General features: G+C 39.8%; 2 protein-coding genes, 1 long non-coding RNA gene and 1 pseudogene across 18 annotated transcripts; 2 read left to right on the forward strand and 2 right to left on the reverse strand.

Moving 5' to 3' along the window:
• Positions 1-10,357: 10,357 nt before the first annotated feature.
• Positions 10,358-11,758, reverse strand: LOC131228061 (UBP1-associated protein 2A-like; annotated as a pseudogene).
• Positions 11,759-19,376: 7,618 nt separating this feature from the next.
• On the forward strand, positions 19,377-27,389 carry LOC131227169 (ABC transporter C family member 7-like). Of its 13 annotated transcripts, XR_009162086.1 has the most exons (8): positions 19,799-19,933; positions 21,236-21,573; positions 23,396-23,690; positions 23,797-24,034; positions 24,120-24,318; positions 26,680-26,766; positions 26,843-26,916; positions 26,999-27,389. XR_009162086.1 is itself a non-coding variant. In XM_058222906.1 (7 exons), the coding sequence occupies exons 1-3, from the start codon at positions 19,520-19,522 to the stop codon at positions 23,457-23,459; spliced, it is 564 nt and encodes a 187-aa protein (XP_058078889.1). In that variant the 5' UTR covers positions 19,379-19,519; the 3' UTR covers positions 23,460-23,690; positions 23,797-24,034; positions 24,120-24,318; positions 26,680-26,916; positions 26,999-27,389. The 13 variants fall into 13 exon arrangements, 12 of the variants coding, with proteins under 12 accessions (XP_058078900.1, XP_058078899.1, XP_058078897.1 ...); XM_058222906.1 differs by lacking the exon at positions 21,236-21,573 and adding an exon at positions 22,573-22,658 and having other exon boundaries at positions 19,379-19,933; positions 26,680-26,916; XM_058222907.1 differs by lacking the exons at positions 21,236-21,573; positions 26,680-26,766 and adding an exon at positions 22,573-22,658 and having other exon boundaries at positions 19,379-19,933.
• Positions 27,390-28,321: 932 nt separating this feature from the next.
• On the forward strand, positions 28,322-29,440 carry LOC131227261 (uncharacterized). The gene is made up of 2 exons (XR_009162142.1): positions 28,322-28,995; positions 29,177-29,440. It is a non-coding gene; the product is annotated as an uncharacterized LOC131227261 (long non-coding RNA).
• A 116-nt stretch (positions 29,441-29,556) lies between these two features.
• LOC131227259 (putative disease resistance protein RGA3) lies at positions 29,557-34,210 on the reverse strand. Of its 4 annotated transcripts, XM_058223005.1 has the most exons (4): positions 33,509-34,210; positions 30,767-33,457; positions 29,937-30,231; positions 29,557-29,843 (listed from the first exon to the last, which is right to left on the reverse strand). In XM_058223005.1, the coding sequence occupies exons 1-2, from the start codon at positions 33,899-33,901 to the stop codon at positions 30,803-30,805; spliced, it is 3,048 nt and encodes a 1,015-aa protein (XP_058078988.1). In that variant the 5' UTR covers positions 33,902-34,210; the 3' UTR covers positions 29,557-29,843; positions 29,937-30,231; positions 30,767-30,802. The 4 variants fall into 4 exon arrangements, 3 of the variants coding, with proteins under 3 accessions (XP_058078988.1, XP_058078987.1, XP_058078986.1); XR_009162141.1 differs by lacking the exons at positions 30,767-33,457; positions 33,509-34,210 and adding an exon at positions 30,436-30,666; XM_058223004.1 differs by having other exon boundaries at positions 29,557-29,818; positions 30,767-34,210.
• Between the last annotated feature and the right edge of the window lie 37,879 nt (positions 34,211-72,089).

A 72,089-nucleotide genomic window follows, 5' to 3' on the forward strand; every position in this document is an offset into this window, starting at 1 on the left:
AAAGATCTCAATTTTTTGTGCAACGGAAGATTTCAACGAACTACAGAAGAGTTTTGGCACCACACCATGTGTCCAAGTTACAACTAGAAAAATCCTAAAACCTAGAACAAGCATAATCAATATACCCAGCATCATGAGAATCTAATGTAATTCCAACCACTTGAGTCTCTGATTCTCGTCAACTTCCTTTCAAATTTCAAGTCAAGTATAAGAGTCGATTTTGGATATTGGAATTTTGCAGATGGGAAAGCCTGCCCACCAGCCAACATGAGAACAAGATATGTTATCACCTATTCTTGCATTTAAGTGCTTTGTTTTTTTTGGGGTGAACATGCCCCAAAATGCGGATGCAAGGGTGCATAAACGACGAAGCACATTTGGAGTAAACCAACAGCCCCCAAAATTTCTACCCGTGTTAACCTTTTCTTTTATCATTCAACTGCACAGTAGAAGACACACTACGCCCCGCCATTGGTCAATATGATCTCATTCAATATAAGGGCACAATTCTGCAGCCCTTCACATAAAGCCACTATAGCACTTTTTTAATCCCCTTCCACCATGAAATGGTCCACAAATATTCCCCTCTACCAAAGAGATTGCCTTCTGGATAGCCACCTGATCCTCCCTATTGGAAGCCCTTAGAACTATGTTCTTATTCCAAAGATGAAACTGTTAGCACTTTATCACCATCCAAATGCAACGGGGGAGCTTCACCTTCCAATATCAAGCTGTAAGTGTGGGCAGCATGAAGCAAGACCACGTGTGTCGATCACTGGGAAAACGAAACTGACCTACCTGTATAGTCTGCCATTGTTGCCGATGCTTGAAACTTTGAGGTAAAATGATTGTTGACTCACATAATCCATCTCATGCTCCCATGCCTTTAATGAAAATTTTCTAATTTTCAAATGCAAGTCCTGAGTTGGGGACTAATACTAATTGTAGATCGGAATCAGCAGCAGTGTTCTACCCCTCAGCGAATGCACCCCCTCCCCGAATGCCAAGAGATACTTCTAGATGATCAAAACTGTCCAAATCCTCTGCCTGAACAAAAATGCCATGTGCAGCCCACATTAGGAATAAGGTTAATAGTCACCCACTTGGGTCACATGCAACTGTAAGAACTCTATTTAGTGAGCCTTACTGATCAACGGTCTGGATTGTCATTCAGTTGGACTGGATGATTGAGTAGACCAGTGGGCCCCACTTCATGTGATTCGCTGTGCAATTCTGATTGTGCAGCAGTGCGTACTAGGGCTGGAATGCTATAGCTGTCTTACGCAGACAACAATTTGAGTTGCACTAGGATGCTACAATGTGGAGTGTGGGAGAGAGAGTTGTGATGGGTTTCAAACTCTCTCTCCACAGATTCTATAAAAGAGAGCTGGGTCCCCGATCCTACACCATGGCAGAATTTCGAGTCCCATCTTGTGAATTGCAGAAAGGGTGTGAAGGAGAGGAAGATCCTAAGCTCTACAGATATTCTGGTATTCTTATCTGGCTTCCATGGTGGCATCTCATCTAGGTACGCTATCTAAACCCCTGATCGCCATGTCCCATGCACAGACAGATCCGTGGGCCTATTCCGCATATAGATTAAGTCTCACAGTTGGTATCAGAGCCAATGTGCATAGGAATGGATGATCAAATTCATCTATTTCAGATACAGATTCATTCAGTTAATTAGGGATATTTGAATCCCTGAATACAGAAATATTAAAATAGGGTTTTTCGAATCCCTTATCTCAATATTGGGGATTTCAGTCTCATAACCCCCAAAATCTAGCTTATATTAGGGATTTCGGATTTCAAACCCAAATTCAGAGATTAGGGATTTTGGATTTTGATCCCCAAATCAGGATAATTAGGGATTTGAGAATCCAGATCCCCAAAATTAAGAGAATTAGGGTTTTTCAAATTCGAATCCCCAAATCCAGATTCCGAAATTTAGGGATTTCAGTTTTCAAAATTAGGGATTTTGGATTTCAATCCCCAAATCAGATTATTAGGGATTGTCAAAACCCTGAATCTAGTAAACCGATTAGGGATTTAAACCCAAATCCCAAATCTGCTATCATTGGGGACTTCGGTTCTGATTATCCCCAAATCCAGACAGGGAGTTAGGGTTCTTTGATTCCCAATCCAATTGATAAGGCTTTCTCCTCCAAAACTAGGATTGGAGAGAAATTCCTCAAACCTACCTGTGTCTTTGATAGCAGCGGTCATGGATCTCCCATCGACTGGCAACGCTGCTCCCTTTCAGCCATGTCATTAGACTAGCAACCCATCGTCAGGGATGGCGTTGCCGACATCGGATCAGCGTCGTCCTTGAAGGAGGCGACTGGTCTTTTCATCTGGCTGCAGATTCACCTGCGGCGGAGAAGATCTCTCCCTGCGGCAGTCATCATCGTCACCTGGAGAGGTTCTTCTGGCGAATGTTGGCGGCGGAGCTCTACAACCATGCGACTGGATCAGTGTCGTTGCTGGGACAATCCATCTCTTTCTCAGACGGTCGAAGGTGATTGTGATTTTGGGAAATTAGGTCATGAACGACCTCATGTGATAACGGGCACTCGAACTCGATTTCAATTAACGGGTCCTGTTTATGGACCCGTATTCTGGACATACGAACTGGGCTTGACGTCAGTTTCTGGGCCCACTTCAAATTAGAGATCTGCTTAATCGCATTCTGGATCCACTCACTGGGCCTGACGCACATATTTTTGGGCCCACTTCTAATTAAGGGTCCATTTATTTTCTATGATGGGCCTAACACCTGTTCTAGGCCCATTGCATGTACTCTGAGACAGTTGATCAAGTTTCCTTTTGTCACTAGTGGGCCTCATCAATAGATTTTAGCATGGATGTTAGTTGGGCCCATTTCTTTGGACCATGTGGTTCACATTAAATTCAAATTATATCCATGAACCGTGAAGTTTAATGGGCCCTATATCCATGGCCAAGTTTGGGTCTATGCCCACTTAAAATTTGTTTTGAGTCCATTTTGGCCTCTTGTGTTGATCCTTAATTTAAGCTTGGGGTTAAATTGGGTCTGTCTAGCAATTCATGATAAGAAACCATCTCATGGGCCCACTCCAGTTAATTTTGGGCCCAATTAAGGCCTGATGGTTGACTATATGAAGCCCCTATTCTAGGCTCATACCAATTTTATTCAGCCCAACTCAGGAAATGTTAAATGCACATTAAATGCTTGAGCCTTCCATTTGGACCAATTTTGGAATCCGTTTCTTGGATCTAAACCGTCTGTTTAGTTCAAAATAGGCATATAATCTAGCTCATTCACTAGATAGGACAATAAAGAATATGAAACTTTCATGTTTGAATCTTAAGTATTGGATCTGATCTGTCCATCTTATGGACACTAATGTAAGGATCTAACCATCCATCTGTATCGTTCCATATCAACCGTCTATCGTGTGAGTGTTAAAGACTAGACTTGTAATGCTCATTGATGATGACCAGATCATACAGAGTCCTGATTCGGCCCTATTATTAGCCCATCACCCATCCTTAGGAGTTGATATGAACCGTTGGAATATATGGTGTGAAACCTATCCGTACGGTTCACTTCAAGGTTCCTTTATTTTCCAAAAGGTCAGTACCAATTAACTTATTGGCTGCATCGGACTAATTAAGATATAATCCATTGAGAGGCAGGATTATAATCGCGATCCTAAGTCTATATTTGTAGTGTTGGATTCGGTTGTGTTAGCCACCATAGTGACCTCAATTGATGAAAAATATTACAAGTACAGACTCATAACATTGAGATAAGCGGATTGCATACAGTTGCGTTCATGTTTTCATGCATACGGTAACGAAAACACAAACGATTACCATTTGGCAGACATGTGAACAGGTGAAGTAAATGGTGCTGGTAATGTAAAGCTGAAAGACTCATCTCACCCACAGGTGTTGAGTGTCTCAGATTTACATGACTGACATCACTTAGCTTCATGTTCGGAAGGATCACTAACATGTTATTATTACCACCCACAGGAGGAATGATAATGATGTAACAGATTCTCACCAGGATGTGATGGTTGGGCCCATCTTCATCTTGGATCAGTTGTCGCCTCCCTTGGCAATTGAATTGGTTTACTTTGCCTGATATTTAGTTTTATTCATGAATTGTTCTATGTAAAACAATCTGCCAAAGTGAGTATATTTTGCATTTAGTTCCCATCCTAACCGAATCCGATTATGTTCAATAAAAGGAATCCATAGAGATAGTTCTGGGACGGTTACATTTGGAGATCACTTCAGAAAATTCTGAACTGTCAAAACCTTTTGAAAACAGTCAGAACATTGATCTTGTAACCTCAGGATATGTACCTGGACATAATGGAAACAGAAGAGGAAACATGGTTCTAATGAGGGATCCTCAGGACCTCACAGTCCTCTAGGTTCTTCAGTTGAAAACTGACCTGGGAATGAATTGAGTCGCAAGCGGACTAAAGGGGATACTTGCTTCTTTTACAAGAAGCCGAGCCATCAAAAGAAAGACTGCGTAAAGTATAAGGAATGATTCATAAAGAAGGGTAATAATTCTGTTCCAGTTTGTTTTAAATCTAATCTAACTGATGTGTCAGTGGATTCTTGGTGGATAGATTCGGAAACCACTATTCACATATATACTTCTATACAAGACTTACTACAGACCAGGCCACCAACTGATGCAGAACACTCAGTATACATAGGCAATGGTGTCAAAGGCAACGTTGAGGCAATTAGAGTCTATAAACTTAGGTTAGAGTCTGTTTGTTTATTGGATTTGGTAGATACATTTTGTGTGCCTTTTATAAAGCGCAATCTAGTCTCTATTTCTCGTTTGGATAAATTGGGATATTCATTCCAATTTGAGAATAAATGATTTAGTATTTACCTTAATTCAATTAAAGTCAACACAGACTCTATGGTAAAACAACCTATGCTAGCAAGACTTGATTACCTCACACGTCTATAATGTTAATGACTTGTATGGAAATAAAGTAGGATCCAAGCGAAGACTAGACTATGAGAATTCCTCCATGTTGTGGCACAGGCGGGTATGCCATATATCTCATGAGAGATTAGACAGGCTTGTTTGAGAAGAAATTTTGCATTCTCTAGACTTCTCTGACTATAAAGTATGCATTGATTGCATAAAAGGGAAACAGACTAGAACTAGAAAGAAATGTGCATCAAGGAGTGTAGGTCTATTAGAGGTGATAATTACAGAAATTTGTGGACCATTTCCTACAGTATCATGGAGTGGACACAAATATTTTATTACCTTTATAGATGACTACTCTCGCTTCGGGTAACTATACGTTATTAATGAGAAATCAGATACCCTAGATGCTTTTAAAATCTATAAGGCCAAAGTTGAAAATCAACTCGATAAGAGAATTAAAATTGTCAGATCTAACTGTGGTGGTGAATACTATGGCAGATATGACAAATCAGGACGCAATCCATGGTCATTCGCTAAATACCTGCAGGATTGTGTCATTGTTGCTCTGTACACTATGCTTGGTACTCTAGAGCAGAATGGAGTGGCTGAGAGACGCAATCGCACCCTTATGGATATGGTGCGAAGCATGGTCTGCAATTCGACATTGCCACAATCTCTGTGGGGTGATGCAATCAAAACCGCATTTCATATACTAAACAGAGTTCCCAGCAAAGCAGTAAGCCAAACTCCTTTTGAGTTGTGGAATGAGAGAAAACCAAGTCTCCGATACTACATGTTTGGGGTTGTCTTGCTGAGGCCAAAGTTTATAACCCGCATGAACAGAAGCTTGATCCTAGAACCGTAAGTTGTTTCTTTATTGGATACCCAGAAATATCAAAAGGCTATCGATTCTACTGTCCTTCCCACTCCATCAGGATTGTTGAAACTAGGAATGCCAGATTCATTGACGACGCTGAAAACAGTGGGAGCACGAACATAAAAAATTTTGTATTTAAGGAATAAAGAACTGTGACTCCTGTCATAGTCAATCTAGATCACGTGGACATTAATGATGCAGTCGATTCTGCAAACACTGCAGAGCACCACGTAACCTCATATACAAACCACTGATGAGGAAAATTAAGATCAGACCCAATAAGCTGAACCATTGAGAAGATCTGAAAGATAGAGAAGGCCTGTAAATCGAGACGATTACATCGTATACTTACAGGAGCACGACTTTGACATAGGGGTGGAAAATGATCCTGAATCCTTTACACAAGTTAAACAAAGTACTGATCCTTCTCGTTGGTTTGATGCCATGAAAGATGAGTTGAAATCCATGCAGGACAATAAAGTATGAGATCTTATAGAGTTACCTACTGGAATAAGGCCGATTGGTTCTAAATGAATATTTAAAACCAAATGGGACTCCAAAGGTAATGTCGAATGATATAAAGCCAGACTTGTTGCCAAGGATTTTAAGGAGACTTTCTCACCACTATTTAAGAAAGACTCATTCAGGATCATAATGGCTCTTGTAGCTCATATGGATTTAAAGTTACATCAGATGGATGTAAAGATTGCATTTCTTAATAGGATATATATGAGAATGTATACATGTTGGAGCCCGAAGGTTTTGTAGCTATTGGCTCAGAACATTTGGTTTGCAAACTTAAGAAGTCCATCTATGGGTTGAAACAAGCATCGCGACAGTAGTACCTTAAGTTTCATGAAGTAATTTCCTCATATGGCTTTGTAGAAAACACTGCAGATGAATGCATCTACATTAAAACCAGTGGGAGTAAGTTCATTATGATGATTTTGTATGTTGATGACATTCTGTTGGCTAGCAGTGATACCAGGATGTTGAGCGACACCAAGAAATTCTTATATTAAAGATTTGAAATAAAAGACTTTGGTGAAGCTTCTTATGTCATAGGCATTGAGATTTGCCGTGACAGAACACTTGGACTGCTCAGCCTGTCACAGAGGGCTTATATTACTAAGGTACACGAAAGGTATAGCATGCAAAATTGTACTTCAGGAAAGTCACTCATTATGAAAGGTGACAAATTTGGTCGATTTCAGTGTCCAAAGAATGATTTGGAAAAGAATCGAATGAAGAAATTTTTGTATGCATCAGTAGTAGGGAGCATCATGTATGCTCAAGTCTGTACGCGACCGGACATTGCCTTTGTCACTGGAATGTTGGAAAAATATCTATTTAATCTAGGAATGCAACATTGGATAGCTGCAAAGAAAGTATTACGGTATCTTCAGAGAACGAAAGACTTCAGACTCACATACACAAGATCTGATCAGTTGGAGTTGATCGGATATTCAGATGCAGACTTCGCAGGCTGCGTTGATACTAAGAAGTCTACTTCATGATACATTTCATGATGGTGAGAGGAGCTGTATCGTGGAAAAGCATGAAACAATCTACCACAGCCTCATCCACTATGGAAGCTGAATTTATTGCTTGCCATAAGGCATCTAATCAGGCACTATGGTTACAGAGTTTCTTCTTAGGTTTGCAGGTACTGGAGCATATCCTGAAACCATTGAGAATATTTTGCGATAATTCGGTTGCTATTTCCTTCTCTAGTAACAACAAGCATTCGTCAAGGTCAAGACATATCGACATCAAGTACTTTGTTGTAAAGGAAATGGTTCAGAATCATAAAGTGTTCGTGGAATTCATCAACACTAAGTAGATGATTGCAGATTCGCTCACTAAAGGGCTCCCTATCACGCCATTTCAGGAGCATGTAACATCCATGGGAGTCATTGATCCCACAGATGTTTTCAGTTAGTGGGAGTTGAGCGTATTCTGATTTTCACAGACACTTAGAGATCTCGTTTTATACAGTTTGTTTGGATGATTTTGATATAAAGATTTATTTCTGCTTCTCTATATATATGCGCAAATTTTGAGTAAGTAGAACTGCAGTCGTGTCTCGTTGAAGACATGTAAAAGCTTCAGGACCTCTTAAGGATAGGCACATATCATCATATTAAAGTGTATAATCCTTATACCACATATTTCCTAGTTCCTGATCTATATCGTTAAGATTGAAAGTACTCGTGATCGCGCTTAAACTCACTTCGCTTAAATTAAATGTTGTGATGACTACTGGGTTTCGATACTAACTATTTTGATGAACCAGATTGAATAGCATTACTCATACTGTCCAACTATTTCATTGGTTAACCATTTGGATATTTTCTTAAAAGATCAAAACTTGTTTTCAAAATTATTCTATATGATTATCAATGATGTTGCTCAATGAGGCCCAAGTGGGAGAATGTAAGAACTCTATTTAGTGAGCCTTACTGATCAACGGTCTAGATTGTCATTCAGTTGGACTGGATGATTGAGTAGACCAGTGGGCCCCACTTCATGTGATTCGCTGTGCAATTCTGATTGCGTAGTAGTGCGTACTAGGGCTGGAATGCTATAGCTGTCTTACACAGATAACAATTTGAGTTGCACTAGGATGCTATAATGTGGAGCGTGAGAGAGAGAGAGTTGTGATGGGTTTCAAACTCTCTCTCCACAGATTCTATAAAAGAGAGCTGGGTCCCCGATCCTACATCATGGCAAAATTTCGAGTCCCATCTTGTGAATTGCAGAAAGGGTGTGAAGGAGAGGAAGATCCTAAGCTCTACAGATATTCTGGTATTCTTATCCGGCTTCCATGGTGGCATCTCATCTAGGTACGCTATCTAAACCCCTGATCGCCATGTCCCATGCACAAACAGATCCATGGGCCTATTCCGCATATAGATTAAGTCCCACAGTAACATCATGATATACAATGGATTAGGTACATGCAGTATGTACTTTACGAGCTCAAGCATTTACTACATATTTATAATTAAATTAAGTAATTGTCCTCCAAAACTCGAGTCAAAAAGCCACATCTGACATCACAAGCAACCCTTGAGAACCAGAGCTCTACGTTGCCACAATTGATTCCACACCATTGAACTCCCATGCTTTAAAGACATGGATGCCCAACCCATCATTCCAAAATAACTCCATAGCCATGCGTCTTCTCCCAACAATGAAAGTTATTTATCCGGCAAGGCTTGTTCATAACTTTCTGAAATTTAACACAAGTGGCACCTGATAATTGTTTAATGCACCTCCTTCCACTCCAAAGTGGGGTAAACTGGAAGCATTACCTACTAAGCAGGATTTCTAACAAATAAAATGAACGAAATTAAAAAACCCATAAACCTGGCAGTAAGCACAAATTAAACAATTTGTTAGATTGTAAACCTACCAATGATCAAACAATCTTATAATGGGGTCCTCCTCCTTGAATGAACACATTATGAAACAATACCATTCATTGACCAGGAGATGATGGGACCTTATCATTGATTATGTGGATCATGGGTTTCACCCTTGGAACTGCCTAATGTTATCTCTCTCTCTCTCTATTCTAATTAATTGTCTTTTTTAAATGAGTTCTCCGGTATTTCTTCCACCGCATCACCATCCTTACATGCAAAAGAATTCACAGCCTAAGGGTCTATTTCATAGACACCAAAAAAAAAAAAATGAGTTCTTCTCATTTTAGTTAACCATAAAATGTTTAGAGATAATGTTTCTTTTTAGCAAGGATTAAAAGTAATCCTGATAACCAACAATCATAATCTCTAATACGTGTTATAACTAAAATGACATGGCTCATTTTTAGGTGTCTACCAGCATATAATGCATTCAGTAGGTCGATGCAAGCATATGTGTAAGAAACCAAACTGAATACAAAGAAAAAATGGAGTTGTGACGACATGATATGCTGGCAGTAGACATTGTAAAGAAGTGCTAAAAGTTCTCGGCAGGGGATTGGGCTTTAAGTTTACATCATTTGTAGAAGCAATACAGCTATCTTTTGGAAGACTACCAAGTCAATATAAACGTCATTCTAAAAGTTCGAACACAAATATTCACTAATTTATACTACGGCTGCATGTGGATGCTAAAGTGAATCAAATTGGTTAATGAGGAAGAAATGAGAAACACTGCTTCCCTGAAAATTGTAGTTACATTCGTTTCATTTCCAACTTGAAAACAATGTAACTGCAGTTCAGAGCTCGGTCTCTTAATACGAATGCAGAAGAAAGAAATTATAGGTTGGTTATTTCCACCCTACTCGACTAATATTGCAATTCAATTCAATAGTGCATCCAAACGCACCTAAGATACGGGGGCGAGGGGGGAGGGTGGTGTTGAAAGATACCCAAGATACGTAATTGACACACTTCCAACTAGTAATCATAGTAACAGTGAAAATCACAAATGGGATCAAGATTACCTGTTTTTATCTAGCGTTCAAGATAAGACGGAGGAAAGCTTCCAATCAATCCAATACCAGATTGACCGAACTGTGCACTCTGGTATGCACCAAATCCTTGTAAAGCTGCCTGCGACCTGTAATTCCCAATAACACTCGGGCTAATGCTATTGATCCCTGACTGTCCACTAAGTCCCATGGCACCCAATTCGACCCCATAAAGAGAAGAGGGCCCGCTGCTCCAATTCATAGTAGGCGACAGCCCACTACCTGCTGCAGATGACAACCCCACACCCAATGCTGGATTCTGACCCACAAGACCTGCTACTGCCGGATTCAAATTCTGACCTAACATCCCTGCATTTAAACCCAACAAAGCTGTCGAATTGTAGGCTAGCGCAAGATCGTTCGGCTGCAGTATTCCCGCCCCCGGTTTGGGCCCCACCGACTTATTGATTGTTGGGGCCTTCTCGATTACCCACTGGCGACTCAACTGGAACCCTTCAAACACCTTAATTGGCTCCTCCAACGCCTTCCTACACTCTTTTGCAGTCTTATAGGTGAAGATTGCAAACCCCCCTCCACATCCCACTGGGCCGCCCTCAATCTCGCCATACCTCTCGAAGAACGCCCGGAGCCGTTCTAGGTCGACATTGGGAGGTACATTCCGGATGAAGATCTTCCGCCCCGCCGTCGACTTACTAGACCCCCTCGCTTGCCCCCTGGGGACAGGCTCGAACGACGCAAGCTAGCAGGAAATCACCCGCCCGCCAACCTTCTTCTACGGCTGCTCCAACGCCTTGTGGGACCCAGCACGGGTCTTGAGCAGCACGAACCCATAACCCTTAGATTTACCAGTGACCTTGTCGGACACAACATTGCAATCTTCAATCGGACCGTAGATCTTGAATGCCGACAGGAGCATGTCGTTGGTGGCATCCCATCCGAGGCCATGGATGAAGAGCTTGCGGTGGACCGGATCGGATTCTACGGCCAAGATGAGGCGAGACGCGATCGAACGGTTCTTGAGAGCAACTGCCTTGAGGATGTCGATGAGTCGGTCCTTGCCGAAGAGCTGGAGGAGATTGCGAATCGTATCGCGTTTAGATGACTCGTCTTGCGATTCGGATTCTTCCGAATCGGAATCTTCTTCGGCTTCGGATGAATCTCCTCGCTTCTGTTCTTCTTCTTCTTCTTCTTTGACCTCTTCAGAATTAGACTCTGAGGATTCCTCTTGTTGTTGTTCTTCTTCTTCTTGGGAAGATTTGTCTTCTATGACTATTAGTTTTTGCTCGGGTTTCCTCTTTTTGGCCATTGCTAGGGTTTTTTTAGGGTTTCAGAAGACTTGTAGGGCAGAAGCAAGGAGGGCGAAGGGGATATAATTGGAAGAACTTTGATACTCTGGCGAAGCGTGTGATTGATACATAGCTACTAAGACATTGCATACGTGGCATGCAGGACACTTAGGACCTCATGGTAAGGGCTGCACCATCTTGGGTGAGGCTGGGCCGCACCTAATCCGCTCCCCACGAGTGGATTAGGTGTTACTACCCTTGTGGTGGGGCCCACCTTGACGATGTGTTGTATATCCACGCCATCCATCCGTTTCTCAACCTATGGATGTGGTCCACCTGATGAGTGGACCAGCCTAGAGTTTGTAACAGATCATGCTGGTATATAGCTCCATCTTATCCATTCATTTGGATGGGTAGATCATGGAATGGGCCTCACCCCAACATCTCACCCAAAGATGATCCTAGCCATCAGATTGAAGATTTGCAAATGGATAATCACATCCAATGTTTTATATTTAGTGTGGCCGTATCAAATGCATCCAAACAAGGCCTAAGATAGAACACATGTACATGTGAACTAAGGCATACCAAGTCTCGGTTAGGTTGGGCTAGAATAACTTAAGCCCAAGCCCATGAAAATTGATCATGCCAGCCATGCCAATCCAAGCACAACCCAACCACTATTAGGCTAGACTAGCCCATTGCCACCAGTAAGCCGACTATCAATAAGGACTTGAAATGACTTGAGCTCAGATGTTGGACCCTCTGACTAAGTTAGATTTCAATTAGTTGAGCCCAATAGATTGAAGGTCCTAATGAAAACTGCTTATAGGCCCACTAGATGGGATTTGCTCAAAGTGCCCATGACTTGGCTCTTTTTGTTTGATGTTTTGCATATGGTATTTACATATCATTCATATCATTAGTGGGTTTATGTTGGCTTATTAGACTCTTCAATTTACATTAGTTTTTCATATTCTAACTATATTAACAACACCCTATTTTAAAACTTATTAATCACTTTCACATCTTCTATTGAGTTTTATGTTTATTTTGATGCAGATTATGCAGGAAATGTTATAGACCAAACCTTTAAAGTGGTTTTTGTATTTTTATCTATGATTTTTTTATATCTTAGAAAAGCAAGAAATATATTATGTTTATCTACTCTAGTGGAAAAGAGAAATATCGTGCTTTTGCATATACTGCCTTTAAAATCATATGGCCTTTATGGTTATTGGAAAGTATGGAGTTCTTATTAATATGCACGATGAATATGTATTTCATGAAGGGGAAGCATAGATCGATTGTTTCTTTGTTATACATCATTTTTTTTCTTCTAGAGAACTGATGTAGAACATGACACAAGTATACTCTTAGCATGGTTAGGACAAAAGAAGGTTGATCGTAAATTAACCGTAATTTTTTATTCGGATATCGTTACGGGGCGTACAACCTATCAATCTTTACTGAAACGGGCCATCCGAGCTTACAACTCAAAAACAAATTTTTAGGAAAAAAACAAAATTTTTATTTTTTTTCTCCTCATGGGCCTCACTTCACATGGGTTCCGCTTCACACGAGCCACGCGCCGGGCCGCCTCACGCGGGCCGCCCATGATGCAGGATAATTAATCACTTGCTCTAAAAGCTCGAACTATTAGAGTACGGCGAATTAATCCCTTTATCTCATAGCTCAGGCCCCGCATCCCATGGGTTATGACCTCGACCGAACCCCCCTTGTGGGCTCATGGGCCCCAAATCACATGGGCTGCTCACCCCGAGTGTGTCCCCGCATCCCATGGGCTACCCCACTTAAGCCCGATGTGAAAATGCCCCTGCATTACCAGTCATACAAACTAACTATGCTTTCTCTTTACATATATCATTCACATGCCGTAATTGTACATAGCTATGATCATATAGCTCGATACATGTCTCATACATGTGTGTGCGACATAAACCCAAACTTTTTAATTATAATAAGATACATAAAATTTGGTGTTTGTGTGCCCTGAAAAGCCCATGTGATGATCATATCAATCCAATTAAAGACCTTGTTTGTAGATCATAATAATCATAGGTCATATGTGAACATGTTATTATTGTTATAACCAATTGCAAATGTAATTATACATGTATATTTGTTAAGGGAAAGAGTTTCTCATATCAATTTTGGAAAGTTGTGTTGGAAAACAACAATCATTGATCTCTATACCTATTATATGGCCACCTAACAGTTTTAGGATAAAGTGGTGGTTATTCTAATGCCGTTATCCTACTTAAGGGAACCAATGATGAATAGAAGGGAAGGTTTCTACCATTAGGTTTGACGACTCTACATTACATAAGAGTATTAAGTGTCCATAGATATATGATCTTGTTATTAAAACCATTAGAAACTCATGTCAAAGGATCATTTGAAGTCGCATTTGATGACTCAAGCCCAATCTAGATTCACTTGTATATGTACTTGCTTTGACTAATCCAAAGACCCAATGATATAAGTAGTTCAATTTTATAATTTAATGTGCTTTAGCCTGCTTGATTCATACGTAAGTGTTGTTGTGCCTTTGAATTAAAATATGGTTGAGGTTTATACAATGCAATAAGTAATTTGCTTGTTAATTAGGAATATTATTATGGATGACATCTGGTAAATCAGACCATCCATCAAGCAATTTTGCTTGTTAATTAGGAATATTATTATGGATGAGATCCGGTAAATCAAACCATCCATCAAGCAATTTTGCTTGTTAATTAGGAATATTATTATGGATGAGATCCGGTAAATCAAACCATCCATCAAGCAATTTTGCTTGTTAATTAGGAATATTATTATGGATGAGATTCGGTAAATCAGACCATCCATCAAGTAATTTTGCTTGTTAATTAAGAATATTATTATGGATGAGATCCGGTAAATTAAACCATCCATTAAGCAATTTTGCTTGTTAATTAGGAATATTATTATGGATGAGATCCGGTAAATCAAACCATCCATCAAGCAATTTTGCTTGTTAATTAGGAATATTATTATGGATGAGATCCGGTAAATCAGACCATCCATCAAGTAATTTTGCTTGTTAATTAGGAATATTATTATGGATGAGATCCGGTAAATCAGACCATCCATCAAGCAATTTTTCATTGACGCCAACACTTGAAAGGTTTTAAATGCAAATATCTTTTACTGTTGATATTTTATTTTAACCATTAAAAAGTTTTAGTCACACTCGATGATAATTTTGATGGTTAAGATCTCATGGTCCACTACTTATATTTGCATGGGCATTGGATTAAAGGTAGATTACCATAATAAGTGAAGGGATTAGGAAATTTTGAGTACATAGTTACATAAGATTACAGGCTTTAAATGTAATAAGATAATACTATAAAATGTTACAGCAACACTGGTATTTCTCCCTAAAATCCTATCTCTTCTTTATAAATAGATACTATACCAAAGCCAAAGGGATAACGACCGCCTTTTAGAATCAAATGACCAGAGAGGGCACCGGGTCATCTTATAAAGGGTAACGGACTCGTCGTTCTCCATCTAGGGCTGTCAATGGGTTGGGCCAGCCTGACTTGCTTCGGGCCTGGCCCACCTTGGGATGGGCTTAGACTGGATTATCAAGCCCAAAGCCAAGTTCGGGCTCATACTTTTAGCCTATTTTCATTTGGGTCAGGCATGGACTTATCCATCCAAAAGCCCAATAGCCCAACCCAGCGTGATATTTTTTCAACACTAAAAATACCTCATATTTCAAAAGCCTTTCCATGAGTGAAAAAAAAAAACCTCCCTGCCTGCCTCGGAAATTGGACCTGAGTTCAATTAATTTTCATAGGATGGCGTCAGTTTTGACGTGATAAAGTTCCGGGGGCTTTATCACGATGCATGTGTTATATCCAGACCATATAATCATTTTACAAGATCATTTTAGAGCACGAGCCCAAAAATGAGGTGGATGCAAAGTTCAAGTAGACCACACCTCGGAAAGCAATGGGGGAATGAACGAGTACCATTGAAAACTTCTTAAGGGCCATAAAAGTTTTAAAATAAGTTGATATTTGTGTTTTCACTTTAGGTCCATGTGACCATATGAACAAGTTGGATGGTAAATAAATACCATTGTGCACTCAAGGAAGGTTTCACCGGTGGAAACCATTGTCTTTGCAGGTAGGATAGTAAGTTATATACATGAATGAGCATAGACATTTGAGAGGCTCCAATTAAAAGCAGTGCAATATGCAACGTAGGCTATATATATATATATGAGGGAAAAGGTACTATGCGTTCGACCTCACAATAAGCTCCCGTGAGGTCGAGCTGTGTGGGCCCCACTGTGATGCGTTTCGACCATCAACACCGTGCATTTGATGGGTCCCCTTTAAATTATGGGATATGCCAAAAATCAGCCGTATACGGAACTCAGGTGGGCCATACCATCTAAAATCATGTGAAGACACCGTTAAAATATATAAAAGCACTTGGTGGGGCCCACCTGAGTTTTGAATGCTGCTGAAACTTGGTCTGAACCCTCATCCAAGTGGGACACACATAATGGATGGGCTGGATTTGCAAACCACATCTTGGTGGGCCCAAAAAATGATTATGAATGTTTTAATGGTGTACGGCCCCTCCCCACTTCTGTATGTGGTGTGGCTCACATAAGTCACGGATTGACTTGATTTTTGAGACCTATACCCACGATGGAATGGTGCATCTAACTGATGGGGTAGATGTTCGAAACGCATCACGGTGGGGCCCACACAGCTCGACCTCATGGGACGGACTCGTGAGGTTGAGCGCATGGTACCTTTTCCCATATATATATATATATATATATATATATATATATATATATATATATAATTCAATCGGAATTGTCTTCTGTTTTTTGTTTTTTTTAAAAAAATATTTGAAACTTAAAAAATATTACAATACAATTAAAACTGAAAATTGAATTAAAATTATATTACGTTACAATAAAAAAATAATATTTACAACAATATGTTAAAAATAATTTTGAATACATTAAAAAATAAAAAGTCCTCCATGTAATTTACTGCCTATCACAATTGATCAATATCCTATGCTTTTAGGCCTAAATTTAGACAAATTAAATTGATCAATATCATCCAAACATAAGTCAAAAAAGCCAAAAGGTGACATTCCATTAGGAAAAAAGTCAAGTGATTGTATGGAGAGGAATTTGTATTTTTAACCTACAATAGCATGTAGGCTTGTATGGAGAAGAGTTTGTATTTTTAACATACAATAGCATGCGCTTGCGCCAGTGATGATCTCACTGCCTGGCATCCTCCTGCATCTTAATTCCCCGACTTGAAAAGATGCGCCAATGATGATCTCACTGCTTGGCATCCTCCTGCATCTTAATTCCCCAACTTGAAAAGATGCGAGCCAGAATAACTTTCCAATCTCATGGTTGGATTGCGTAAGGCATGTTAGCAGCATTCAAAATCTGCATCTCCTTTTGTCTATGTGCACGAGATCCATGTCGTTCATCATGTGGCCCTACCACTACAAGAAAGTAGGCCTTTAGCCTCAATTTTTTAGCCTCGGTTCAAAAAAAGAGGAGAAATGTGCTTTTTAGCCTCGGTTCAAAAAAATGAGGCGAAATATGTTTTTTAGCCTCAGTTGTAAAGGAATTGAGGTTAGAAGTTCATTTTTTACCTCGGTTGGTGAGAAACTAAGGTTAAAAGTCTGCCTTTTAGCCTCAGTTGCATAGGAACCGAGGTGAAAGGTGTACTTTTTAGCCTCAGTTGCATAGGAACCGAGGCCAAAAGTTTACATGTTAGCCTCAGTTGCATAGGAACCGAGGCCAAAAGTCTACATGTTAGCCTCAGTTGCATAGGAACCGAGGCGAAAGGTCTACTTTTTAGCCCCAATTGCATAGGAACTGAGGCCAAAAGTCTACATTTTAGCCTCAATTGCATGGGAATCGAGGCGAAAGATCTATTTTTTAGCCTCAGTTGCATAAGAACTGAGACGAAAAGTCAACTTTTTAGCATTAGTTGCATAGGAACTGAGGCGAAAAGTCTACATTTTAGCCTCAGTTGCATAGGAACCGAGGCGAAAGGTCTACTTTTTAGCCCCAGTTGTATAGGAATCGAAGCGAAAAGTCTACTTTTTAGCCTTGGTTGCATAGGAACCGAGGCCAAAAGTGTACATTTTAGCCTCAGTTGCATAGGAACCAAGGCAAAAGGTCTACTTTTTAGCCTCAGTTGCATAGGAACCGAGGCAAAAAGTCTCCATTTTAGCCTCAGTTGCGTAGGAACATACTTTTTAGCCTCAGTTGCATAGGAACCGAGGCAAAAAGTCTACTTTTTAGCCTAGGAACCGAGGCGAAAGGTCTACTTTTTAGCTTCAGTTACATAAGAACGAAAGCAAAATGTCTACTTTTTAGCCTCATTTGCATAAGAACTTTTTAGCTTCAGTTACATAAGAATGGAGGCAAAATGTCTACTTTTTAGCCTCATTTGCATAGGCACTGAGGCTAAAAGTCTACTTTCTAGCCTAATTTGCATTGAACCGAGGTTAAAAATTTATTATTTATTTATTAATATGGACTTTCTCTTTTGTTTTACAAACATCTTCTAAAGCATAACAAGATATGAAATATTAGTATCATTGTTGTGGGGCTCATTGCTTAGTGATCAACTGTGTTGATTTAATGGGACCTGATTTTTGGGCCCCACCTGATGGAATGTCCTTGAGCCCGTTAGTTAAGATACATTGGTGCGATGCATGTCATGATTTTCTGTTTAAACATTTTTTAGAATCGAAATCACTACGCCTGGGCTCAGAAGTTTCGGGCCACCATGAAAATGCTAGTCTTGGCTATGCCTATATTTTGAGCTGGACCAGCGGCCGTTCATTCGTCTTGATGGTGTGGGCGACCAATGACTTTTACCTCCACACTTTATCTTTGATTTTTATTTTTGGAGGGGCATCCCCAATCCAATTTTAATGGCCGATGTTCATTCAACACTGTTTCCAGTAATGTGGTCCACTTGAGATTAGGATATACCTAACTTTTGGTCTCATAGCATAAAATGATCTATAAAAATAGATGGACGGCATGGATGAAACACATACATCATGGGGGGCCCACAGAGCACCCACCACCAGAAAATTGGCAGGTGGGAGGGGACACGGATTAGCTACTGAGACGTTGAACAGCGAGAGTTGCTACAGAAGTGACCTCACCAAGTTCTGTGGGCCCCACCATGATGTACATGTTATATCCACACCATACATCCATTTGGAGAGATCATTCTAGAGCATGATGCAAAGAATTTGGCAGATCCAACGCTAGAGTGGACCCCACCATAGAAAACAGTGGAGAGTGACGCCTACCATTGAAACCTTCCTAAGGTCTGCCATGATATTTATTTGAAATCCAACCTATTTATGTGTTAACGCAGACATGAAAGAAGGAAAACACACATATCAGCTTGATCGAAAGCTTCTCTGGCCCTTTGAAGTTTTTAACGGTGGGCGTCACTCTCCCCACTATTTTCTGTGGTGGGGTTCACTCGAGGTTTGGATCTGACTCATTCTTTCCATCATGCTCTAAAATGATCTCTCCAAATGGATGAACGGCCTGGATATAATACCTACATCACGGTGGGGCCCACAGAAGTTGGTGACGTCGCTACTCGACCTGTTAGTAGCTAATCCGCGGCTACCCCACCCTATATATTTGAAATCCCCGATTTCATTTCTCAGCATCGATCGAAGTTGAGAGCTCTCTCTCTCTCTCTCACTTCGTGAAACTCCATCTCTAGCTTTTCTCACTATACCTCAATTCATCCCCACCGAATCGTCTCTCTTCCTAAGATCTTTGCCTTCCGTTCGGAACATCTCTCTCGATCGAGGTAAGTATCGTTAAAATCGGTGATCGGACGCTCCGAATCGAGGACATGGAGAAATCGGAGGCCGAATTGCGGATCTGTATCGAGAAGCCGCGGCAGAACGTTGAGGAGCGGGATGAGATGATCGGGTTCATGTCGAGGAAGGCGGATGATGAGGAGGATGCGAAGGAAGCAGAGATCTGTGGGCACGGATCGAAGAGCAGGGCCACGTTTGGCAGGAATGTGGAAGAAGGCGGCGATTTAGGGGATTATTGCACGTATTTTTCGAGGATTGGGAGAATTAGGGTTTCGCAGGGGTTGGATCCGGTCCCTGAGGCTTCTTTCATAGAGAGGATTATGGAAAGGAATGCTGCTGAAGCGGACGGGATGGCAGTTCTTTACGGCCAGAGGAATGACTATGGGAGGGATTTCTTGCCATCAGCTTCTGTTGCTTGGATGGAACGGTCGAGTGAATGGCAGCAGGTTTGTGCTTCTTCTTCTTTCTCTTTCTCAGTTTCAGGAGCGTGTATAACAGAGAGAGAGAGAGAGAGAGAGAGAGAGAGAGAGAGAGAGAGAGAGAGAGAGAGAGAGAGAGAGATTCAAACTGAAATCAGAGAAGGGAAATCCTGTTGTAGAAACCCTCCTGAAAGTTCAGATGATCTTCTGCTCATTACAGAGCTAAAATATTTCTTTACAGATTATCAAACTGCTCTTTCTTTCCAAGTATCTAGTAGTTGCTTTTCTTTATTTCTTTATTCCCCTTTTAAAAAAAATAATATTTTTGGGATATCTAGATGGTAGGGTTCCTTAAAGATAAGTAGAAATAATTTTGGCTCTGCTTTTTTTTTTTTTTTTTTCCTGCAATATCTTCATCCTGTTTATTCCCAACCTCCAAGCCTACTTCCAGCATGGAAAAACAATAGAGAAGAAGAAAACAGATTGTGTGGTCAGTTGAAGTAGCTCAAGATTCCAGATTTTGTTCCTGTTATTTAATAAATCGGCGAGAATCCTGAACTTCATGGAAGACCAGTGTCTAAGTCATCCTCTGAAAAGCGCAAAGCAAATACACTTAGATACATGCACTTAGATACAACAGCTCCACTAGATATTGAAAGCATAACAGTGAACTTGTATGGATGATGATGAACTTTTAGGTTTCTTCGCAGTTCCTAGAAAGGGCCTGAAGAAATTTATAATTTACTTCTTCTGTGTGAATGTTGTGAGACTCCATTTGTGAGTGTTTTCCTACATGTATGCATGTGTGTATCTGTGTATTTATGTGTGTGTCTCTTCTCAATGTTCTTTTGTATAGAGTTTTTTGGTGTTTTCAATTGAGATGTTTATTTTGATTTGGCAACACCTCTCTATGTTGTGATGGAATGGGGCCTGTCTCTCATCATTTGGATTTGACTGGACAGTGATAAGATTTACTCTAGTTATTGGTGTTTCATGATCAGTTGCTTTCCATTTGTACAACTGCTCTCAATTTTTCATTCTAATTATCAAAATGAGAAATGTTTGTTGTATATTGAAATAAAAATCTGAGCCTTTATTTGAGGTGTGGAAATAAAAATCTGAGCCATAATTTGAGGTGTGAGTTTTTAATCTGGGTAGAGCCTCATGGAAAGTGCACTATTGCATTTGCTTTAGCATGGTCATCTCCAAAAGTAAAAATTTTGAAGGAAAATGCATACATTTTCTTTTTTATTTCATTTGAGTAAGTTTTGCTTCTTATCATACTTGTACTAAGCTTTTAACTATGATTGTTTCCCTTTGATAAATTAGATTATTTGCAAATACTGTGCCGAGTGAGAAGGATCCTCTGCTTGGAGAGAATTTGGAGAAAAATGTGGCTTTAAAGCAGGATGCAGCCCACGGTAGCATTTCAAATCCCAACTGTATATTTGGAGTGGATCCACGTCAAGCCTCATTTGTTTCAGTGAAGAAAAACCCATGTTTCTTTCTAAGAAATGGAGAAATCTTCTTTGCAGGTGTAATGCTTGCACAAAATTCTTTGTCCAAAAGGGCCATTTTTAGGTCTTCCATTTAATTAGTATTGAGAGTTTGCGGAGTTTTAGATCACAAGGATTTGAAATCAGTGTTGATATTACTTCAGATTACAGGTAATGCACTTACATCTTTTTGAAATTTTTGTATCTGGTGCTATTTATTAGGGTTTTATAGGGTGGGCGTCATATTAGTAGCTTAGGATGCTTATTAGTGTGAAGGTGTTGAATCTGCTGGTTTTGCATTGGTCTGATGTTAGATATTATACCTGGGGGCTTGGCATAGCCCAATGTTTGATAGGCTTGACAGTTGACGACAAGCCAAACCAAACCTACCATTTTATTATTATTATTATTATTATTTTTTGCAAAGTCTAATCTATACTTCAATCAAAATCTACAAAAGATGTGAATAGATAAAGGTATTTGACCAACATTTCAGCAATAAAATTCCTCTTCTTTTTTCTTTTTTCTTTTTTTTTTTCAAAACAGCAGCATGATTTATTTTTTGCGCATATCTTTCAAGATAGCAATGAGAAAATGCAACTTTTGCAACCCAACAATGTAAAACGTGGAATCTGTAAGCAATGAACCTAGGGATATGGTGGGGATGAGTAGAGGGAGAGGATGCCAAATGATATAACTTTTATCTTGTAGGGTTTATATTGAGAAATAGTAGAGCCTGGTTTAGTAGTCCTCTCAAATGGTAGTCTGAAAGATCCATAGTCCCGCTCGCTGCTGAAATAGGGTACACATTGGATCCCAGCACTTTTCAGAGTTGTGCCTTGCTTCCCACCAATAGGGTGCCTTAGTCCTCTTGGGCTATATGATTTAAGAGGAATATGGTCCTTTGTTCTCTTGTAGAGTAGAATTATGTGTTTAGAACCTTTTTTTTTTTTTTTTTCAAATCTTCTATGTAGAGATTGTTCAATGCTGATTTTCTATCACTATGTAATATTTCTAGCAAATACAATCTTGTTGATGCCAGTGCTTTTCATGAATTCATGAGATTTCCCTGTTCACCGTTGTGGTTTTCTGGTTGCCTCCTTGATTATATCCTTTCAGATTGCATTAGGCACATCAGATTGTTTTTTCATTGGCATTTGGTCCATGCAGGAGTCCTTTGACTCATCGAAACCAGTCACATCTGCCGATGTACAACAGATTTTTGAAAACCTTGCCAAGAAGCGCCAACGGACAGAGTAAGTATTTCCAGGATCTTTTCTTACAAGTCCTATAAATACTTTAAATGTATTTGCTGTTAGTGTTTCTTAGATCATGTGGGGCTTGAAGACAATTAGAATATATGTGTAACAGTAGACTTAAGCCTAACTAGGATTTGACGTAGTAGATTCACTATTTTGAGTTATGGTATTTCATCCAATGATGTTATTATGAAAAATCTATAAAACGTGCGTGCCTTTTCCTATTTCACTGTTGTGACACCAATGGATGTACAAGACAAGGCTGCTGTTACTGCTCTCAACAGCAGAGTTTTCAGACTGTCTTAAAGCAAAAGAAGCCTGGGCCTAACACCTGATTAGTGTGATGTAGAGAGAACCCTGAAGCCTGGTCTTAAATCCTGACTGGTATGATGTAGAGATAAAAGCCTGATTGGTGTGACGTAGAGCAAATGGCTTTATAGCCTTATAAAAGTTCATGAAGTCTCCTTAAAAGGAAAGAAGCCCAATCTTAAGGCCTATGCTCTTACTTAGATATATAATTTCCTAAACTCGCTCAACTTGCAATGAAGAAAGCATCTGAATTAGGCAAAGATTTTCTGGCAGTCACCATGTCATGGGAATATTGTAATACTGGTCTGTTATTAAAAATTTAGTTGCTTGCATTTTTTTTACCACTTGGCCATAAAATGGTAATGGAATAGAAGTTCATGTGCTTAGAATATTATATTCACTGTGCATGATGGTTTTCTGTGCAGATACTGGAGACAAATGAACACCAACAGACCAAAGGAAACAAAAAATGTAGCTCCCATTCAGTGAGAAAATGGTCCATTTTTTAGATGGTTAGGATAGTCCAATCAAAGCAATTTTTGGTTGGCAGAGTTTGTAGGGTGCCTGGTTTGGAGAGTGATGGGCTTGCTTCATAGAGTTCCATGAGTGCCAATCAAAATGATGCAGGACAATTAACCACAAGACCCAATTATGTTTGAAGGGATTGTGCGAAGCAACCTTGACCCTCTTGAAGAGTATACAGATGAACAGATTTGGGAGGTGTGTTTGTTTTACCGTCTGCATTGCTAAAAATATTTACATTTTCTTTTATCCATGGATCCCAGTACGCAGCGATTTGCTAATGTGCAATTCTTTCCTATTTTAGGCTCTAGATCGGTGCCAACTAGGGGACACAGTTAGGCAGCTGGTATGTCTGGGACGAGTGATATTGAAGAGAAGAAAGGTCTTAGTACTCGATGAAGCAACCGCTTCAGTCAATACTGCAACTGACAGCCTAATTCAGCAAACATTAAGGCAACAGTTTTCGGGCCGTACAGTCATCACAATAGCACATAGGATAACATCCGTTCTCAATGGCGACATGGTCTTGCTTCTTGATAATGGTTAGCAACTTAACAATCCAGCTTTCTTCTTCCATCTTTATATTCTTTTCAAAGCACTTGATTTTTTTTCCCCCTTCCTGAACAGGCCTTATTGTAGAATATGACTCTCCGATGGAACTGTTGGAAAACAAATCATCTTCATTCGCCAGACTCGTTGTGGAGTATACTGTAAGGTAAAGCTCAAGTTTTGAAAATTTAACAAATCTATAAACAGCTGGCAACAGTCAGGCAGTCAGGCTGGCTTTAGTTGATATACAACCAGATTGATTATGACGATCATGGATGTGAGTCCGTGACATCATCTATTTTGTGCTGTAAATACATAAGCAACTTTCTTTGCTATTTAACTGAAGGTTTAGAATACCGTTTTTTGCATCTATGGTTACATTTACTAAATGGTATCAACCTGACAAACCACTGATTTGTCCCCTTCAGTGATTGATAAAAATCATCTAGTCGGTCAACCACTTCTTGGATGGCTCTATCAGCAATCATCCGATCCATCACTGATTTTTTTTAAGTTATTAAAGTTTGGAGTGGAACTATGGTTCCCAACAGAAATGTCACAGGGTTGGGTAGCAATAGGAAAGAAAAATGAATTCATCTTGTACCATGCAATGATGTGTTCAAAAGTTAAAACTCAAAGTGTGATGTGTACTTCTGCTGCTGCTGGTTCAAACTTCATCATCAGCACCATCATCTTCTCATTTTTCTTCCCCTTCTTTTTTAAGAAGTGAGTAACCTACCATGATGGCAACTGCCCCATCTGTGTTAAGATCTTTACCATGGAAATTTGACTGTGACTATGCCTATGTATGTGAGCCAAGGTGTCCCGTATCGGTATCGGTTGGCGTAACGGTGACCTCCAAAACCGATACGGATACGGGGGCGTAACGGTGATACGGGGGCGTAACGGCCCGTAACGGCGCAAATTTTTTTTTTGGTCAAAAAAATATGAAAAAATATGGATTAAATCCTGAATATTCTAAGCATTCCAAATATGCATTCATTTATAAATTGGAACATGTTTATGGTGGTGTAACGGTCCACTCTTTAGTGAGAAGTTGTATCGGACTGTCTGATGAATTTATGAACCAGATAACCTGAATTTGACTACAAAATTCATATATTTAATTTTCTAACTATCTACTATCAATGATAGATATATTGGAATGAATGTAATATGAAAATATCTTACATTTAGGTGTTTGCAATTATTTTTGAGGGCCAAAATTCATGCGTAAATAGAAAAAAAATATAAAATGGCACCCCAAATATGTAAAATGCACATTAACATGTTCTACTATGATTAACACATCATATGGCATCATTAAAACAGCAAAAGAATCATTAAAAAATGATTTTTCGAATTTTCAAAAAAAGGGCCGAAATATATGCGTAAATAGAAAAAAATAAAAAAATATATAAAATGGCACCCCAAATATGTAAAATGCACATTAACATGTTCTACTATGATTAACACATCATATGGCATCATTAAAACAGCAAAAGAATCATTAAAAAATGATTTTTCGAATTTTCAAAAAAAGGGCCGAAATAAATGCGTAAATAGAAAAAAAATATAAAATGGCACCCCAAATCTGTAAAATGCATATTAACATGTTCTACTATGATTAACACATCATATGGCATCATTAAAACAGCAAAAGAATCATTAAAAAATGATTTTTCGAATTTTCAAAAAAAGGGCCAAAATAAATGCGTAAATAGAAAAAAATATTAAAAATATATAAAATGGAACCCCAAATCTGTAAAATGCACATTAACATGTTCTACTATGATTAACACATCATATGACATCATTAAAACAGCAAAAGAATCATTTAAAAATGGTTTTTCGAATTTTCAAAAAAAGGGCCAAAATAAATGCGTAAATAGAAAAAAATATTAAAAAAATATAAAATGGCACCCCAAATCTGTAAAATGCACATTAACATGTTCTACTATGATTAATACATCAAATGGCATGATTAAAACAACAAAACAACCATTAAAAACTGATTTTTCGAATTTTAAAAAAAGGGGCCAAAATTCATGCGTAAATAGAAAAAAATATTAAAAAATTATTAAATGGCACCCCAAATCTGTAAAATGCACATTAACATGTTCTACTATGATTAACACATCATATGACATGATTAAAACAGCAAAATATATTAAAAAAAGTATAAATACCTATTTTTGACGAATTTCTGAAAAATGGCCCACCGAGCTTTGATTCAAAAAAATCTATAATATAATGTGTTTTTCTATCAAATACTTAGCTAAGGTTGGTCGAAATTAGTAGTAGAAGGAGTTAGAAACAGTTTGGAAGCAAGAGGTTTCAAAAAAGCAGCAAAAACAGAGCTAAAAAAAAGAAAAAAAAAAAAGTTACCGTTTCGGGCCCGTTACGGGCCCGTAACGGCCCGTTACGCCCGTATTGGTCCCGTATCGGCCGATACGGGTACAAAAAATCGAATCGGCCGTTTCGGCCCCGAAACGGGTAACGGTTCGCACCGTTACTGTTACGTATCGGCCGATACGTAACCGATTTGGCATTCCATGATGTGAGCATGAAAAATAGCTTCCTGTGGTTTTCAATTATATTGATGACCTATGTGTAATAGAGAAACACATTCATGCAGGTTCTGGGGCATAGCTGCTATCACATTCTAGCAGCCGGTTTGAATGGTTACATGGCAACTGTAACCAACCTGAAAAATCCATCTCATGTAGTTTTTCTATTTGTATTCTGATTTTAAGAAGTTCTGAGCATGGTCGTAACTGCCAATTTTATTTATACTTTAGGTATATCGACATGATGATAATAACATGGAAAACATGGGAATTCATGGATTGTTGGCTCTATTGAAGGCTTTTGGGTAAGTAGTTTCGGACCTTTTCTGTGCTGTTTTCTTGCTCATCTATGAAAAATGAAATAAATAATTGAGTTTCCTTATTCAGATACACTGTAGAAGTCCTGGAGATGCTGTTGTTGCCCATGGCAAAAGATGGTACTGAGGCTCTTGGCTCAATGGGAAATGATCCTCCTTTGGCTGTGATGTCCAACAGAGAGAAACTTACATTTGACTATTTCAAGCAGATGTTTGCTCAGGTTACAAACCCACCGATTGATCCGATCCGAGAGAAAATAGTCATGTGGAAGGGGACCTTACTGAAACAGTTCATATGGAAGGCTATGTGGCAGTTTGTTTGTTTTGAAAACTTTAAATAGACCATTAATTGTTTTGTTGATATTGTGCTGATTGTTGTCTTGATGGATGTTAAATGGGTGAAACATGCACAGGTTCAATCATTGTTTGATTATAATATTGTTAGCTTTTGTTGATAGAAACTAGATTTAGCCACGGTTATTGATAAATGTTGTTAAAAATTGAATTTAGCCTCAGTTGATGCCAACAAAGGCTAAATCTATCTTTAGTCTCAGTTTTGCCTCAGTTACCTAAACTGAGACAACAACTCCCGTGGCTAAAAGGCTTTAGCCTCGGTTGTTGATAACTAAGGTTAAAAATAAATTTAGCTTCGGTTGGAGGCAATTGAGGCTAAATTTGGATTTAGTATCAGTTGGAAACAATGGAGGCTAAAATTTTGATTTAGCCTCATTTCGAGAAAACTGAAGCTAAAAAGGTTCTTTTAGCTTCGCTTGAAGAACTGAGGCTATAAAAGTCATTTTAGTCTCGGTTGCTAAAATTGAGGCTAAAAGCCTTTAACCACGGGGGTTTCAACCTCGGTTTGGATAACCGAGGCTAAAAGTTTTAGCCTCAGTTTTTAACCTTTTTAGCCATGGTTTTGAACTGAGGCTAAAGCCCCTTTTCTTGTAGTGTATACTATGCATCTGTTGTAACCCAAAGGAGGAGGCTGTGGGTCATGTGGTGCATCTGATGATCTGACCACCACCTGAGTTTTGGACTACAACACAAACATGGTGTGGCCATTAGATGGACAGTATGGATCTTGCATGCATCCCTGTGGGGGACATGGACATTTCTCAATAAATAACTTTTAGCATAAACGGCTATGAAGATTAATGGCTCTTATCATCACCAGTTGTTGTGAATCTTTCTGGTTAAATGTGAACTCCCGCATCTAAGCTTTCCTGTTGCAAGCAACAGATTGGACGACACCACAGTCCAATCCTTTTCCCTTCTGGGTTATTGATGTAGAGCAGATCGCGGACACTTTCATGTTCAAGATGGGCCAAGAAGGCCTGATTGAAGGTAAAAGTCATCAAGACCGTCAAAACCTTAAAACAGGCATAGGATGAACTACTTTAGCCAACCAACCTAGCGAGCCCGAATCGACGGCCGAATTCCCTTTTTATTTTTGTTTTTACTATTTTTAGTAAGTTTTGGTTTGATTGTAACACTTAATTCGTTGGGCTTTAGGAGTTGTGTCCAACATAAAAAATGCTTAAAATAATTAGGAGAATAATGTGGTCAAGTCAAATAGGATACTATAAATAGTAAATTTACTATTTATAGTAAGTTACGAATTTTAGGGAGTTTTAGTTGTAGTTTAATTCCGAAACTTCTTCCAGGCTTGGTATCCATATTTAAACGGTTGTAGAATTGTTTATTTCAATATCAATCAAATTATGACATTTATAGAATTTATTTTCTATTTTAATTACTTTTTTCCTCGTGGATATTTGAGAAGTCTCTGTGAGAAGTCCAGATAAGCTCCGTGGATTCAAAGTAGTTATCCTTGAGGAAGACGGTGATCGACCTCATTACGTTCATCCCTGCGTCAGCTATGGCCTGTCCACATGGTGACCAATTAGATGGACATTCATGATCACATGTTTTCCATGTAGACCATGCGGATGGAGCTACATAGAACTGACTACAACAAGAGCTGCACACTAGAATTCATCTGGCAGACAAGCAATTTCTTAAATGGCATCGCCAATTATATGGAGTGAGCGCTTTCCGCTTAAAGAGGTAGTCTACAATTGAAATTAAAGACATGTAACCTCGTCAGCCAAAGAAGTTTCAGTTTTAACTACAGAAACAACATTAATAACTTCCACAAAAAGGATGATTCTATCATGAAATGTATTGAAAAAATAAAGCAAAGAATAAATTATAGATACCGGAGAGAAAACCCAATTCTCATTAGCAGGTACGTTTTATTGCACGTTTGAATGCATTAGCCACTATGGCAGCAATCGTATATAAGCATATTTCTACCTCTTCTACATATCAGGGAATCTAAACATAGCACAAACAGAGTACATGGTAACTTGGGCTAAAATATACTTGTTAGATTGCTGAAATTACTACCAAAACAGAAACAACAATTGAAGATAAACGAAAAAAAAATCAATAGGTTAAAAAAAAACACCTACTACTCATAAAGAACAAAACAAAAACAACCATCAACAAATGAACCAATTAGTTTTAATACTATGAAATATTTTTTGTAGTTATCGATATGCTGCGAAACTTAGACACGGCCATAAATATCAGTGCTAAAAACAGACAAGGTATCAAATTCGACAATGCCCAAAATAACGAAGTCTTTATTCACACCATTAGAAAGTAATACAGATTGGAATCACCAATATAAACACATCAGTCCATATGAAGTTAATTTTTTAACTTAAAAACTTGAGCAGGAAACATGCTTCCCATATAAAAAATAAAAGGCCCCATTAAGCTAGTAAAATACTGACTTATTTATTTATTTTTACATGGCAGTCCTACATTTAAAAGTGAATGGTTGCATCGGGAGCTATTGTGCTGGTCTATGAGACTCCAAATGCTGCAATTATCAAAGCAAAGAAAACCTGCAGTTAAAAGCCATCACACAACCACAAATGAAAATTGGAGTAAGAACGAGAAGAATGAGAACGAGAAGAACGCACAAATTCTCTACTTACCCTGAAAACTTAGGAAAATGTTGTCTTCCCATCTTGTACAAGATGAGCACTGGCATAGAAAATGAGAGCGTTGTTGCAGAAGACCACGAAGAAGGAGAATCCAAAGCCCACGCCGCTTACAATTCCTTGTCGGACTCCATGCTTCATTGGGACCTTGCATTTCTCTTGGTAAAGATCCATAACCTTCTGTTCTCCATAGAAAGATGCAATTGTCTGAATACCACCAACTACATCAATTTGCCACTTGACTGGCTTGCTCATACATCTCCTGCAACCATCCTCAACACGTCCTCCCCTGCTTCAAAGCATCATATTTACTTTGCAACTACAATAAACACAATAAATAGTAGAGGCAAATTTTTTAACAAATTTTTTAATAAAAGTAATTTTGCATCATATTTATTTTGCAACTACAATAAACACAATAAATAGTTGAGGCAAATTTTTTAATAAACGTAATTTTTTGGTCCACTAATCTTGATATTGCTATGGTATTTACCTGATGTGCAGGTAAGATGCTAGCATGTGTGGCCACATTTTGTGGTGTAAATAGAGAGGCTTTGTCTGAGCTTCACTAATTATACATTGACAAACATACACATAGGAAAGTGTTTTTCATGCCCACATAATGGGAAGTTTCACATTTTTGTGTGCCCCACACTTAACTAATGGTGGGCACCCACATCCAAATCCTTCCCTATGGTGTGGTATACCTAAGTTTTGGGCCAGCCTAATTTTTGAGTTCCAGGGTGAGCACGAGTCAGTGTGGATCTCATTCACATTATTTGATGAGAGAGAGAGTACCTAGTTGGCCATGATATTCTTTGAACCTTGTCTACTTGATGGATCTTCTCATCTTCAGCGCCTCATTTGATTCTTTTGTAATCAATCCTGATGCTTGGGATGTGTGATGTGTTGCTCCAATCCTCCCCTTTACATCTCTCCGCCAGCATTTGACTTTCATTGATTTCGAGATGGGTAAGGCCTTGAAACCCTTGAGGCAATGACCGCAACTCGGGGCAGTTGTAGATATCGAGACTCCTAAGCGACTTGAGCTGTCCCAACTCATCAGGAAGAGACCTCAATTTAGAGCAATAGTAGATGGTAAGAGTCTCTAGTGATTCCAATTGTTTCCATCCGTAGGGGAGACACGTCATATCAGTGATGCAGAGGGACGTTAGACTTTTCGAGAGGTGTGTCGGCAGCGCCTTCAATTTCGGGCATTTGTAGATTGTTAATGAGTGTAGAGACGGCATTATATCTCCATCTTCTAATCTCAACTCCCACTCTTCCAATTCATACATGTTATGGAACTCGAGCTTGTCCAGCTTTGGGAATGCCACCCCGTTCATGCCCCCACCACTGCTATTCCCGTAAAACTCACTTCCCACCCGTTTTACAAGACCTGCCACTATTCGAAGGTATTTAAGCGAAGGTAGTCTCCCTAGCCCAGGCAACTGTGTACAGTTATTGCAATCCATTAATATCAGCTTGACTAAATTTGAGAAAGATGAATCTCCTATCCAGGTTGGGAACTTGGAACCAATGTATCCCCTAATTTCCAGCTTTTCTAGGTTTGCATGGGACGGCCGGAGGGCTTCAACTACATTTTCCATCCTCTCCACCTCACCATTTCCCGACATTCGAAGAGTCAACACGCGAATATGTAACTTGTTCTCCAGTTGTGCTTCCTTAGCCTCATCCACGCTCCCCACTCTCTCCAAGTGGTCTATTATTAGCTTTCCTTGGAGAGAGTCAAGTCGCTTCAGCTCTCCAATCTTACATCCTCCATCACCTCCCACGATAAACCTACTCAACGTTCGAAGGGAACTTATTCTCCCCAACCCTTCCGGTAAGTACTTTAGTGCCCGTGTTTCATCAATTTCCAGATGTCTCAAGCAGACCATTGCGCTCATCCCACTTGGCAGTCTCTGGAGTCGACTACAAAAATTCAACTTCAAGGTCTGCATATTGCGGAGACTACTCACTGATTCGGGCAGCTCAACAATCGGTGAATGAGACAAGTCAAGATATCGTAAATGCTTCAGCAACCCAATTGAGATTAGCAATTCTTTAATTTTGATGCTAGAAGATATTGGAAGAAAGATCATGCCGGTGAAAATAGTACCACTCAAATCAAATGCCCTAAGGGACCTAGCGCAATGGAATAAATTATCAGGGATGGTACTAATTGTTGAACCTCCGATTTGGAGGAGTGTTCGCAATTTTTTTGCATGACGTAGAGGGGAAGGAATGTGTGACGTTTCCCTGGTGGCAATAAATGATGAATGACGGACTGTAAGTACAGAGCTGGTGTACGACTTTCCATTCTCAAAGATGCAACATTCATTCTTTGTAATGAATTGGATGAGATCGTGAAGCAGATCATGTATTGTACATATGACTTCTTCTTCTTCTTCGTATTCAGATTCAATCACCACTTTTTGAAATAAAGACTGCGCCAGTAGATCGTCAAAGTACTCTCCTCCAATTGCTTCCATCTCTCTTTTTCCATCGGGCTTGATGAAACCCTGAGCTAACCATAACTTGACCAATCCATCCTTCTTCATCTGATAATCTTTCGGAAATACTGAGCAATATGCAAAACACTGCTTCAAATGGACAGGCAAATTATAATAGCTCAGCAACAAAGCCGGAAAGATACCTTTCGCGATGTCTCGTATCTCCCACGTTTCACTTTCCAAGATGTCCTGCCAGTCGTGTGCTGTTCTCTTGGAACGCATGACGCTTCCAATCACCTTTAACGAAAGAGGCACTCCTTTACACTTGTTCACTATCTCTCTTCCGATCTTTTCCAACGCCCGGCAATCTTCCACTTTCCTCCCATCGAAAGCTATTCTACTGAACAGTAACCAGCAATCATCATAGGATAAACCTTTCAATTCATGCATGTAGGCTGACGGCATGCATGTTTTTGCAACCTTCTCGCTGCGAGTGGTGACCAAAATCTTACTTCCGGGAGCACCGCTTTGGAAGGAAAGCCATAGTTCATCCCACTTTTCACTATTATCGTTCCATACATCATCGAGGACAAGCAAGAACCGTTTTCCTTGTAATGTTTGGAGAAGCTTACTTTGCAATGGGTTTAGCCCAGTAAGCGGAGTATTAACGCCTTCTGCATCTTCTATAATTGCTTTGGTAAGCCTGACGACATCAAAATCATCAGATACACAAACCCATAGAAACACATCGAAATGTTTCCTTACCCTTTCATCCTTGAAGATCAATTGAGCAAGAGTCGTCTTGCCCAACCCGCCAACGCCTACAATCGAAATGACACTAATCCGTCCCTCCTCAGAATTGCTCCTGCTGACCAACTTGCTTATTATGATATCCTTGTCTGTGTCTCTCCCGAGCATCTTTGATTCATCTACGAGCGAACTCGTTTGAGAATTGGCCTTGTGAAGGTCACTACCACCACGGAAACTGTGATTCAACTGAAAACTGAACTTATTTTTGTCAGCTGCAATCTGATCCAGCTTCGCCGTTACTTCTTTTATCTGACGAGCAAAATCGCGTTGTGATGCAACTTTACTGACAATTGTCCGAACCTTATCTCCGATGCTGCCATTATCAGTATCGTCACCGTCAGTCCATGAAAGGAATGAAAACCACTTCCGTTTTCCCTTGCGCTGCCGATCGTCACCATCGTCTGTCCTTGATTCAGGTTCTGGCCAAGGAATCATCTCATCTAGCAAGTCCTCCACATCGTAAGCCACGTCTTTGAGCTTTTTTAACCAAAGTTGCATGCTTTCGTTGTGAAATTGGATAATTTCTGCATCATTAAGAAGTGCTTGAATGGATTCGAACGTAGAAGATATCTTTTCAAGTTCTGCTTGGGCACCACCAACCGAATCAACCTCTTCTCCGAGTTTCTCCATAACCTTTGAAACAAGTGCCTCTCGAATTTTTTCCATAACCATCGAAACAAGTGCCTCTGCCATTGTTTCAGAACGCACACGCACAGAGAGAGAGAGAGAGAGAGAGAGAGAGAGAGAGAGAGAGAGAGAGAGAGAGAGAGAGAGAGATTGCAGGAAACTGAGAGGGAGAGAGCGATCAGATCGCAAGAAACTGAGAGGGAGAGACCGATGATCGTCGAAGAAACGAGGAGAGAGATGAGAGAGAGAGAGTTCTCTAAGTCAAAGATTCTTTGAATGCTTAAGATAGGCTTGATGCATCAATCTACAGCATCCAACAAAGCCCTGTGGGACCCGCAGAAATGTCAGTGTAAAATCCACTCTGTCCATCAGTTTCTCGACATCATGTTACAATTATGGCACAAAAATCAACCAAATCCAATATTCAAGTGAGCCGCAACATAAGAAACAGTAGTGGTTGTGCTGTCATGGTTGGAACCTTAGTGGGGCCCACATAAGATTTTGAACAGTCTGATCTTTGTGCTGTCCCTTCTTTCTAGTGGGAGTCACCTTTTGAACGGGTTGTATTGTACATCAACATCATAGTGAGCCCATGAAAATTTAACGGTGGACGTTGCTATCCCCACTTGGGTCCTGGATCTGCCTCATTTCTGGGCTCTCCACAGATGGCACATGTGATGAAACTGATAGAGGGAGTGGATTTTACATAGGCAGTGATGTGACATGGACTCGTGTTTCATGGGAGCGGATTAGGTGAGGGATTTTTACCTTTTAACACCGAATTTCTCTGGTTCGGATTTTATCAAATAATGCCTCTCCTAACCAAATTGGTATGACATCTCACTTGTAAGTGAAAAGTTGAGAATTGTGGGGCCCTAAAGGTATGTGCATGACATCTTACCCATCCAACACATGGAAGCGGATTGGCTGGTGTACCACACACCCAGTTATACAGCTGGTGTAGATACACGTCGTGTGAAGATGAGCGCCGACGCTCCTCGAGCTCCGAGTTGTACGAACGTTCAAAAGAGATCAAGTTACATGAGCCTGCCGTGATATATTTATTATATCCACAGCGTTCATCCATTTTTATACATAATTTTAGAATGGTATCCAAAAAATGAATCAAATCTAAAGATCAACTGGACCACGCTAAAAATAACAGCAGGGATAGTGACTTTCACCGTTAAAAAATTCTTCTAGCCCACCATAATGTTTATTTTCCATCCAATCTATTCATAAGGTCACAAAGACCTGGATGAAGAGAAAAAACAAATTTCATATTGATCCAATACTTCAGTGACCCTTAAAAGGGTTTCACTGGTAGACGTTCAATCCCCCATTGCCTTTTTCAGTGTGGTCCACTTGATAGTTAGATCTGTTTTATTATTTGTCTCGAGCTTTAAGAGGAGCTTGCAAAGTTAATGGACAGTTTGGATATAACACATAACTCGTGATTAGACCCGTCAATACAGCACCTATATACTTGGTGTGAATTACATTTAAAAATTTAAATAAATAAATACTTTTTACCTGTCGTCGTTGAGATTCGGCCCAAAAACGGATGGCTTGGATTGAATTGCATTCCAGGCTTTTCATATAATGCACCAACTCCACTTTTATGCTGTCACTCAAGCGTTAAAGCATTGTGCATGGCGTTGAAAGCCAGGTGGGTTGGTGCTCAACCCTAGCCCAACCCAAGGTTCCTATACCTCAACCCTAACCCAACCCAACCCAATCTTAAGTTGGGAATTCTCAACCCAAGCCGAACCCAAGCGGGCTCGGTTGGGTTGATTGGGTTGGTCGGGTGTATACATGCTAATATTTTCGTTATTATGTTAGTTTATTATATTTCAATATAGGACTTATTTTTTTTATATATAATTTTATTAATTATATATGTGATTATTTATCATAAAAAACTTTATTTTTTTCTTTAAAAAATCAAACTAAAATATAGGACAACTACTCGTTTAAAAGTCATGTAGCATAGCACGCAAACTATTTGGGAGAGAGAAATCCGGCATATCTTGTTAGCTTGAGTCCTTGGAAATGACGTGGACAAATGAGACCTGACATCACTAGTGTGCCTTTGACAAAAATGATTGACACTCAATTATAATTTATAAGTAACTTATATATTGATCGGGTTCGGGGCCAACCTGAGACCTCAACCCGAGCCCAACCCAAGTTTTATCGGGTTAGTGTTTGTATAGCCCAAGCTTGAAATCGGACCTGATATATCCTGCCTGAGCCCAATCCAAAATCAGGTCGGTCACGGGTCGATCGGGTTGAACCCGCCCAACTTTCAGCCCTAATTGTGCATGAACCACCGAAGCTCCGTGGGGTCCACCACGTTGTATATGTCCAAAAGGGAGTCCAAAGGGGACACAGTTTTGCTGCCAAAGCCTTTGGCAGGAAATTCACCTAAGTGGGGCCACCATGATGCCTGTGATAAATTCACCCATCCACCTATTTTCTTAAGTTATTATTGAATATGCGGATAAAAATGAGCCAGTTCCAGCCAGTTCCAAGACTCAAGTGGGCTGCACCGTGGGAAAAGTTGGATAGGAAAATTACAACCATTGAAGCCTCCTTGGGCCAACCTTGATATTTATATGCGATCCCTATCATTCATATGAATGAGTTACTTAGTATGCTTTTATCACACTGAGTAAACTCAGTTGGGCCACCGTGAATGTATGGGTTTATCCATGCTGTCCGTACATTTTTTTCCCAGCTTATTTAAGGAGTTAGGACCAAAACTGATGCATATCCACAGCTCCATACATTTAATCTTTACATTTTCGGTTCACTTGAGTATTGGATTCGGCTTGTTTTTGGACTTATGTCCTAAATGGGCTCATAAAACGAATGAATGGAGAGGATTTTTCACCAAACATTATGGTAGCCTAATTTTTTATTTTTTATTTTTTATAAAATTTTAACAGAACAGCATGTCAGGGGCATGGTAGCCTAACTTCCCGCCAAAGGCTATTGCAGGAAATCATCACTGTCCATCAGCTGGATATCATCATTTTCCGCCCGTCTACTGCTGGGAACAGGCAGGAGCTTTGAGTGGCCACCGTGATGTATAGATATTATCCACACCGTCTATTTATTTTCTGTGGAATTTTATAAGATATGACTAAAATTTTAACCATACACAAGACAAGCCCGAATGCAAGCTCAAATGGGCCATGCAAACAGAGACAATGTACAATTGCACGCAGCATTGCTAAGTTCACACGGTGTGGTCCATCCGAGTTTCCTACTAGGTTTGGTGCAAGACAAAACTCATGATGGTGCCACACAAAAACCCACGATTAGCATCTCTTTCGAAATTTCCATTTGGTGGGGCCTACGTTGGCTGTGGATCAGTGATTTTTAATCAATGGAATTAAAATCCAGAATAGAACCCGCTGGATGGAGAGGATTTTATAATTACAACATGGTGGGCCCATATAATTTGGTTTTCCACGCCACTTGTAAAAAACATGTGATGGAGGGTTCCCGTACCTCCTCCTCCTCTCTCTCTCTTACCTCATCTAACGTCCATTTGAACGGCCATCGCCGATCAGATATGATTATTTAACTGGTGTGATTTTCGTGCCAAATTCCATCTCCAGTTCGGTCGCACTGTTTGTAGGGCATGGGTTGGTTAGCTCCATGGACTCCACTATGATGTATATGTTTTATCCATGCCATTCATTCATTTTGCTTGCACATTTTAGATATGATCCAACAAATGAGGAATATCCAAATATCAGGTGGATCACACCACAGGAAAATATTCTTGATTGAACATCCACCATTAAAACTTCTTGAGGCACACTGTAACGCCCGGACCTAGATGAAGGGAAAATACAAACACAAATATTATGTATTATCTACCTCATCTTGTATATGTATTTTCCATGCTATCCATTTGTTTTTACCTATCATTTTAGGACATGATCCCAAAGCTAAATCATATCCAAAGCTCAATTGGAATACACCGTAAGGAAACAATGGGCACACAGCCTACGAGTCCAAAAAAATTAATCTATTTTAATCAAGCCAAGCTTCCAGCAAAGCGGACCTTGTACTACCCTAGTATGAGCTTGGTTTGTTTTTTTAAACCAACTTGACTTTGAGGCTTGGTTTGGGCTCAAGAGCTAAAATGATCTGAAAAATGGATGGACGGTGTAGATAAATCACATACTTTCACAGTGGGTCCAATAGAATTTACTTGGTATCAAATCCGATTTCAACATATACAGTACTGGAGTGGCTTTGAAAAGTTTTGCTCTTGCAATTATCGTTGACAAGGTGGGTTAAGATTCGATAAATTTGTTTAAAAAAAACAAAAAAAACTTTTCTAACATCATTGAGATTATGCCCCAAAAAGAACGGCTTGGATTAAACTGCATTCCAGGCACTTCTTTTAAGCTACCAACTCTACTTTTATGCAGTCAGCATCAAAGCATGGTGCATGAACCACTGAAACTCGGGAGGGTCCACCATGTTGCATATGTCCAAAATGACGCGGTTTTGCTGAAAAAGCCTTTCGCAGGAAGTTAACCAAGGTGGGGCCACCATGATGCTTGTGATAAATTCACTCCGTTCGTTTATTTTTTGAGATTGTTTTAGGATATGCGAACAAAACTGAAGCCACAACTAAGTGTGCTGCACCGCACTAAAGAAAAAGTTGGATAGGGAAATTATTACCGTTAGAACCTCCTGGGTCCGCAGTGATGTTTTTATGTGGTGTAGAGCGGGGGTTGCAGGTACTTTTATGTCCAAGATGGATAAGAGAAAGCTTCATTAGATATAAAAGTCATCAAGATCGTCAGAACCTTAAAACAAGTATATTTCGTAAATCGAAAACGATTTTGGAGTAGGACAAGCCGAATTTTCAAGATTCCAATCGAAGGTCAAATTCTATATTTATTTTCATTTTTACCAAGTTTTAATTTGATTATAACTCTTCATCCATTGGGCTTTAGGAGTAGTTTCCAACATAAAAAGTCCTTAGAATAATTAGGAGAATAACGTGGTTAAGCCACATAGAAAACTTACTATAAAAAGTAAATTTACTATTTATAGTAAGTTACGAATTTCTAAGAGTTTTAATTTTATTTTGCTTCTGATTTCTCTCATATTGCTTGGTATCCTTATTTAAAGGGTTGTGAACTCGTTCATTTCTATCAATCAAGAAGTTTCTTTTCATATATCTTAAAATTATTTCTATTTCTTTTCCACGTGGATTCAGTCTCCATGAGGAGTCTAGAGAAGCTCTGTAGATTCAGAGTAATTATCTTCTTGAGAAAGACGGTGATCGACCTCATCACATTCATCCCTGCATCATTATGTCATCCATACTGTAACCTCATTTCTAATGGGGTGAACTGAAAACACAAATATTATCTTGAATCAAAACTTCCATGGCCCCATGCATATTTTAACCATGAACGTTCAATTCTCACATTTCAGCTCACATGAGTCTTGGATTTGGCTCATTTTTAGTCTTATGTTCTGAAATGAGCTCACAAATGGATGGACAAAGTGAATTTTCGACGCAGGGATGAACGTGATGAGGTTAATCACCGTCTTCCTCAAAGATAACTAATTCGAATCCACAGAGCCTTTCTAGACTCTCATTGAGACTTCTCGAATTTACGAAGAAAAAAATAGAAAATAAAAATAATATTCTAGAAAATTCATAACCTGAAAAAGCAAGAAAATAGAAATAATATTCTAAAAAATTCATAACTTACTCTCCAAATAGTAAAATTACTATTTATAGTATCCTATTTGTCTTAACCACGTTATTCTTCTAATTTTTCGAAGCTTTTTTTTTATGTTGGACACAACTCCTAAAGATCGAAAGATGAAGAGTTATAAACAAACTAAAACTTACTATAAATAGTAAAAACGGAAATAAAATAGATTTGCGACTATTGATCTAATGAAATCTCACAAATTCGGTTGGCTAAAGTAGCTTCTCCTACCCCAAAATCATATATGGTACATTAAGTAACTCATTCTGGTTTGCAAGATACAACTGTTGTAAGGTTCTAATGGTCCAAATCACCTCCGCCTCCGATCAGGCCTTCTTTGGTCCATCCGGACATGAAAGTGTCCACGACTGGCGCTACATCAATTTCTCACAAACATCATGGTTGCCCTAATTTCCTGACAAAGGCCTTGGCAGGAACGTGAAAGTTACTCGGTCCATCAGCTGGGAGTTCTCCCCTCCCCTCTCCAGCTGGGAATGGACAGAAGCTTTGAGTGGCCACCGGGATGTATGGGTATTATAGACACCATCAGTCCATTTTCCCATGGCATTTTATAAGATAGGACCAAAATTTCAATCATACACAAGCCCAGATACAAGCTCACATGGGCCATGTGAACATGGACAATGTACAATTAATTCCACCCAGCATTGCTAAGTTCACACGGTGTGGTCCATCTGAATTTCCTAACAGGTTTGGTGAAAGACAAAACATATGATGGTGCCACATAAGAACCAACGATTAGCATCTCTTCCCACTTTTCCATTTGGTGGGGCCTACGTTTGGCTGTGGATCACTGATTTTTTATCTACAGAATTGAAAACCAGTATAAAGTCTGCTGGATGCAGAGGATTTTATAATTACAACATGGTGTCCCATATGATTGGTTGTCCCACGTCATGTGTAAAAAATGTGTGATTGAGGGTTCCCGTACCACCTCTCTCACACACTTACCTCAGCTAACTGTCCATTTGACGGCCATCGCCAATCAGATAGGATTATTGAACTTGTGTGATTTTCATGACAAATTCCATCTGCCAGTCCCTCTATTTGTACGGCCTGGTTTGGTTAGTGACCTCAACATTAGCCAGCCAAGTAGTATTAAAGCTCTGTAGACCCCACCATAATGTATATGTTTTATCCACACAGTTCATCCATTTAGCTAACACATTTTAGGTATGATCTAAAAAATAAGGAAAATCCAAATATCAGGTGGACCACAATGTAGGAAAATATTTTTGATTGAACATCCACCCTTAAAACTTCCTAAGGCACACTGTAACTATAACGTTTATTTGCCATCCAACCTATTTATAAGGTCACACATTTGGATCCTTGCTCTTGCTCTGATGGTAGACTCTCGGGAGTTTCAACACCCGGTCAAGGGTTCGAGTATCCATAAGTGTGGTGAAAGCCTGCGTGTGTAAAAAAAAAAAAAAACAAAACCTCTGCAGCCCAGCAAAGTTTCCAACAGTCCAATCCCTGCCGTTTCCTCTTGTGGGGTCCACCTGATATTTAAATTTGCCTCAGTTTTGAAATCATGCTCACGAAGTTTTGACACCAGTTAGCCAAACCGCGTGGGAATAGTAAGTAAGAATGCTAACAAGTCAACCCTGATAAATGCCTCAGGCCCACCATTCAATCATGCAACACGCTCGAGCCATATCTCCATGTGGGGTCCACCTGATATTTAAAGCTGTAATCAAGACATTTGAAATGATGGCAGGCATTACTGGAGAGGAATGGATAAGTAGGACCGTGTCTTCACCACCGTGGGGCCTACCTTGATTTATATATTCTATATCCAAGCCGTCTAACCTTTTCTTCCAAATAATTTTAGTGCATGATTCCAAAAATGAGAAACAGATCCAATTATTAGGTGGACCATATATATTATTGGGAATAGTGGTGCTTAACTATTAATGGGCCACAAAAGTTTTGGATCAAGCTTATGTTTGTTTTTATACCTTCATTAAGGCTTACGTGACCTTATCAATGGATTAAATGGTAAATAAATACAACGAAAACATTAAGGTATATCCTAATGAGTTTTGAATGGTAGGGTGTTCAAGCACAACTGTTTTTTAAGAGTATGGTCTACCTGAAATTTGAATCTTCTTATTTTTTTGGATAATGCACTATAATGATAGGGAAAAACATATGAACGGCAAAGATATATAATAGATACACAGAGGTGGCCTCACCGTAAGGGTCGCACCATCTTAGGTGAGCCCCGGGTCTAGCAGTAATGCTTTCCTTGATGGGAGAATGGATTGCATGCATTGTGTGGCTCACAGAGATATCCGTTGCAAGTCCACTCCGTCCATACGTTTTAAAGATTCGGTTGAGATAGGAATCTGAAAATAAAGCACATACGTTTTAAAGATTCGGTTGAGATAGGAATCTGAAAATAAAGCATATAACACCAGAAACAGTGGGCATTGAATGCCTCAGGTGACGGTAGTTTTGCATCATGATGACATTTGTTCCTGTGGTTTGTCTTATAACCACATGATTGATTTGAATGGCATATAAATATAATGGTTACCTTTAAGGTGCTTTTAACGTTTTTATTTTCATTATTTTGTTTGTGGTGGCGCACCTAAGTTTGTACTTATGCTTCAATGTCAATAGATTCATAATTCTATTTATGTCAGCATATTCATATATTATGGTGAATCCTTAGCATGTATACCATCTAATTTAACTCTTAACTCATACTGTGATACCAACTTGTAATGTTTCAAATTTCAGAGGCCAATCACATCACCAATACCCACTATTTTGAGTCATTTTTGTCTATAGAAGATGGTTATACTAATCAAGCAAAGCAAAGAGTTAAAGAGAACTGCGTAAAATAATAAAGTACCAACATGTACAAACCACCAACCAAAAAAAAAAAAAAAAACAATGCATCCACTTGTCCAAAAATCACAGGGTTCACTTAGCTAAAGACTCAATATACACGTTTAAAATGAACACAAAGTATACTACCCCTGCCTAAAATAATATTACACTAATCTAGCACCCTGAGAAGATAGCTCTATAGTTGATCGTCCACTACCTGAATATACAAGCTCTCCTCAATGAGGTCCGCATACTCCTCGTATGCTCTTTACTCCTTGTATGTTGTTTCCTCGTAGGTACCAGCATTGATGAAATTTTTTGATTGGTATTTTAAAACACTGTCTTACATAGGAGTAAGTGATCAACTCAATGATACTATTAACCTAAGTTACCCATGTTATCAATCACATTAGACTTATATAATAATAGCACTACACCTCAAACAATTCCCTAGGCTAGTTGTTTAATGCATAAATGCCATGAGGTGTAAATGCATGGCCTGGGATCAACCACAACATAATATCCTTCTACGTTCACTACACCACCACAACAACAACCAAGTTAGGAGACAATGATTCAAATACGGCGCAACTCACAATATATGACATGGTATGCATGATTAGCCATGTACTTATTAGTCTAAATTCAAACAAGATTTTAGTGAATATAGGATACCGCTATCGTATCACAGACCTCTATCTGAATCACGTGGTTTAAAGTGGCATAAAGCAGTTCTTACCCGTGCCCCCTGATCCGGATGAAAGTTCATTGCTCAACAGTCTCCACATGCATGATTAATCACAGTCGACTCATAGCCCTTAGATAATCTCATATATATATATATATATATCGAGAGAGAGAGAGAGAGAGAGAGAGAGAGAGAGAGAGAGAGAGAGAGAGAGAGAGAGAGAGAGAGAGAGAGAGAGAGAGAGAGAGAGAGAGAGAGAGAGGGGGGGTCACGGATACTTTCATGTCTAAGACGGATCAGAGAATGCTCGATCAGAGGTAGAAGTCATCAAGACTGTAAGAAGCTTAAAACAGACATATCTCACAAATCAGAATAAGTTACTTGACGTACCATACATGATTTTGGGGTAGGACGAGCTACTTTAGCCAACCAACCCGGCTATTCCGGGCTGCCCACACCAAATTTGCCAGATTCCATCAAACTGACATCGAACATTGCCCACACCAGGAATGTACACAGCCACATGCGTGGACTATAAGGTTTACATCCATTGAGTGTATAAAGCCAATGTGGGTTAAACATGTAAGCCAGTGAAAAGACAGCCCCGCCATGACGATCATCGGAAGAGAGAGGAAAAAAAAAAAAAAGCAGATTCATTCTTCAGTGGCACACTTATAAATTAAGTAAATCTGTAGGCTGAATATCATGTGCACTGTCTATAAATTATTTTTCAGTGGGGCCCAACTAATGAATGGATTCACCGATCTTTATGCTAAATAATAATCTTCAAGGTGGGACATACTATTTAATTAATTTGTATGTCTTATATATTTGATTTACATAGCAAAAGAAAAATAAAATTAAAATTAAATTTATTACTAAACATGCATGAATTAATACAATACATATTCAAAAACATACTTTAATTGTAACCTTGCTCTTTCTTTCCTTCTCTTTTGCTAGAGCATGATCGACATCATACAAGTGAACATATGCAAGATCCAAGCCATCCATCGAGTTGGTCCCACTGTGAAAATGACATCTACTTGTCAAACCCTCCACAGTTTAGGATCGCGGCTAAAACCTTAGCAAAATTTTCTATGCCCTTTGTCTGTTCTTAAAACTGTGCCCCAAATAAATAATGGAGCCCTGACTTTTGCAGAAGATCTTCCAGAAGGTCAAATCAAATCTATCCAATGGACGGACTGGATCTGTGCATTTTGCCTCTGTATTTACACTGGCAATGTATTGTAACTTAAAATTTTCTAGGTATGTATCCAATGTAAAACGCCCACAGTTGAAGGTTGCTGCTATACAGGACAATCCCATCATGGTAGGGTTGTCAATGGGTACCCAATGGACCCGACCCGATTTAACGGATCTAGGCCTGATATCTCGGACCCATTTAGAAATATAACAGGTTTGGATCCACCACTTTGGATCCGGTTACAAAATCAGCTCTACTTGGTCCAAGTCGGATCCACCGTTTTGGACCCAGTTGAGACCGGGCTTAAGTTGGGTCTGATTATTTTATTAATATAATACTCTATGTGTGTATGCACACACACAAGGTTCAGCTAACTTAGAAATTAGGGAGTAATTAATATTAAATTAAAGATTATTTAATGTTAATAAATAATCTATTAACAAGGTCGCATAGACCTAGATTTTACTAGGGCTGTCAATGGGCCAGGCCTAGTGTTGGTCTGGCCAAAATTCTGATTTTACTGACCCGAGCGTGGCCCATCGACACCCCTAGATCTTACCCGAAAAGATGAGAGAGAGAGAGAGAGAGAGAGAGAGAGAGAGAGAGAGAGAGAGGCTTTGAAACTCTCGGCAGGATGGTGGACGATACTCAAGCATTCAGAAATTACTTGAATATTGTGTATATAATATATTATAGTTCGAATTAAACTGTCTAGATTATGTATATTAGGTTAATCTTATTACTATCTAAAAATTACTCTTATTTGGTTATCTGGCTATCAGATTAATGGACAGTTATTGGACGGCTGAAAATGAAAAATATCATGCCTTGTTTGAAGAAACTAGGGTCCATGAACCAGAGGTTACGTGATCGGGGTTCCTCAGCTATGCGGCCCAGGTCCAAATCAAGGTAAGAAATCATACATTTTATAAGGAAGAAAGATCATCGGCTCACAGCATGTCAATGCGCATGCAGAAAATGGCTACTCAAAAATCTGCATTTCGAAGTGCCTCTGAGATTCCCGCCAACCGTTTAGATGATGAGAGATGTGTATCCTCAACTTTCTAGGCGTTCCCTGTGCCAGTACCATTCATGATGCCCCACTTAATTGGCAGGCGTATGTAATGTTAAGATGATCTAGACCATTCATCTGATGGACCTCGCTTTGATTAGCCTAGCCTAAAACGTTTGACCAATCCATGGTGGTTCGCACTTTATGAATTTTCAGATTATATTGTGGTCTAGGGTTGGGTCTAAGCACTTGGGTTAACAACAGGATGGGCTAGACAGCAGTGGGTCAAATTCTGGCTTGATTCAGGTGGGCCTAGTTTTCTATGGAGGCCCTGATTTTGAAGCCTGGCTTTGTTATGGAAGCCTTGGGTCGAGCATAGGCCTGGATGTTCTTAAAAATTGCAAGCCTTTGTAGTATCATTGATGGGAGATACTACAAAATATCACACCCTCTTAACTGTCAGAATGGGCCTTTTATGTACACAATTGCAAGCCAGCGGTCGGATTGGCTACGATCATCTAACAGGTGTGATATTAGATCATGACGCGCGTATCTTATAATCTAGGGACCCAAGACATGCACGACTTAGATGGCTGAAAAGCAGACCCCACCCGTATCATTTCTGGCCGAACAAAAACTTTCCACACTCGATCAATCACAACACTTAATTAACAGCACACCACTTGAATAGTATTTGCTCTTCAGACAATTTCCTATATATATGTGTGAATTGAATTTCTCAGAAATAGAATTTTGAGCACTTGAATTTACATGTTGGGATTGAGAATTTCTTTACATTGCGTATACAGAGAACTATAAAAATCAACAAGCAAAGAAAATGTAGAAGACCAATGCGGCCCAGCTAGTGGTTCAAAAGATTGTAAGCCGGCAAATCCTTAATGCTGGAGACGTCTTCCAATGCTAGCTCACGCTCCAGCTGCGTTCGTGTCGATTTCAAAACCTCCTAGAAAGATGAAGAAGACAGAGATCAAAGAGAAAAAAATAAAATCAGGTAAGATGGTTAAGATTCATGGAATGGAGATGATCAATGTGGGTTCTGATCCAAACAGTCCAAATTGTGGACCATCCAATGGAGGTCATGGAATGGAGATGATCAGAGGTACAGATTCATTGATCAATATAAGATGGTTAAGATTCATCCTATCGATGTGATTTCCAAGATATGCTCCATCTACAATAGGACCCATGATTTGGACATCTATAGACACAGATGTATGCCATTTGTATGCCTGATAAGAAGCCACTGTCAATAAAATGGAGTGTCAAAGTGCTTACCTTGAATTCCATATAAGAAGCCAGTGTCAATGAAATGGAGTGCAATGGTGCGCGTCTATGACATCCAGTAGCATCTCCAAAACAGACTAACAACCAGCTAAATTAGATTTCTTGATGTGATCAGGTGAGCTGTCCTTGTCATCGACAGCTGATCCCATAGACTTGAGTGGACTGTCGTTGACATATACCTTATTATAGACATATTTAAGACATTTGACAACATGGATTTCTAGGGAAAGCCTATGGTAGGTTTTCAAACTTGGAAGCTAAATGAGGCCCATTGTGATGTTTGTTAGAAATCCACCCTGTCCATCCATTTTTCGAGCTCATTTTAGGACAGGAGACCAAAAATGAGAAGGATCTAGAACTAAAGGGAGCCACACGAGAGGAAACAATAGGTAAAGAAATTCCAATCGCTGAAATCTTACAAGGTCCACCTTGATATTTATATACTATCCGAACCATTCATAAAGTCATACACATTGGAATGAACTGAAAACACAAAAAAGCAAATTCGTAATATGAAACTCTTATGACCCTACGAATGTCTCAATTTCCTCTCATGTGGCTTACTTGAGTTCCTGATCCTCCTCATTTTTTGTCTTATGTTCTAAAATGAGTTGGAAAATCATATGGATGGAGTGGATTGTTCCTCTAAGTGTGGTCTACTTGATCAACAGCTAAATTACAAACGATCAGGTGGGAAGTAGGCATTTTGTAAACGGGCTGGGCAGGTGGGGTTGGGTTGGTCTGGGCCTGGGCCAAGAAAACCTCTCGAGTTGGGCTTGGTCCTCCTCTGCTAGAATGCATGCTTGATTGGACTGGGCCTCCTTTGCAAGATGCATGCTTGGCTTGTGCCGGGCTCAGTCCTTGAACCATAAAAGTGTCAGACTGAGGGGAGCATAACTTGACTCGACCCTGACAATGAGACCCACTGTGATTATGTACTCTAATCAACTCCGTTCATTCACTTTGAAAACTCATTTTAGGTCATGATCCCAAAAATGAAGCAGATCCAAATCTCCGGCGGACCATAATATAGGAAACAGTGGTAATCGACCATTAAAAACCTCTCATGGCCACAAAAGTTTTGGATGAATCTAATATTTGTGTAGTCGCTTCATCCATGTCCTTGTGACCTTCTCAACAGGTTGGATTACAAATAAACATTCCGGTGGCCCCATGATGTCTTTAATGATGGGAAATGAATGATGACTTCTTCTTTTTTTTAAAAAAAATTTCCCGTGGTATGATCCACTGAAGATTTAGATCTGCTTCATTTTTCATTTTCAGGGAACATGTCCTAAAATGAGCTTTCAAGATGGATGGACGGTGGATGTAAGTGACATACATCACAATGGGCCCCACATTTAGGGATCCACCTAGGGGGATCATCTGGATGGATGATAGCACAAAAATAGTAGCAACTGAATTATCCAAACTCTTCAATTGGTGGTCATCAACTGTATATCTATACTTTGTATCTAACAGAGACAAAAATGGCAGCAACTGAATTATCCAAACTCTTCAATTGGTGGTCATCAACTGTATATCTATACTCTGTATCTAACAGAGAGAGAGAGAGAGAGAGAGAGAGAGAGAGAGAGAGAGAGAGAGAGTACCAAGCTTGAAACTTGTCCACCTGATGTATCATCTCATCTTTAGCACCTCATTTGATTATTTTATGGTCAATCTAGATGTTTGGGATGTGTGATACTTTGCTCTAATGCAATACTATATGGATACTCAGATAGTGATTGGAGAGGTGACCAAGATGAAAAAAAGAGCACTACTAGCTATTTATTCTATCTTGGAATGACTGCTTTTACATGGAATTCGAAGAAGCAGAATGTGATCGCCCTATCCACATGTGAAGTAGAGTACGTGGCAGCATCGTCCACTGTCTGTGAGGGAATTTGGCTGAGAAACCTACTAAAGGAGCTAAAGCATCCGCAGCAAGGATCCACAGTCATATATGTAGATGACAAGTCGGCAATCAAGCTAGCCAAAAATCCAATGCAGCATGAAAGAAGCAAACACATTGATACCCGATATCATTTTTTGAGAGATCACGTGAAGCAGAAAATGATAAAATTAGAGTATTGTCATACTATGGAACAGGTGACAGATATTTTCACAAAGGCATTACCGACAGATGCATTTAAATGACTAAAAATGATGCTCGGAATGAAGCGGGTTTTGGTTTGAAGGGGAGTGTTGGAATTGTAAACCAAAGCCCAGCAAGTGTTGTGGCTGTTCATCTTCTAAAGCACAACATCACTTCCCATGAGATGCTTTTTGGAAGATGAAATGCTCTGTTTATTTTCTAGGAACATTAAGTGTTAGAAGCTCCTAGTAGGGGCAATTTAGTCTTTTCACATTACATTCAAATGCCTATAAATTGACATCTTGTGTATCTGGTTGTAGTAAGCAAAAGCAATCAACTCAGTCAGCTTGTAAGCAACAGTAAAATGGCAAAGTTCTTCTTCTCATTTCTTACGTGTTTACGGCATTGCAATCGGCCATCTTGAACTTTTCAAGCAATTCTTTGGCATACTTCTTCTGAGATATATAGATGCCATCATGTTGTTGCTTCACTTCAATGCCTAGAAAAAAGGACATCAGACTTCCGTCGTTCATTTAGCTAAGTACAATTTTTTTTGAAAAAAAATCTGTTTAAGAAAAAAATCAGGTTGCAGAGCCAAGTTTTTTTTAAGTTCCTTGGTTGAAGTTGCCAATAATTTTTTGAGCCAAGAAAAATCAGATTTCAAGAAATAAAAAAATAAAAAATAAAAAAATCTGTCCAAAAAAAATAAAATCTGTTAAAAAAAAAAATCAGCTTTCAAAAGTTTTTCTAGCCAAGAAAAAATCTGTTTTCTATTCCATACTTCTCTCCCTTCATTTAAAAAATAAAAATAAATCAGCCATTCCTTCCTTAAAAAATAGAAAAGATGGCTAGCTCAATCCAGCCACAGGTTCCTAAGTTGTCAAAAGACAACTATGAAAGGTGGTGCATTTAAATGAAGACGTTGTTCCTATGGGAGATCGTCACCGATGGGTATGTAGAACCCACTGTGGAGGAAGAAGTCGCCTTCACCAACGAAGAAAAGACCGCTCTCAAAAATCAAATGAAGAAAGACAACAAGGCTTTGTTCCTCCTCTATCAAGGGTTAGATGAATCAACCTTTGAAAATATTGCCGAAACAACATTAAGCAAACAAGCTTGGGATACCCTTGTAACCATCTTCAAGGGTGTTGATCAAGTGAAGTGAGTTTGCCTTTAAACACTAAGAGCCGAGTTCGAAGCGGCGCACATGAAGGAAGGTGAAAGTATCTCTAACTACTTCTCATGTCTAATTGTTATTATTAACAATTTCAAAAGAAATTGTGAAAAAGTTGAAGACATACGTGTCATTGAAAAGGCACTGCGATCTGTCACAACCAAGTTTGAGTACGTGGTTGTGGCGATCGAAGAATCAAAGGACCTTGAAAAACTGTCCATTGAAGAACTGATGGGATCGTTGCAAGTACATGAGCAACGAATGCAAAAGAATGCTGGTTCAATGCTTGAACATGCCTTAGAGTCTAAGTTGACTCTAAATGAACAAAAGAATGGCCTTACACAACAAGGTGGCCGTGACACTAGCAATCATGCAAGAGGTAAAGGGCGTGGATATCATCCAAGCCATCAACAAAACCAACAAAAGTTTACCAGTTTCCATGGAAGAGGAAATGGTAGAGGCCGGGTCATACATGGTCGAGGAAACACAAAGAACGTTCAATGCCACAATTATAAGAAATTTAGCCATTATGCCTCTGAGTGTTAGAGCAAAGTGGATCAAGATGAACGATCCAACTATGCTGAAGCATCACACCATGAACAAGAAGACTCCACACTCCTTCTCGCACGAGAAAAGGCATGCGAACGACCAGATGTGTGGTATCTCGACACAGGTGCAAGCAACCACACGAGTGGTAACAAAGAACTGTTCATGGAACTCACAGAAGGAGTTCGTGGTGATGTAAGTTTTGGCAACTCATCAAAGGTACCCATGATAGGTAAAGAAAAAATTAAAATCTATCAGAAGAATGGTGAGCCAAATTACATCTCTAATGTGTATTATGTACCAAAGATGAAAAATAACATCCTTAGTATCGGCCAACTCCTTGAGAAGGGGTATGTCATACACATGGAAAACTGTTCTCTCTCTATAAGAGATGCTCACAGGAGACTTGTAGCTCAAGTCCAAATGGCGAAGAATCTCATGTTTCCGCTCCATATTAACACAAAGGCTGAGAAGTGTTTCTATGGACTCGTGAAGAATGATTCATGGAGATAGCATCTTCACTTTGGGCATCTCCATTTCAATGGCCTCAAACTCTTATCCTCATCAAGTATAGTGCATGACTTGCCGGCTATTGAAGCTCCAGAACATATGTGTGAGGCGTGCACACTCGGCAAGCAACAAAGGAACTCTTTTCCAAGTGGATTGTCCAGAAGAGCAAAGGAACCACTTCAGTTGGTTCACACTGATATTTGCAGACCACTTGAAACACCCTCTCTTGGAGGTAATAAATACTTTATTACCTTCATTGATGATTTCAGCAGAAAACTTTGGGTGTATTGCATCAAAGAAAAATCTTCCGCTTTCATTATCTTTAAAATTTTCAAAGCTCATGTTGAAGTTGAAAGTATTCACAAAATTAAAGTACTCAGATCTGACAGAGGTGGAGAGTACATCTCAAATACATTTCTAGATTTTTGAAGGAAACAAGGCATCAAACAACAACACACTACAGCCTACACGCCACAACAGAATGACATTACGGAACGGAAGAACTGCACCATCCTCGACATGACGAGGACCATGCTGAAGGAGAAAGGTCTGTCAAAGAGCTTCTGGGCAGAGGTAGTTGCATGTACTGCCTACCTGCTCAATCGGTGTCCAACCAAGAGCGTCAGAAACATGACACCATAGGAGGCATGAAGTGGTTACAAACCAAGCGTGGCACACTTAAGGATCTTTGGGTGTGTCGCTTACGCTCAAGTTCTAGAAGCAAGAAGAAGGAAGCTTGATAATCGGGGTGAAAAATGCATCTTCATCGGCTACAATGAAGGATCTAAAGCCTACAAGCTCTACAATCCACTAACCAATAAAGTAGTGGTGAGTAGAGATGTGGTCTTTAGTGAGGAAGAAGCTTGAAAATGGAACAATGAAGAATCGACCAAAGATATTCTAGTCGAAACAGAAGAACATGAAGAAAGGCATAACTGTCAAGAGCAAACGGCCGCAACAACTTCTTCGGGCGCATCATCAGTACACAAAAGTCCAGGAGTACATTCCATCACTCTTGAAATAATTCAATCAAGTCAAAATTCGGTTAGCTCGTCCTCACACATGACACCTATTAAAATGAAAAGCTTAAGCAACATCTATGAGCAAACTGAAGAGGTCAATCTTTTCTGCCTGTATGCAGATCATGGGCCTCTGACATTTCAGGAGGCCATAAAAGAAGATGTTGGAGAATCGCTATGAAAGAAGAAATTCATGCCATTGAGAGAAATGACACATGGGAGCTAACTACGCTTCCTAATGGCCAGAAAACTATTGGCATCAAATGGGTATACAAGATCAAGCGAAATGCTGATGGTGAGATCGATCACTACAAGGCAAGGCTCGTAGTAAAGGGCTGCAAACAGAAGTACGGGGTGGACTATGAAGAAGTCTTCGCTCCTGTTGCTCGCCTTGACACTATGAGGATGATTATCTCTCTTGCAAGCCATCACAGTTGGATGATCTACCAACTGGATGTGAAATCTGCATTCCTGAATGGAATTTTGGAAGAAGAGGTCTATGTTGACCAACCTGAAGGCTTTGTTATGCAAGGAGAGGAACACAAGGTGTATCGATTGAAGAAAGCCCTCTATGGGTTGAAGCAAGCTCCACGTGCTTGGAATGCACGCATCGACAACTATCTTCAAGAGAACGGCTTCGCTCAATGTCCATATGACCATGCAGTTTATATCAAGAAGAATGCTCATGGTGATATGCTTATAACATGCCTATATGTTGATGATTTGCTATTTACAGGGAACAGCCGACCGATGTTTGATGAATTCAAGAAGGCCATGTTTAAGGAGTTCGAGATGACTGACGGAGGTCTCATGTCTTTTTTCCTAGGCATTGAATTGAAGCAACAACATGGTGGCATCTATATATCTCAGAAGGAGTATGCCAAAGAATTGCTTGAAAAGTTTAAGATGGCCAATCGCAATGCTATAAACACGCCTGTAGCAACGGGCTTAAAACTGATAAAGGATGGAAAAGGAAGAAGCGTTGACTAGACTATATTCAAGAGTCTGATTGGAAGCTTAAGGTACCTCACAATTACAAGGCTGGATATCGTCTACAGTGTTGGGCTTCTAAGTAGGTACTGGAAGCACCAAAAGAATCACACTGGCTAGCTGTAAAAAGAATCCTTAGAAAATTCAAAGAAACAATAGAATTCGGTCTTTTCTATCCATACGATGATGAAACGATACTGTATAGATACTCAGACAGTGATTGGGGAGGTGACCAAGATGAAAGAAAGAGCACCACTAGCTATGTATTCTATCTCGGAACGACTGCTTTCACATGGAATTCGAAGAAGCAGAATGCGGTCGCCTTGTCCACATGTGAAGTAGAGTACGTGGCAGCATTGTCCACTGTTTGTGAGAGAATTTGGCTGAGAAACCTACTAAAGGAGCTGAAGCATCCACAATAAGGATCCACAGTCATATATGTGGATAACAAGTCGGCAATCGAGCTAGCCAAAAATCCAGTGCAACATGGAAGAAGCAAACACATTGTTATCCAATATCATTTTTTGAGAGATCACGTGAAGCAGAAAACAATAAAATTAGAGTATTGTCATACTATGGAACAGGTGGCGGATATTTTCACAAAGTCATTACTGACAGATGCATTTAAACGACTAAGAAGGATGCTCGGAATAAAGCCGGTTTTGGTTTGAAGGGGAGTGTTGGAATTGCAAACCAAAGCCCAGCAAGTGTTGTGGCTGTTCATCTTCCAAATTAAGAACAACATCACTTCCTATGAGATGCTTTTTGGAAGATGAAATGCTCTGTTTATTTTCTAGGAGCATTAAGTGGTAGAAGCTCCTAGCAGGGGTAATTTAGTCTTTTCACATTACATTGGAATGCCTATAAATTGGCATCTTATGTATTCGGTTGTAGTGAGCAAAAGCAATCAACTCAGTCAGCTTATAAGCAACAGTAAAATAGCAAAGTCTTCTTCTCATTTCTTACGTGTCCAGTAAGTTCAAATATAAAGCTTTGTAAAGCCAAAAAAAGCTCCGGCTAACACAGCCATCACTTGAATGGATTCGAACGTAGAAGATATCTTTTCAAGTTCTGCTTGGGCACCACCAACCGAAGAAACCTCTTCTCCGAGTTTCTCCATAACCTTTGAAACAAGTGCCTCTCCAATTTTCTCCATAACCATCGAAACAAGTGCCTCTGCCATTGTTTCAGAACACACAAACACAGAAAGAGAGAGAGAGAGAGAGAGAGAGAGAGAGAGAGAGAGAGATCAGATGCAGGAAATTGAGAGGGAGAGACGGATGAGATTGCAGGAAATTGAGAGGGAGAGACCGATGATCAAAGAAATGAGGAGAGATAGAGATGATGAAGATGAGATGAGGCAAGATGAGAAATAAGATGCTAGGAAATTGAGAGAGAGAGAGAGAGAGAGAGAGAGAGAGAGAGAGATTGCAGGAAACTGAGAGGGAGAGAGGGATCGGATCGCAAGGAAACTGAGAGGGACAGAGCGATGATAGTCGAAGAAACAAAGAGACATGAGAGAGAGTGTTCTCTAAGTCGAAGATCCTTTGAATGCATCAATCTACACCATCCAACAAAGCCCTGTGGGACCTGCAGAAATGTCCGTGTAAAATCCACTCTGTCCATCAGTTTCTCCATGTCATGTTACAATTACAGCACAAAAATCAACCAAATCCAAGATTTAGGTGAGCCGCAACATAAGAAACAGTAGTGGTTGTGCTGCCATGGTTGGAACCTTATATAGTGGGGCCCACATAAGATTTTGAACAGTCTGATCTTTGTGCTGTCCCTTTTTCTAGTGGGAGTCACCTTTTGAACGGGTTGGATTGTACATAAACATGATAGTGAGCCCATGAAAATTCAATGGTGGACGTTGCCTTTTGAACGGGTTGGATTGTACATAAACATCATAGTGAGTCCATGAAAATTCAACGGTGGACGTTGCTATCCCCACTGTTTCCTGTGATCTGATCCCTCTCTCCCTCTCAGTTTCTTGGGTCCGGGATCTGCCTCGTTTCTGGGCTCTCAGCAAATGTAATGAAACTGATTGAGAGAGTGGATTTTACACAGTCATTGATGTGACGTGGGCCCCACAGAGCTTGGTGTTTTGGGAGCTTACCTTTTACCACCGAATTACTCTTTGTTCGGATTTTATGAAACAATGCCTCTCCTAACCTAATTTGGGAATGTTGAGAATTATGGGGCCCAAAAGGTATATGCATGACATCTCACCCATCCAACACATGGAAGCGGATTGACTGGTGTACCACACACCTGCTATATAGCTGTGTGGATACGTGTCGTGTGAAGACGGGACACGGATTGCGTCCTACCCTTGTCCGTCTCCAGCTGTGAATGGACAGAAGCTTTGAGTGGCCACCGTGACGTATATTTCTTATCCACACCGTCCATACATTATTTCATATCATTTTAGGATGTAATCAAAAAAATTAGGCAGATCCAAGGCTCAAGTGGACCACACCATAGGAAGCAGCAGCGATACTGATTCTCACCGTTGAAAATTTTCTAGGGCCCAACGTGATGTTTATTTTCCATCTAAACTGCTCATAAAGTTAAATAGACCTGGATGAATATAAAACACAAATATCAACTCCATCCAAAACTTCTGTGGCCCCCAAGAAGTTTTGAACGGTAAGAATTTAATCCCCATTGTGTAGTCTACTTGAGCCTTGCATCTGCCTTATTTTTGAGCTCATACCCTAAAGTGTTACAAAAATATTGGATGGACGGCGTGGATAAGATTCACACATCACTCATCACTGTATTCACTCAAAGCTGCTACCCGTTCCCAGCTGGAGACGGGCGAGGGTAGGATGCAATCCGCGTCCGTGAAGACGAGCGCCGACGCTCTTCGAGCTGGAAACGGATTGGCTACTCCCCTTGCCATCAACTAATGGTTGGTGTTCGGTTCTATGTGGGCCTCACCATGATGTTTTTGTTTCATCCATGCCGTCCATCTAATTTTATAGATCATTTTATGGTATTATACCAAAATGAGTTATACCCCAATCTCAAGTGGATCACATTACAGGAAACAGTGTTGAATGAATTTCAACCATTAAAATTTTTTTGGTGGCCATAAAAGTTTTGGATCAAGCTTATATTTGTTTTTACCCTTCATCTGGGTCTGTATGACCCAATTAACATATTGGATGTCAAATAAACAGTACAGTGGCCCTTAGGAGGATTTTAATGGTGGATATCCAATCAATATTGTTTTTTTGTGGTGTGGCCCACCTGAGATTTATATTCCTCTCATTTTTGTGATCAAGCCTTAAAATGATCTTTAAAAATTGATGAACCGAATGGAGAAAACACATACATCATGGTGGGGCCACAGAGCACCAACCACCAGCCACGGGGCTGGTGGCAGGGGGAGTAGCCAATCCGTTCCCCTTCGAGCTTCGAGTTGTACGAACGGTTCAAAGGAGATCAAAGTTAAATGGGCCCTACAGTGATGTATTTATATCCACACCATTCATCCATTTTTCTAGATCATTTTAGAGAATATCCAAAAAATGAATCATATCTAAAGATCAAATGGACCACACCAAAAATAGGAGCGGGATAATGATTTTCATCGTTAAATTTTTTTTAGGGCCCACCATAATGTTTATTTTCCATCCAATCTGTTCATAAGGTCACAAAGACCTGGATGAAGAGGAAAAACAAATTTCATATTGATCCAATACTTCTGTGACCCCTAAAAGGGTTTCAATGGTAGACTTTCAATCCCCCATTGCCTTTTTCAGTGTGGTCCACTTGATAGCTTGATCTGTCTTATTTTTCATCTCAAACCTTGAGAAGAGCTCTCCAAATGGATCGATGGACAGTTTGGATATAACACATACCTCATGATTTAGACCCATAGAACTTGCCGACGTCAATACCTCAGCTATATATATACACCAGCCAATCCGCTTTCCCAACACATGCAGCCCATGAGCACTTGAATAAAAGACCTGATTAATCAAATTATCAGATGCACTGTACATAAATTTGAACGTTTCTGGACATGTCATGTTATTTTTTGCGGTGTGGCCCACCTTCGGGTTGGATTTGTCAGAATTTCATTCCATCCATCTCTATGATAGGATTCAACAGATTGGATGTTATACATGTACAACTTGACCCACAATTATCAACTTCATCAGAATTTTAAATAAATAAATAAATAAAAGGAAGATAATTTTGTAATTTTAACCTTGAAAAACTGTAACGCCTTTAAAATTGGGGGTCGAGTAGAAGTCCAACTCCCGAGTTCCAATGCATCACTTATGCAATATATTTAATGATGATTAAATGTTGTCTGTATTAGTGCATAAAACATGAATAAGATTAAGCCAAACAACAATCATAATCCAAAGACAGTTGTAATATGTAAGTGGAAGACTGACGCAAATATGTATAACTTTATAAATCATTGTAGGTCCCCAAAGTATGTGTGCATTGCCAGGTCAATAATTACATGTATTGCTTCAAAATACAAAATGTCAAAAATGTAATAGTCCACTACAAGTATAACCCTGAAGCCCCGCCGATCAGAACAGTCTATGTAAACCCGCCTGAATACTGCATATATGAGAACGCATCCTCATCGTCTGCAAAGTCCGCCTCTGCCTTATCAGTCGGGTCTCCATCTACAACTAAGACAGAGTCTGGTTGGTGTTTAAAACACCGTCCTGTAATGTGGGAGTGAGTAATCAACTTAGTGGAACAATAAAGCAAATGTTAATATGTTCTCAATTCAATCAAGTAGTAATGATAAAACAATACAATCAAACATCCCTAGGTACTCTGATTAATGCAAGAATGGTATGTATAAATGATGCATGCCCTCGCCTGCACTCCCTCTTCGATCTTCATCTAACGGTCGGTCATGTCAGTCACTTCCTTAGTGCTCTGCCCAACGCCAAACGGCACATGCAGTGCCGTGCATGAACGTGATTACCAAGTTCTTATTAGTCTTTTTCATACAGTAGGATTGAGAAGCTAAGGTACCTCCCTTATATCAATTCCCAACGATGATCCATTCTAGGGTCGTCAATCCTAGTCAATCTCATACGATGTTACGGTTCTAGGTCACTGCAAAGGGCTCGTCACCTTATCAGTGCAGGCCTAGTATGTACTCTTGTTTCTACGTAAGGGCTCGTCGCCTCTACGCAGTCTTAGCGTACGCTCGAGGTCACTACAAAGGGCTCGTCACCTTATTAGTGTAGGCCGACAACACGAATACAGTGTCCCATACCACCGTATTCGGCTCACGAGGTTGTATTGCTCACTGGACACTACAAGAAGGCTCGTCACCCCAGCGTAGGCCGACAGCTCGACCATGGTGTCCCATACCACCATGCCCGGCTCATGAGTCTTAGCGGATCGAGGTACCAGGGTTAAAAGGGTTTTCATTGGTGAGTTTGGTACCTTAGATTCAAGCAGTAGCGTCCATACATGGTGAACATACATCAGGTCAATAGGGTTACTTGACAAGCTCGACTAGCACGAGCGCACCTCGAGCTGATCGATATAAAGTGCATAAGCACTCCGTGTGGCCTAACAACTGTCGACAACCAAAGTACGACTCGAGTTCATCAAACGCGTCTTGTGTGGCGAAAACAACCTTAGCCACCTAATCGAGATTAGTTACTGATTGCTTGGACTAAGTCATAGTCCCAATCATACTCAATTGCAGTTTATATTTCACATATGATATGCATAGCAGCATTACACAACAGTTCAACCATTTCAAGCATTTAGCATTTCATGAAACATATAGTACACATGTTATCTTACCTAGGCATTAGTTCCATAAATCACACAGTAGGAAGATAGGTTACATAAAGGAAACTATAGTTATAGAAAAGGGGATTGAGAATCGTATCTCAACCCTCTCATTTCAAACATTTAAATAAGCATTTCCTCATACAGACATTTTATCAAACACTTACACTACACATATCACATACATAGATTAATTTACTTAAAACATATATTATAGACAATCCTTTCACATAAGAGTTGTAACACATACAATGATCATGTATTACCAAACATCCATCATAATAGGTACTAATCATAATTCCATATTCATTCAGACATCTAAACAAACACTTAGTCTACACACTTCAACATACATGACGTATGTTTGTTATAACAGGTGTTAGGGCAAGCCCTTTCACCACGGAGTTGTCGCATATACAACAACCATATATCCACGACGGATAATCATGGCAAGCGCGAATCTAAATTCCATACTCATTCAATCATATCAATAAACACAAGAATGTACTATATTCAACATAGTTCATATATATGTATAAAATGCGGGAAACATCGTGTCTAAGCATGTGATAACAATTTAAGTCAGTCATAAATAATTAACTGACATTGAAAGCCTTGAAAACCATAACCTAAACATTTATAGTCCGCACCTTATGCCGGTAAACGCGTAACGGATTCGTTTTAGACACTTAGCCTTTGTCAACGGCGGATTGGCAACCTACAATATGAAATAGGTTAGCTATTCCATTACTTACAATGTTTGAAATCCTATAACAGGTTAGGGTTAGGTTTTCTTACCTAAGTACGGGGTCGAAATCACCGGAATAGCGATGTAGAAGAGGTAGTTAAACCCGAGAAGCAATGGGATCGAATCCTAGGAGGAATCTCCAACTCACCCTCTCACTTTCTCTCTCTTTCCTTTCCTTTTCCTCTACTCTCTTTCTTAGGATTTTAGAATTCGTATGGAATATGAGAGAGAGAGTTTAAGGCCCTTATATAGGACTAGAACTGATGGGAATGGCCCCAGGGCCAAGGTATACTTAGGTTATATCCAAAGGGCGTCTGTTTCAGCTCAACGGAGCACTTTTGGTGGCCCCTTTTCTACGTGCGGTCGGACTTAAGCTCCCTGACATTGGATCTAGGTCAAGCTGAGTTTTTATTTCGATCAGGTTTACAGATCAGCCGCAGCGGACCAGTTTCAATTTAACGGTCACCGGTGCTCGATCAGGGCCACAAGTAAATTGTCATGTATGGGATATTTTTCCTTATCCGAGGGTGTATTTGGGTCAGATTCTAACGATCTGAATCCTTATATTTGGCCTGCAAGCGACACGACTCAGATTACTTAAATTCGGATTTCATTTCTAAAAATATTCGCATTTCTCACACACTTCGATCCGGACTCAAGTTGTGCGTTTCTGGGTATCATTAGGACTTGATTTCTGAGGTGGATATCAAGTCCAATGAGGCGGTCCTAACCGTATGGTTTTGCAGTAATCGGACTTTTGACGTGCGGTCCAGGTCTGATACGAAGTTTCAAGGTGCTCCCTAGAGCAACTGGGTTTAGAGATTGATCCTAAGTTTTAGGGTATTGTAGTAGTATCGATTCTACTCATTTTGGGTCTTGCAGTTTGTATTTAAAGTGATTAGGGCCCATTGCATAGAGAATCTAGTTTCTAAAGGATTTGGTCCTATTTGATTTCTGCCTGAGGTGGTACTTGGGCCTTTGTAGTTTGTATAAAAGTGATCCAAGCTATTAATACTTAACTAAATTATGCCATAATTACAACAAAATAAGGTCCTAGGGCAGTTCTACGTCCAAGGACGTCCATTGCTAAGTTGGAAAAAATCTGGGATGTTACAAAAACATTATTTGATGAAGTTTAAATACAGAAGGTATTTTAGTAATTTTACAAAAAAAGTAAGACATATATGTTAGGGGACGGACTAAGCAAATCCGAATCAAACAATAAGAGATTAAAGCACATAGAGAACACAAGGTTTTACGTTAAAAAATCCTCGCGAAAAAAAAACCACGATACAAAGTGGCGGCGAATCCACTATGACAAACAATATTACAAGAGATGAATGGACTTACTGATCCAAAGAACCCTAAACCCTTTACAAAATCCTAGCATTTCTTTCCCCTTTGCTCCAAAATAGCCCTAGAACATTCTTAATACCCTAATCCCTGATTATAAGCCCTTATATAGATTCAGAACCAAATTAGAAAAGAAAAACTATAATTCTACAAAACTACTTAAATTGGTCGACAGAACCTTCAATGGGATTGAGTGTCATCGACACCCCATTGATGGGATCGAAGCCATCATCTATGGGATTGAAGATACACTCAAAATTGCTAAGCAAGCAAACTCATAAAATCAGGAATTGCTCCATGGGATTGACGGTCACTCGATAGGATCGTATGGTCTGTCGATCGGATTGAACTGTCATGTTCTTGATTGATTTAAGACATTTGTCAACAATACAAACATTAGGTGTGTCCCTACAAAGTTTACTCAATACACCATATCATTCTAAGTTCCTTGTAATTAGTCATTGATGTCATGCGAAAAAGTATTACAAGAGGTGTCGTCGTACTGAGTAATGGATAGAGTTGTACACAAGCCGCGTTGAAAAAGATTTGACCCAAGTTTGGTTTGGCTTGTTTATATGATAGTCCTTGATCGAGCTTGATTATGTGATAGTCCTTGATCGAACTTGATTATGTGACAGTCCTTGATCGAGCTTTACATGAGCCGAGCTTTGAGCCCATCTCTACTATTTGAGTTAGTTTGGTCCAGATTATACGATCATGACCTTAGTTTAGTTTGGTCAAAATATCAAGTCGAACCAAGCTTCTATCATGCAACAAATTTAGATCATGTGTTGTGGTCTATTGGAGGTTTAGATCTTCCTTATTTTTTATCTCATACTATAAAATGAGCTAGAAAATTTGATGGATGGCTGGATAAATCACATTTATCATGGTGGGCCCCATGGAGCTTTAGCACTAGCTATGTGGCGGTTGTTGAGGTCACCAGCCAATTCGAAAGCTGCATTAGGATACTAAGTAAATGCTAGCCATCTATTTTTACATATCCTTTTAGGATATGATCTAAAATTGAATAGTATCCAAAGCTCAAGAGGACCAAACCAGAGGAAACAATGTACATTCATGTATCTGTATTATGTATTATCTACGTCGTCATGTATATATATTATCAATGTTGTCCATTCATTTTTACATATCATTTTAGGACATGATTCGAAAGCTGAATTATATCTAAGTAGAAACAATGTGCAAACGATCTATGAGCCGAATCAAATTGAGCTTAATCAAGCCGAGCTTTGATCTAAGCTGAATTTGTACTACCTTAGTTTGAGCTTGGTTTTTCTTTTTTTTTAAAAAAAAATGAGCTTGACTCTAAGGCTTAGTTTGGTTTGAATTTCTATTTGAATCAATCCAAGGTGAGCGTTTTCAAACCAATCCAGGCAAAGCTTTCGAGCTGTCTTGGTTTATGTCCGGCTCTAGTAATAAGATATTGAGCAAACTTTGTGCATCCCACCATAATGTATGTATAATTATCCATGCCAACCATTTGTTTGTCTAACTCATTTTAGGGCAAGAGCCCAAAATTGAAGCATATCCATATCTCAAGTGGACCACATCATAGGAAACAATAGAGATGATGGTGTCCGCTGTTGGAGCCTTCCAATGGCACATATTGATATTTATTTGTCATCAAAGATCTTCATAAGGTCACACGGACATGGACGAAGGGAAACATAATTATCAACTTCATCCAAAACTTCTATCTATTTAAGTTTCAACTTATATTTAGTTTCCTCTCTCCTGTGGTGTGGTTTGATTGAACTTTGAATAATGAATATGCTACAATTTGGGGCCGACCATACTATCCCCATGCACCAGGGGCTAGCTAGAGATAAGAGTAGGGTTGGGCATCGAGCCGAGTTGAGTCGAGGTGGGCCAAGCTCGGCTTGGCTTGTCCATGCTGTACTTGAGTTCGAGCTCGATCTCGAGCTCAACATTGAAGCTTGGCTTGTTTGCCAAAGCTGTCGAGTCGAGTTCGAGTCGAGCTAGTGGTTCGAGTCGAGTCGAATTTACTTTGAGTCGAGTCGAGTGTACTTCGAGTCAAGCTCGAGCTTGTTGGGTGAGAGAGTAATGGATTTTGTTCTTGATCCTCCTCCATTGATTCAAAAGAGAAGCTAAAAAAAAATAAAAATAAAAAAATAAATTTAAAGATGCATTTTACATGATGCTCCGCTAAGCGAGATTCATTTTTGGTTTGGCCCGGCAACCGAAACAGAGGGTAGTACATCTTTCAGCAGTCCAGAAAATCCATCTGTGTGAGCCCTATGATAGAAGAACCATGGGCCAAAAGCATCCTCAATTGTATGTTCTGAATTACCCATCATCAAGGCCATACTTTCCAATGGATAGGATTTTGAACAAACCTGGGACTACAAAAAAGTGGGACCCACTTGTATTGTTGCTGCTCAGACAAAAGCGCAGTTTCCGTTACGTTGCAGATGATTTGAGGACTTGTAGTTCACAACATATTCAGAAAGGAAATGTCTATTCATGTGAGTGCTCCATACAATATACCATTTTGGATTCAAGAGATCGTCAACACCAACATCAAACTCTACATTGTTGGAGTGAAAGCAAAGCGATCCTACTTCAACTTTCTCCGCATTCCTCACAACTTTAATATATTTATTAATCGAGCCAAGTCGAGCTCGAGTTCGAGTCAAGTTGAGTTGAAATGCCCCCTGGTCGAACTTGGCTCGAACTCAACTCGAGCTTCAAATAATTAGCTTGACTCGGCCCAAATCAGCCATTCAAGCCGAGCCAACCTGAGCTGACTCGAGCCGAGTCGAGCGAGTTTTTCGAGCTAGCTTGACTCGTGAACAGCCCTAGATAAGAGTCCTGGTAGAAGCACTATTAGGCTAACCTTGATATGTGTTTTATCTCCATTGTCCATCTATTTTGGTAGATCCTTTTAGGGCTTGGGTCTAAAAATGAGGCAGATTAGAAGCTTAACTGTACTACACCACAGGAAATAGTAGATATTGAATGCCTATCATTAAAAGCCTCTCACAGCCGTAAAAGTTTTGGATTAACTTGATAAATAAAAATTATGTTTTCCCTTCATCCAAGCCTGTGTGACCTGATGAACAGGTTTGGTGGCAAATAAACATCATGGTAGGCCTCCTCACTATTACCAATGCTTCTTGTGGTTTGGTCCACTCAAGCCTTCATTCTGCTTCCTTTATAAGCTCATGCCCCACCCAAAATGATAGGACAAAACAGATGGATGGCATGGGATCAGATACATATATAATGGTGGGCCATAAAGCCCCTATCAGGACCATTAAGTCTCTAGCTAGCTAGGCCTTGCTATGGATATAACACTGCACCTGATCCGCTCTCTGCAATTTTGGGTTGTTGCCCTAAAATGAGGTGGACAAGCACACGAACAATGCACTAAATTGAACCGGAAAACACGTAAACAATTGTGATAAAACACATAACCATAGTGGGCACTGCAGAAATTACTCAGTTCAGAAACCTGCCTCTCTTGAGCTCGGGTCAATCCGCGCATTTGAAAGGTGCCGCGCGTGCTCTGACACGGATTGGGTACTACCCCTCCATCCCCACCCAGCACATACGGGGATATGAGGGCTACAGTGATGTACTGGTTTTATCCACACCATCCATCCATTTTTACATATCTATCATAATAAATGAGACGGATCTAAAACTTAAGTGGGCCGTTCATTGGGGATTAAACACCTAACGTGGAAAACTTCTCAGGCCAAGGAAGTTTCGTATCAAGCTGATATTTGTGTTTTCCCTTCGTCCGGTTCTATATAACCCTTTGAATAAGCTAGATAGTGTGGTGTGGCCAACTTGATTCTTGGATCTACCTCATTTTAGGCGATGTATTAACGTTGTGGATGACTGTGCCCCCCAATAGGCCTAGTCAGTGCCGAGAGAGGGTCAGGCGGTACCAATCCGCGTACCAGCGGAAGTCCAGCGAGGATGGGACCACCGAAGATACGAAAAATCTGTGCTACACACGGCACTGAGCGGCTTTGAAAACTTCTGCTCTTGCAAATATATAAAAGTACTAAAAGGTCCACCTCACGGGAACTTCCTATGAGGATGAGCATTGTAGGCCACGTGATGTGTATTGAACATCAACACCATCAGTCAGATGTATCATTTTATTATGGCCTACGGGATTAAAAATAAAGACAATCTATGACTTGGGTCGGCCACACCACATACAATATTTGAGACGGGTCATCTCCCATTAAACCTTTCATAATCATTTATTGGACTCAATTAGATGTGTTTTACAAATCCAGCCCATCCATTTTATGTATCACACTTGGATGAGGGGTCAGCACAAGTTTCAGCCGCATCCAAAACTCATGTGGGCCCCACCAAGTGATTTTATATGTTTAAAGCATGTCTTCACAAGGTTTTAGATGGTATGTCCCATCTGAGCTCCTTATACGGTTTATTTTTGGGATATCCCGTAACCTAAAGGGGATCCATCTGGCTAATGGTGTTGATGTTCGACACACATCATGGTAGGGCCCACACTTCTCAACCTCATGGAAAGTTTCCATGAGATCGATCTCGGTGTACCATTTCCCATATATAACAGAATTAATTTGTCATTGACAAAGAAAAAAAAAAACTTTTTATCTTTCATCGTTGAGATTCTGTCTCAAAAACGGAAGGCTTGGATTGAACTGCATTCTAGGTGATTCTTTTAATGCACCAACTTTATTTCTATGCAGTCAGCATTAAAGCATGGTGCAGTCCACCACGTTGTATATGTCCCAAAGGGACGCGGTTTTTCTGCCAAAGCCCCCGGCAGGATGGCAGGTAGGTGGGGCCACCATGATGTCTGTGATAAATTCACCCATCATCTATTTTCTAAGGTTATTATTGAATATGCTTATGAAAATGGGCCAGTTCTAAGACTCAAGTGGGGCAGCACGATGGGAAAAGGTGTACAGGAAAATTACTATCATTGAAACCACCTTAGCTGGACAGTGATATTTATATGCCATTCCTACTTTTCATATCCTCACTTATAAGCGAGTTACTTAGTACACTTCTATCATACTGAGTAAACTCTGCTGGGCCACCGTAAATGACTGGAATTTATCCTTACTGTCCATACATTTTTTTTCAAGCTCATTTAAAGAGTTTGGACCAAAATTGAAGCATATCCACATCTCTAATGAATATTTCAACCATAGACATTCAGCACTTACATTTTCGGCTGTCTTTGAGTCTTATATTCAGCCTGTTTTTGGATTTATAAACTAAATGAGCCCACAAAACGGATGAATAGAATGAATTTCTCACCAACATCACTGTGGCCACAACTTCCTGCCGAAGGCTTTTGCAGGAAATCCTCACTGTCCATGATATCGTCTACTGCTGGGATCAGGCAGGAGCTTTGAGTGGCCACCATGATTTATGGATATTATCCACACCGTCTATCTATTTTCTATGGCATTTTATAAGATATGACTAAAATTTTAACTGTACACAAGACAAGCCCGAATGCGGAAACGGATCAGCCATTCTATAGTTGGTGCTTTGTGAGCCGTACCATGATATATGTGTTTCAACCATGCCATCAATCTATTTTTCCATATCATTTTATGGTATGAGACTAAAAAGGAGGTATATCCTAATCTAAAGTGGACCACGCTGCAGGAATTAAAAACCTTATGGGCCATAAAAGTTTTGGATCAAGCTGATTTTTGTTTTTTCCCTTCATTGTGCCTGTATGACCTAATAGACATATTTGATGTCAAATAAACACTAGGGTGGGCCTTAAGAAGATTTTAATGGTGGATATCCAATCACTATAGTTTTCCTGTAGTGTGGTCCACATAAGATTTATATCCCTCTCATTTTTTATATCAAGCCTTAAAATGATCTGTAAAAATGGATTAACGGGATGGATGAAACACATACATCATGGTGGGGCCCACAGAACACCGATCACAGCCACCGAGCTGGTAGCAGGGGGAGTAGCCAATCCGTTTTCCCCTAATGCAAGCTCACATGGGCCATATGGACATGGACGTTGTACAATTGCACCCGGCATTGCTAACTTCACATGGTGTAGTCCATCCGAGTTTCTACCTGGGTGGGTTTGGTGAAAGGCAAAACACATGATGGTGATACAAAAATCCACTATTGGCGCATCTCTTCCCACTTATCCATTTGGTGGGGCCTACATTGGCTGTGGATCACTAATTTTTTATCAACCGAATTAAAATCCAGTACAGAACCTGTCGGTTGGAGAGGATTTTATAATTAAAAACATGGTGGCCCATATAATTAAGTGTTCCACGCCATGTGTAAAAAAACATGTGATGGAGGGTTCCGTACCTCCTCCTCTCTCTGTCTCTCTCACCTCGTCTAACCATCCATTTGAACGGCCATCGCCAATCAGATAGAATTATTTAACTGGAGTGATTTTCGTGCCAAATTCCATCTCCAGTTCGGTCGCACTATTTGTAGGACCTGGGTTGGTGCGGACGCGGTTTGGCTAGTGACCTCAACACTAGCCAGCCAGGTAATGTCAAAGCTATATGGACCTCACTATGATGTATATGTTTTATCGGCGCCGTTCATTCATTTTGCTTGCACATTTTAGGATATGATCTAAAAAATGAGGAAGATCCAAATCTCAAGTGGACTATACCACGAGAAAATATTCTTGATTGAACATCCACCGTTAAAACTTTTTGAGGCACACTGTAACCCACGGACCTGGATGAAGGTAAAATACAAACACAAATATTATGCATCATCTACGTTGTCATGTATATGTATTTTCCATGCTATTCATTTGTTTTCACCTATCATTTGAGGACATGATTTCAAAACTGAATCATATCCAAAGCTCAATTGGATTACACCGCGAGGAAACAATGTGCACGCAAAGCCGACCTTGTAATACCGACCTTGTACTAGAATCAAATCGAGCTTAATGAAGCCAAGCTTCCAGCAAAGCCGGCCTTGTACTACCGTAGTATGAGCTTGGTTTACTTTTTAAAACCAGTTTAACTGAGGATTGATTTGGTTTGAATTTCTATTTGAATTAATCTAAGTCGAGTGTTTTAAAATCAATTCTTGCTAAGCGTTTGAGCTATCTTGATTTGGGTCCAGCTCCATTACGTAATGAGCAAATTCTGCGTGGCCCATCATGATCAATGTATAATTATCCATGCCATCCATTTGTTTGTCCAGATCATTTTAGGGCAAGAGCCCAAAATTGAACCTTCCAATGGCCTATAGTGATGTTTGTTTGTCAACCGAAATCTTCTTAAGGTCACACAGACATGATGAATGGAAAATAAATATAAACTCAATCCAAAACTTCAGTCGATCCAAAACAGTCTCCTATGGCGTGGTCTTATTGAGCTTGAATAATGAATGTGCTACAATTTTGGGGCCGATTGGTACTATCCTCATGCATCGGGGCTAGCTAGAGATGGTGAGTCCTGGCAGGAGCTCTGTTGGGCTAACCTTGATAGGTGTTATATCTACATTGTCCATTTCATGGCCATTAAAACGAAGCATATCAAAGGCTTAAGTTTACAATAGCACAAGAAATAATAGAGATTGAACGCTTATTAAGTTGATATTTATGTTTTCCCTTCATCGAAGTCTATGTGACCTCATGAACAGGTTTGATGGCAAATAAATATCATGGTAGGCCTTCAGAAAGGTTTCAAGGGTGGATGTTACTATTACCAATGCTTCTCCTGGTGTGGTTCACTCAAGCCTTCAGTCTGCCTCCTTTATGAGCTCATGCCCAAAATGATATGTCACAGTAGATGAACGACATGGATCAAACGCAAATCACCGTAGGCCCTATGGAGCCCCTGTTAGGCCCATTAGCATCTAGCCAGGCCTTGCTATGGATATGACACTGTACCCAATCCATGCCTTACAGTCTTGGGGTGTTGCCGTAAAATGAGCTAAAAGAATGCCATAAAATGAGCTGGAAAGACAAACAATGGTGAAAAGACGCATATATAACAGTGTGCCCCAGGGAATTTACTCAGTTCACAGACCCTTCCTCTTAAGAAAACGTAAAGACATCTGTGTAATCGTACAGGATGTGCAGGCCCCAGCATTCATCACAGAGGAGCCTGGTAGATATAAGCCATTGATTTTTCGTGCGCTACATTAACATCAGTGAGACAATCGTACATACAGCTGCGAGTAGTCTTTTTCTGGTGGGGAAAAAGCTTCTGTCCCTGCAAAGGCTTTAAAAGGGAAGGCGTGTCGGTTACCAGCTCAGCTGTCTCATGCTTGAAACAGGCTGGGGCTGCGAGGAGCCCACAGTTATTTATGGGTTTATCTACACGTCCATTCATTTTTTTCATGTTCTTTTCAGTGTATAAGCCCAAAAATGAGATCCAACTCTTATATGGACCACACAGTGGGAATTAATCTCTCACCGTTAAAAATTTCTTGGGATCTGGATCAAGCTGATATTTGTATGTGGCCCATATGAACTCATTAACAGGTTGGATGGAAAATAAACATGAAGATGGGCTTTAGGAAGGTTTCAACAGTGTGTGATATTATTACGATTGCTTTGTGGCGTGGTTCAATTTGAACCTTTGATCTGCTTTATTTTTGGCTAATATTCTAAAAGATATGTAAAATGGATGGATGGCATGCACAAACCCTGCGTCAAAGCCCTGCTTGTCCGGAGCTTTGGTCAATCTACGCCCCTTTGAAAGGGAAGCTGATTGGCTGCTGTACCGAACACCAGCGATATAACTGGTGTAGGTACCTGTCGAGTGCAGACGCTCCCCGAGCTCCAATTTGTACCAAGGTTCAAAGATCAAAGTTAAATAGGCCCCAAAATGATGTGTATATTATATCCAAATGGTTAATACATTTTTAGATATTATTTAGATCATGATCAAAAAATGAATTATATTCAAAGATTCATTGGACCACACCAGAAATAGCAGCGGAGGTAATGATTTTCACCGTTAAAACATTAGTAGGGACCACCATAATATTTATTTGTCATCCAATCTATTCATAAGGTCAAAAAGACTTGGATGAAGAGTAAAAACAAATATCATATTGATCTAAAACTTCTTTGACAGCCAAAAAGGTTTCAATGGTAAACATTCAATCCCCCACTGCTTTTTTCAGTGTGGCCCACTTGATTTTATATTTTTGTTGCTTTTTGGCTCAAGCCTTATGAGAGGCTCATCAAATGAATGGACGGTTTGGATATAACACATACCTCGTGATGGGACCCACAGAACTTGCTTATGTCAATGCATCAGCTAGATAGCTGCTGTGTGGTACACCAGCCAATCTGCTTCCCTTTGAAAAAGGTACAGCACGGTTACACGGATTGGATACTAACCCGTCCGTCCCCACGGACCTTACCCGGCACGTGTGGAGATCTGATGGCCACCGTTATGTATGGATTTTAACCACACCATAAATTCATTTTTAAATATCATTTTAGACTTTTAGTATATCATTCATAAAATAATACGGATCCAAGGCTCAAGCGGACCGAACATTGGGGATTAAACACCTACCGTGGAAAACTTATTAAGGCCAGGGAAATTTGGTGTGGATGTTTCTGTTTTCCCTTCATCCAGGCCTTTTTGACCCTGTATAAATAGGTTAGATGGCAAATAAAATTCATCCTGTGGTGTGGTCCATTTGATTCTTCAATCTATTTCGTTTTTGAGCTTAAACTCTAAACTGATACGGTAAGATGAATAGACGGTGGGGATGAAACCCATACATTACTGTGCCCCTCAGAGGTGCCGAGCTAGGGAGAGGCCGTACCCAATCTGTATCCCAGTGGAAGTCTAGACTCGAGCGAGGATGGCCCCTACTGAGGATATGAAAAATCTATAACATGTAAGGAAGTAAATTGAGTACTGAGTAACTCAGTACACCAAGCCTACTAAGTAAACTATGTGGTGGTCACTGTCATTCATGTATTTTATCTTGGACCAAAAAATTCAAGCATTTTCAAATCTTAATTAAACTTCATTCAAGGAAACAGTATGAATGAAATTTCTATTGTTGAAAACTTATAGGAGGATATAGAAGTTTTAGATCAAGCAGATATTTTTTTTTCCCCTCATCCATGACATGTGTGATCTTATGAACATGTTGGATGATAAATAAACATCACTGTGGGCCTTAGGAAGGTTTCAACGGTGGAGATCAATACTCCCACTGTTTCCTATGGTATGGACCACTTTAGCTTTGGATATAGTTAAAATTTGGGCTCAATAGCTAAAATTATCTGAAAAACATAGACAACTTAGATAAATTACTTACATGCATAGTGGCCCAACAGAATTTACTTAGTACCCAATCCGTTTTCAACATATACAGTACTGAGTGGCTTTGGAAACTCTTGCTATTATCCTTAACAGGTGGGTTAAGATTGGGTAAATTCGTTATTAAAAAAAATTAAAAAAAAATCTTATTATTGAGATTATGCCCCAAAAAGAACGGCTTGGATTAAACTGCGTTCCTGGCACTTCTTTTAATGCAGCAACTCAACTTTTTTGGGGTCAGCATCAACGCATTGTGTATGAACCACTAATTATTATTCCATTCTTTATTGGTAATATGGTGGTACATTAAATGTATATACCCACCATCATTTGAAGTTACTGAGAATAACACACGTGTTATATCTAAACCGTTCATTTGTTTTGTAACCTCATTTTATGGCATGAGCCTAAAAAAGAGGCAGATCCAAAACTTATGTGGCCCAAAAGAAGTTTTCAATGGTAAGTATTCAATCCCTGTTGTTTTTTATGGTGGGGTCCACTTGAGCTTTAGATTTACCTGATTTTTTGGCCCATACTCTAAAATAATCTCGAAAAATGGGTGGATGGTGTGGATATAGCCCACACATCATGGTAAGACCTACCCAACTTGCTAACATTGAGTGAAATTGCCACATACCAGTGAAATTCCATCTACAGCTTCCCCATTCTTCCCAAACATGGAGGGGAATTGGCCCAGGAGTAGATGCAATTCCATCCCACCTAATCCCTTCTAATCCGACGGCCCAATCATGCCCTAAAACTCCATGGGGTCCACCACATTGTATATGTCCAAAATGGATGCGGTTTTGCTGAAAAAGCCTTTGGGAGGAAGTTAACCTAGGTGGGGCCTACCATA

The sequence above is a fragment of the Magnolia sinica genome, chromosome 15 (assembly GCF_029962835.1).
Source record: "Magnolia sinica isolate HGM2019 chromosome 15, MsV1, whole genome shotgun sequence".
Taxonomy (NCBI): domain Eukaryota; kingdom Viridiplantae; phylum Streptophyta; class Magnoliopsida; order Magnoliales; family Magnoliaceae; genus Magnolia; species Magnolia sinica.

What these genes read in the sequence shown, in the direction of transcription:
- LOC131227169 (XM_058222905.1), top strand. Translation starts at nt 23,622, where the DNA reads ATGTTTGAAGGGATTGTGCGAAGCAACCTTGACCCTCTTGAAGAGTAT. An exon ending in CAGATGAACAGATTTGGGAG is followed by an intron (nt 23,691 to 23,796) that starts GTGTGTTTGTTT and finishes TTCCTATTTTAG; the next exon opens with GCTCTAGATCGGTGCCAACT. An exon ending in GCTCTATTGAAGGCTTTTGG is followed by an intron (nt 26,917 to 26,998) that starts GTAAGTAGTTTC and finishes TTCCTTATTCAG; the next exon opens with ATACACTGTAGAAGTCCTGG.
- LOC131227259 (XM_058223004.1), bottom strand. Translation starts at nt 33,901, where the DNA reads ATGGCAGAGGCACTTGTTTCGATGGTTATGGAAAAAATTCGAGAGGCA.